This window comes from Octopus bimaculoides, chromosome 15, assembly GCF_046866305.1.
Source record: "Octopus bimaculoides isolate indiv1 chromosome 15, ASM4686630v1, whole genome shotgun sequence".
Classification (NCBI taxonomy): domain Eukaryota; kingdom Metazoa; phylum Mollusca; class Cephalopoda; order Octopoda; family Octopodidae; genus Octopus; species Octopus bimaculoides.
The window spans coordinates 25,156,694-25,228,782 of NC_142942.1; the positions used below are offsets into that span (position 1 = coordinate 25,156,694).

The window sequence follows — 72,089 nt, forward strand, 5'->3', positions numbered from 1 at the left end:
ATACTCCTTCCTCTCCTCCATAGGATCAGCAAGGAATTGGTCCTTGGCAGCTTTCAGATGTTCTCTCGCTGCACACACCCTTGAGTCTGCAGAGCTGATATTCCTCCTCTTCTCTCTCCTCAGCACCAGGACCTCACTTGCTTCTGCTTTGGTGAAGTACCTGTACCTCCTCATCACACTCTCCTCAGGTCTTCCAATCTCTCTCTCCTCTACCTCTCCACACTGAGCACTGAATCTGTTCCTCACTTCTATTGTGTACTTCTCCTGTAGCTTATCATCTTCCTTGAAAGCTCCCCAGTCATAGATTGCTCTCCAGAGCAGAGCCTTACTCTTTCTTAAGCTCACCCAGACCTTACTCATAACAAGCCTGTGGTCACTGCCCAGTGTACTGAAACAGTTGTATAGTTCTGTGTTCAGAACACAATTCCACCATTTCTTCCTCACCAGAATGAAATCAATCTGGGACTTGGACAGGTGCATATCAGAAATGTAGGTCCACATTTTCCCTGGATTCTTCTCAAACCATGGGCTGGTTGCCATCAAGTTCACCTCCAGCAGGGTGTCCCTCATTTTGGTTAGTGTTGTTATGGAAGTACCAGCAAGGATCTTCACTGCTTTTCTTACCCAGATGTGTATTGAGGTCACCCAGAACAAGCAGGATGTTATGAGCTGGTGTGGTGTTCACAGTTCTACACACTTCCTCATAGAACTCTTCCGCATTTGCATCACTGTCCCCATCGGTTGGACTATAGGCTGAGATGACTGTCAGCCTTGGGTTTCCATTTAAGGTCACCCTCAACACTTGCGGGGAGACTTGCATGGTTTCCTTCACTAACAGATTGGCTCTTGCACTGTACACAAGACCTACTCCTATTGCAGCACCAGCTGTGTTCCTCACTGCTGATGTGGTGATCAGCTGGCTCTTCTTTCCAATTATCACTCTCTTCGTGGGCTTATCATATAGGATCCTGTGTTGCATACTCCTCTCTCTTCCCCAGTGTTTGAATAGTCCTCACATTCAGAGTGCCAATTTTTGTGGTTCTTCTGCTGGACAAAAATGTGTTCTGTATATTTGTCTCAGAGACAGCTGGTACATCATCCACTGTCTCACCCTGTAGCTCTAAACCAGCAGAGTCATAATGACCAGGCTTCTCCTTGACAGTGTAGTTAGGGGCTCTAACCCTAGTGCTGTTAAGTACACTCTCCATGGTTGTTTTCAATAGGTGATAATACCTTTCCATTGCCACTCAAGTAAGGTGATTATTTAACCCATAAATGGGGCCCTAACAAGTACGACTACTCCAGGCCAGAGCAGACTTGGGAGTGATGAGAACTAGGGGGTACATTATTTACATTTGATGGATATTTGTCCTCATCTTGTTTGTTGTTAACACGTTTCAGCTGATATACCCTTCAGCCTTCATCAGGTGTCTTGGGGAAATTTCAAACCTGGGTTCTCATTCCTAAGGTATTTTTCGATGTTGTTATTATTATTATTATTATTATTATTATTATCATTATTCAAGTCACTTCCTGGAATCGAACTCGGAATCTTGGGATTAGTAGCCTGCACTCTTAACCACTATGCCATATGCAAATGGGTATATGGCGTAGTGGTTAAGAGCACGGGCTACTAACCCTAAGATTCCGAGTTTGATTCAAGCAGTGACCTGAATAATAATAACAACATCGAAAAATACCTTAGGAATGAGAACCCAGGTTCAAAATTTCCTTAAGACACCTAATGAAGACTGGAGGGTATATCAGCCGAAACATTGTGTTAATAACAAACAAGATGAGGACAAATATCTGTCAAATGTAAATAATGTACCCCCTAGTTCTCATCTCTTAAATATAGAACTGAACTAGGGGGTAACTCCACATTCCCCACAGCTCCTGAACTCCCAAACTGGAGTCTTGCTACTGGATGCAGTTTAATGTCATACCCAGGATAATATATCTTACATATAAGAAAATGCATTGTGTGATCTTGGAGGTTACACTGGTAAAGGGAGACTAAAACAAGAAACGAAGTGGGAGTGACAGTCAGAGACAGTAAATATAGGTGAACTGTTGTGAGTTCTGAAGTTGCCAGAATTTTACAAAAAGTGAAACTAAATTTTTATTGTAAGTGGTATTTAACAATTTAACAATTTTACACACACACACATAGGCAATAAAATGGTGTTTCATGTCAGTCACGCTAGAGGAAGGAAAGTAAAATGAAAAGGGGAGAGGAGTGACTGAGGGAAATCTGAAGTATAAAAATATAGAATGTGTGAGTGAGCAACATATCAACAGTTGGGGCACACACTCTCACAGATATATGCGTGCGCATGCACACCCACACACATCCACCCACACTTATGCGCGCACGCACACAAGCATGCATAGGCTCACAAACGATGTAACTTCTGATGATGTCAAATGACAGAGAATGAGGAGTAGAGAATTAAATTATTGTAATAGTTTACACTATTTTCTTTGTTTTTCTTTTTCTGTGTTCACTTATTTATTTCAATAAATCTACTAATTTTTTGATAAAAAGAAATAAAATAAATAGAAAAAAGGAATACCGTTTGAAGGGTATATTACTTGATTCAATGAAATGAGCAGATGACATTCAAAGAAATCAGACAACAGCCAATTCCAATATCAAATCATGTTGCTGGTCATTGTAGAACAATGTTGTTTCAAGCAAAACTAAGGCAATACTTAATTGTTTAATTTCATGGTTAATCTCTCTCTCTCTCTCTCTCTCTCTCACACACACACACACACACACCTTTTACATATAATAAAATGCAATGTGTGTTCTGTAGGTCATATTAGCAGAAGGAAACTGAATCAACAAATGGTGAGTGAGTGATCGTCAGAGATACTAAATATAGGTAAACTGTAATGAGAGGTTTTACTCGGAAGTTGCTGTGCAAATTCTTATCATAAGTAATATTTACCTGTGTGTGTGCCTTTGTGCCTATATTTGTCCCCCACCACTGTTTGGTTTCTTTACATCCCTATAACTTAGTGGTTCAGCAAAAGAGAATGACAGAATAAGTATCAGACTAAAAAATAAATTCTGGGATATAGGAATTTGTTCAACTAGAACCCCTATAATACATGGCATCAGTCTGATGACTGAAACAAATAAAGATAAGTAATAGTTATATAAATATATACATGTGTGTGAAAGTGTGTATATATTGGTGTTAGGAAGGGCATCCTAACACCAATATACATATATGCCAAAACAGACAGAGAAGCCTGGTGCAGTTTTCCTAGCTAGCTCCTCCTGTCAAACCGTCCAACCCATGCCAGTCTTCGCAAGCAGAGTTTAGTGCCCAGTGAGTGAAAGGTATGCATAAGTGGGCTGGTTACACCACTGGCATAGGCCATATATATATATATATATATATATATATATATATACAGAGAGAGAGAGACATACATACATAGTTAGATATATATGCGTATATATATATATATATATATATTTCATGTTTCAAAACGTTGCTTACTTTTTACATATTCATATGTATATATATATATATATATATATATATATATATATATATATATATATATATACATATATATATATATATATACATATATATATATATATATACATATATATATATATATATATACATATACATATATATATATATATATATATATATATACATATACATATATACATATATATATATATACATATATATATATATATATATATATATATATATATATATATATATACATATGAATATGTAAAAAGTAAGCAACGTTTTGAAACATGAAATTCATTACAATGTATTTCAACAATGTGAAAATTTTAAGTACCATCACAATCAACACATTTTTACCAACCAGTTACAAATTTTTTTTCCGGTAACATAAAAATCTAGAGTTCTGGAGCTGATGGACTCTTTGAATGCACTTTCAGCATTGATTTGATTTTTGAACTCCTTCTCTCACAGAAAGTTCAAGTCCTGGTGGTCCAAATCAGATATTCAATCTATGTGGTAGTCAGTAGGAGAAAAGTCTGGGAAATAAGCTGGGTGGGGAAGAACTTCATAGCCAAGTTCCCTTAGTGTCTGGAGTGTTGTTAGTGAAACATGTGGTCGAGCATTGTCATGAAGAATGATTGGTCCTCTTCTGTTGTTCAGTCTGGGATGGAGGAGTAGCAGTTTTCATTCATTTCGGCAATTTCATGGTAATATGTTTCTGCAGTAATGGTTTTTCCAGGTTTTAAGAAGTTATAATGGATGATTCCAGCAGTACACCATAACCTTCTTTTTGATGAGCTTGGGTTTAGGGAAGGTTTTCAGTGCTTCGTTTTGCTCCAACCACTATGAAGAACGTTTTTTATTATTGTACAGAATCCACTTTTCATCACAAGTTACAACATGGTCAAGGAATGGAAAAGTCTGAGAAGAAGCAACAAGCAAATTTCATATCTGCACATTCTTTTTTGATTTTCTGATCACATGCAAATGGTTGCAGGCAGTTTTCAAGTTAACTCAAAGTTCTTTTGCCAGTTCTCAAGTGGTTTTACATGGATCTTTCACAGTGATGGTCTTTAATTGACTGTCATCGATGACAGATGGTTGTCCACTATGCTGATGAGGTTCAAGGCTCAGGTCTCCACATTGAAATCATTTAAACCATTTTCGAACTGACCACTCAGTGGTCATTTCCTCACCAAACATTTCATTGATATCACGAGCATTTTCAGCTGTTTATGTCCTTTTTTGATGTTGAAAAGCAAAATTGCTCGAATATCGTGCTTTGACAGTTCCATTTCAGATGATTGTAACAATGGTGGAAAAAATATCAATGTTAATTTATTGATGCATTTGGGAAAGTCTATATCTGTATTATCAGACGATTGCGAAAAAAATCTTTAAAAAATATTCAAAACTCTGCAAAAATCCAATACAAATTCTTCATGGTTCAAAACACTGCTTACTTTTTATTCAACATGATGTGTGTGTATGTGTGTGTGTGTGTTAGCATAAACATATATATACATATGTATGTATATATGATGCAATATTGGAAGCATAATTATGTAAACATGAGTATCTAACCTTGACATACGAGATTAGTGAAGGATTTATGATACCTAAAGGCTCTTGGGATGTTTAATCAGTGCCAAATAGTCTTGTAGCTAGATTGGACAAAAGATTAAATTAAATTACATTCCTTTTTCTTTCTGTGTTAGAGTTAAGGGTGGTGAGGTCATCCACATACACCAGAACCACACCCCATTAATGCTTTGTTATGATGTGAGTGTAGCTTTGTTTGAAGATCTCTTTGTTCATCGATAGATTAAAGATTTTTATGCTCGTGGTTCAAAACGTTGCTTACTTTTTACTCAACCTGATATATATGTGTGTATATATATCTATATATATATATATATTAGTGACTAAATTTCTAATTACAGCTGGGATATAAATAGTTTTCTTGTTGAACTTTCTGTAGGGGTGCTACTTATCTGTCTTGAAATTCAGGGAGGCATCCAGAAAGTTAACATTTAAGTTGGTGGTAATAGTTATATTTAAGCTGAATACTTTGAAGATATCTATAAGATTAGCCCTAAACTTATCTATGGTGGAGCCATTCATAGGGCTTAAGATTCCAAACCACTGTTCTCGTACTATAGGTTGTGTACGTTCTTTTAGGATATTCAAGATAAAAAAAAAATCGTGAGTTCAGCACCTTGTAGCTACTTGTGAACCCCTTACTTTTATCCAGTATGAATCATTGTGAAACGGTGACTTCCTATTGTTCATAATGATTTTAATATCCAAGCCACTAATTCTGGTAAATTGTTTAAGTATAAGACTTATATTTGGAAGAGTTTTGAAATTGAAGAGTTTTGATATTTGGAAAAGTTTTAATATAGTGCTAGTTTTCCTTTGAATTAACCCTGCTTATAAATGGGATCATCTGTTGTTGCTTAGCTAAATTATTTACATGACCTGAAATCAACAACAGATGTTCAAGTATTTTCAAGTACAAGTAATTTTAAAATTTCTTTTAAATTGTCTCCACTCTGATTATATATACATACTAGCTAAGCAGCTGTCCTTTGGATGGTTTAAATATATAAATAAATAATAAATAAAAGAATGTGAAAACAACTAAAAAAATATTCTGTAACGCAAATATACGACTATATAGATTAAAAACGCGTGGAAAACAATCGAAATAAATAAAGAAACAAAATTTTTTCACTTTTATAATATTCTCTAACCAAAACCCTCAAACAATATACACCAATACACATATAAAAAATATAGAAAGTAATAATACACAATTACAGCTTATAAATGAACAATAAATCAAAAATATGTGAAAACCACTAAAAGATATTCTCTAATGCCAATATAGGACTTTCCTATAAGTAGGTTATCTCCCTTGGCTAGGTGGCGCTCCATGTAGACAATTAAATTTCTGCAGACTATCTACGCTATTGTTATTGTTTTACGTCTTATCATGGATATAAAGCAATTCGATGATTCAGCTATCGAAGTACTTACTGTGCCTGAGTTAAAGAAATATTTAAGATTATATGGACAGTATGTTACTGGAAGAAATGGCACACAGGTGTCAATGAATGGTTGAATGACCAAATCCAAGCTTCTTTGCTAGTTCCTCAACGGTTACGATGGGATTTTGTTCCAGCAGGGTTTGCAGGATATCCTTGTCAAGCTCTACAGATCTTCCAGGATGAGGCTTGTATTCTAGGCTGTAATTTCTGGAACCACCATTGACACTTGCTTATGTTTATTGTCCAATCCCCATATACTGCATTAATATTCCTCACACTTTCCATTGCGTTGTTGCCTTTATTGAACTCATAAAGCAAAATATACCGAATATGCTCCTTTGTTACTTCCATATCAGCTTTGAAAAAATAACTGTTAAAATCGAACTGCACTCCTTAAAATTTGCACTAAGAATACGTAGGTAAAATTACTACCTGCTTTTATAGCAAGTTGATGCAGGTAGTTTATCTTGTCCCCACTCTGACTTTTAGTTCATACAACTGAAAAAACCCCATATTATTTAAGGGATAATCCAATATATATATATATATATATATATATATTACGGAGATGTACTTGCATAGCAAGTGACCTGATCTGAGATCATGTGCTGGAACGAAAACAATTGCAGCGTGGAAGGTGTTTATAAACCATTTAAGAAACACACAAAAAACCGTTAGATTCACTTCAACATTTAAATTTAATTTGTGTCAAAATATTTTCATCACTTTGAGACAAAATTCTGTGCTGCATCTCAGCATAGAATTTTGTCAGTGAACAGATCGCGGTCTCAAAGTGACGAAAATATTTTGACACAAATGAAATTTAAATGTTGAAGTGAATCTAACGGTTTTTGTGTTTCTTAAATGGCTTATAAACACCTTCCACGCTGCAATTGTTTATATATATAATTGATAGAAAAGACAACAAAAGAAAGACAGAGACCTCAATGTTATGTAACCAGAGGAATTTATCTGTAAAAATATGTGACAATTATTCGGTAGCTATGATAAAATGATAAAACTCCGAGTTTCGGATGCCGGTGCGGAAACCCATGACGCCATCTCTTCAGTTATCTGGCCATTGAAAATTCCTATGAAAATGATAATTAAATAAAGAGAAATTACTGTGTGGTTGACCATTATTAAGACAAAAGAGCTATTAGAATGACCGCTAAGTAAGGGGAGGGAGTAAAAAGTCCATAGTATTCGAATAAGCGCACTAATCCATACATGTATATATATATATATATATATATATATATATATATATATATATACACATATGCATACATATACATACATGTCTTGTATCTTGGGACAGTCATTATGCAAGTAATAACAAACACGCACACACACCGGTGTGTGTATTTATTATTATTGGTATACTGACCCTTCCAAGGTACAACATGGTTTGTTTCAACACATGAAAAGACTTGCAAACCAAAACAAAGTAATACTGTATACATACACACACACACACACACACATAAATATATCATTCATATATGTCAGTGGGAATAATATTCTTAAGGTCAACTTTACTCACTTGCAGCCAATTTGATGCTTTACCACTAATTCAGTTTTAACCCAATCTTAAAACGATGAACCAGTAGTAAGCTCCATTTTTACCTAGAATAATTGAAACTTAGTTCAGTAGAAAAAATAGATATTATAAAAACTATGGGAGAGTAATGCCTGATGTTTACTTTGACTCGTAATTTCTCAGTTATTTGAAAAGCAAACTATACATTAATTATCACTTTTTAATCATATACTTTAATTATATCTTTTAAAAAGAACTTGATGAGTAGAAGCTTTTGATGGAAACCTCTTTAAAAGATATTTGATAGAAAAAATGTTATGCAGCTTTAAGTAGCAAAAAATTAGGTAACACTTAAAATTGAATTTGACTCAAAATATCTCAAGTATTTCAAAAGCAAACAATACTTTAATTATATCATTTTAAAAGAACATAATGAGTACAATCTTTTGGTGAAAACCTCGTTAAAAGATATTAGATACAAAAAAAGAAAAAAGTTATGCAGCTTTAAGTGATGAAAAAAGTGATAATTTGTTATTTCAAACTTTTACTCATGGCCAATTTAGTGTTTTCCATTTTTGAAATCAGCATCCCTGAATTAGTAGAAAACATGTCTCCAACATCAGACATCAAAAACCTTGTTCCCCAGTATAATAAATAAACAAAACTCAATCTCTATTTCAAAAATCTTAAAACAGTTTTTATTTGATACATGGTAATTTAGGATAAAACATCAGATTATTTATTATCAAATTTTATATGTATTTCGTGTATTTTAAACTCTTTTCTTTTATTTTAGGCTTACTTCTAGAGTGAAAGATGATTGATCAGTATTGAATGGCTTGGCTTATTTGAATATTTTATTTAATTGACAAACCATTCAAATTTTATTTTGGCTGCAATATTTTAAGCTCCTTTCTTTTATTTTAGGCTTACTTTTTGTCCTGTATTTTCCCAGGTTTACTAAATACTTAAGAATATTATTAACCCTTGCTTGCATTTTTCATTCTAATATATATATATATATATATATATATATAAAAATTTATAACAAAGGCAATATGTGTTGGCAAGCATTGAAATATAAAAGTATAAAAAAAAAGAATAGATAAAAAAAAATATTTGTGTATAAGTAAAAATGTTGTTACATTCTTTACTATACTGGCATGGGGTGGGTGGAACTTGCTGAGGCAGTGTTTAGTGGCTAGATACCTTTCTTGACAGTAACCCTTTTAGTCACAGAATATGGTATACTATTCTAAAATCAGGAATATGCATCATGTACATGAGTATGTATGTATCTGTGTTGCATAAACAGCTTTTATTCTAATGCTGTAGGATTTTTGAGCGAGATCGTTGCCAGTGCCCCTTGACTGGCTCTTGTGCGGGTGGCACATAAAATACACCATTTTGAGTGTGGCCATTGCCAGTACCGCCTGACTGACCTTCGTAGGATTTTCGAGCGAGAGCGTTGCCAGTTCCCCTGGACTGGCTCTTGTGCGGGTCGCACATAAAATACACCATTTTGAGCGTGGCCGTTGCCAGTACCGCCTAACTGGCCTTCATGCGGGTGACACGTAAAAGCACCCACTACACTCTCTGAGTGGTTGGTGTTAGGAAGGGCATCCAGCTGTAGAAACTCTGCCAAATCAGATTGGAGCCTGGTGTTGCCATCCGGTTTCACCAGTCCTCAGTCAAATCGTCCAACCCATGCTAGCATGGAAAGCGGACGTTAAACGATGATGATGATGATAAAGGGTGTCCAAAAGAAACTGGAATCTTGCAATATTATATTATTCACTTAGCTTCACATGTTTACCCTTTTATCATCTTCAAAGTATTCTCCATTTGAAGCAATGCATCAGTCCAGACACATTTTCCATCGTTTGAAGCAGTCCTAGAACTTTGTGAAGTGATGCCTTTTAACACCTCCATTGTTTTTTTGTTTTATTTTCATCTCTCCTACATCTGCAAAACGTTTTCCTTTAAGAACTTTTTTTCATTTGGGGGATCAAAAAAAAAGTCACAGAGAGCAAGATCAGGTGAATAGGGAGGGTGAGTAAGTGGGGTCATGCCATTCTTGACCAAAAACTGACTCACAGTCAAGGTGGTGTGGACAGGTGCATCGTTGTGATGAAACCACCACTCTCCACTTTGCCACTGGTTGGGGTGTTTTCATCTCACTGCATATCACAAATGCTTCTGAACTACCAAGTAAAATATCTGGTTAACAGTGTGACTAGGAGGAACAAATTCTGTGTGGACACTTCCTTTCACATCTATGAAACAAATCAACATTGTCTTGACATTAGATTTCATCTCGCATGATTTTTGGGGGCATGGTGACATTGATTGCTGTTTCATTTCCAGGTCGTAGATGTAGCAGCAGCTTTCGTCACCAGTAATGACCTTTGAAAAAAAGGTCTGGATCAACTTCCAACTGTTCTTTCAGTTCAGGATATGCATTCAGACATGACTGCTTTTGATCTTCTGTGTGCAAGTGAGGTACAAATTTTGCTGCAACTCTTTTCATTTGCAATTCCTTGCTCAAAACTCATTGGCAGGAGCTCCAGGACACACCAATTATATCAACAAGTTCATCAATTGTTTGGCAACATCCCTTTAAGATCAGTTCACAAATTTACATGATGTTTTCATTCATTCAGGAGGTTCAATGAGGCTGGTCTTTAAGTGACAAGGGATCATTCCTAAAGCATCAAAACCACTCATTAACTCGTGTTTTGCTCATAGCAGCATCCTTGTAACCTGTTTGAAGCATGACAACTCTTTCAGTCACTGTTTTCCCCAGAAGAAAGCAGAATTTTATGAAGCATGCTGTTGTAAGGACTGAGCGATCAGGAGAGGTGATGAGGAATGGCTCCTTTAGTACATTGCACAGTCGATACAAATAAAAATATGAAAAGAGGATAAATGAGTATAAGTGCCAGAAGGAAAAGAGACACAACCGGTAGAAGGTTTAGGAGAAGATTTTATTGATATGTCAACTTGTGTGTGTGAGTGTGACATATAAACATAATAATAGACAAGCCGTCATGTAAACAAAGTGTGTGCGTATGCAAACATAGATGTATGTGTGTGTGAGAAATACAGAGCATAGAAAAGAGTCTATAAGGAAGTTAGAAGAAAGTCCAGACACAAGGATGATAAATACCAGTTCGTATTCAAGGTACACAGTAGTTGAGGTGCTGTAACAAGAAGTTGAGGCCACGTAGCAGAGCCGGAGAGAGGCACATGTCGTAAGGGGTTGTGGCTTCAATACTGCTGCCAGTTACTTGGTTTGGTACAGGAGTTCTCGCAGGTTGTATTTACTGTTAACCATGGTGAAGTAATTCACAAACAGTTGGGAGAGAGAACCTGTGCGAGCATTGCTGGTGGTGTGTACGTAGAGAAGTTGGTGTAGACACTAAGAAGCTAGAGGCGACGAAGATGGAGGTCAGTAAGCTGCTGGTCTCTATGTGGCTGCTATTGTGTCGTCGCTGGAACTGGCTGTGTGCTCTGTGGTCAGTGGCTAGACCTCAGAAGGTTTAGAGCCAAAAAGACAAACTGTGATGGTGAAAAGGTGGCTTTTATACCATGCTGTCAGCTCAAACTGAGGTTTGGAAAAGACTGTCTCACGAGACCTTATCTGAAGGCTGTGATTGGTTGAGTTGCATCTTGGCGCACAATAGAGCAAGAGACAAACTGCGCCAATACCAACCAATCAGAGTGGTGGACACAACAGGGTCCAAAGGTGCGGCCGAAGGCTAGCTGTTATCCACTACGTCTGTATCCATGTATATATAACAGAGAGAGCGAAATGTATCCCTTAAGGTGTGTGCTACACTGTTCTTTCATTTCAGCCATTGCAAAAATCAGAAAACAGGAGAGAAGCACTGCAAAAAAAAAAAGATGTGGAAGTAAGACCACATTTGATGATGCTGATCAGCAGACTAATGCCTGAGGGTCACATCAAATGGCTTCTAGCAGCGGAAGCCTGAACTACAACGAGCTTGTCCCACAGAGTATGTTTCCAGTTACTTTTGGGTACTCCCTTATATATATATATATATATATATATATATATGGGGCGAGGTGGTGAAGCATGATCCCAGTTTTTGGATCTCACAGAGGCAATCACAAGTGATTGAGGCTTTTGGCAATTTGCTGTTCTTGAGAAAACTTGTCAGGCCAAGTGAAATCATAAGTCATGGCCAGTGTCAGTGACAAGCAAATGGTATTCATGCCAGTGACATGTAAAAGACACCCATCACACTGTTGAAGTGGTTGGTGTTAGAAAAGGCATCTAGCCATAGAAACCAAACCAAATCAGACTGGAACCTAATACATCTCTCCAGTTCACCAGTTCTAGTCAAACCGTCTAACCCATGCCAGCAAGGAAAATAGGCACTAAATGATGATGATGATTCATACCAATAATCCTTTCTAATATAGGCATTTTAGAGAGGGGTCTAGTTGATTACATTGATTCCCAAGTCAGCTGGTACCTATTTTATTGACTCCAAAAAGATGAAAGGTGAAGTCAACCTCGGTGGAATTTGACCTCAGAACGTGAAGACAGATTAAATGCCATCAAGCATTTTGTTTGGTAGCTAACAATTCAAACTGCTCAATAACTGCTGCCCATGGTTTTGTTAGTAAATGCCTAAGTGTCAATCTGGGGTCTTCAGCACAAGAAATCAATCCAGTTAACAAGCACATTACAAATTCAATCTGCTAGTGGAACAATAAAAATATGCAAACCACTTTTTAAAGTTTTTTTAACATGTGACACTGTTTTTGTTATCTACATTCCAAAGATGGAGCTTTATTACTTTGTTAAAAATCCAATTCCTTCCTTACAGGATGACTTCGGATAATTTTAAAAAATAGAAGCGGACATACATATATACATGATGGCTGTCAACTTATAGAAGAGTATGGCTTTCACTGACAAAACAATGCCTGTGCAATGTTTTAGGTCTAATAAGAATTACACAACACCTCATAGACTCTCTCCATCACATTAAAATGATCCAGAGACAAGATGAAGCAAGACATCTAGTGTCAATATGGGTCACAGGTTCAGGAATGTGTGAGTGCCAAGATCTCAAGCACAAGCAAAAGATACTCAAAATGTCCAATGCCATTCCCTGCACAACTAGTTTTATTTCAGAGACCTTCTCCTAGAGACATGCTTTATGAAAAGCTGAGAAATGTCTCACTCTTACTGATCTTCCAGCACACCAGACACCAACCCAGAAATTCCTACATTCCATTACACTTCAAAACTGATGCTTGGTAAGAAATTTCTTTATTTTACACTTTATTTCATGACAATGTCGAGTATTGATAAACAGTACAAAATAGGAGAATATAGTGTGAAATTATTTACTTATAACATCTTAACACGCATTAATTAAAAAATGAGTATGTAAAATTAATTACACATAACCTTTCTGAACAAGTCACTTTATTAGAAGTCTTATGATACAATGAACTGCTGATACTGATATATAAATCCAGTTAGCCAAAAGTTCGAAAAATGCAATTAAATTGGCATACAGTCTACTTTCTTCGGAGAATGTCTCAAAAATACACATTATGAAATTATTTACGTTAAACTGATTGTTAAATTAGTCTTTAGGAGTCATTACTTACCAACATTATATGGTCAAAAGCATTTTGATACTATGCCATATGCAGTTGCGTCCCTTTACATTAGCCTCCTGTTTAATCTTAGGGTTCGGTGACTGTCCTCTTCTTCAAAATCTGTTAGTTTATGCATAACTAACAAATCTTTTATGGCCTTAATTGTAAAATAAAAACGAAATATTCAAACAGAATTTGCATGATTTTCTATTTACAAAATTATATTATTCATCAGCTTACATACAATACGTTCAGGCTAGAGAATCATACAAGGGACGTAATTCTGTTAAGTAACTAAATTCTCTGAAATTACACATGCACACATACATACATATATATACATATATATATATATATATATATATATATATATATATATATATATATATATATATATATATATATATATATGACTCGTTAAAATATCTTTTGACTGAAATTTACAATTTCAATTCTTAAAGTAGGATCTAAAGAGATTTTAACGACTATTGAACATATCGAAAATAACTGGACATATTACAAGGAGAGATTGTTAGTTTTTTAACACCGCTTTCTCATTCAGTGTTCCTCAATGAGGGGTGAAACCCCGTTGCTAAAATGCGTTTGAGAATGTCAACCGACAGAGTTTATCGCTTAAACTGGTCCCGAATCTCACTTCGTCTTTCTGTCTTCTCCTTTTTGTTTATTCTTACTCGTGGAGATAGTTCCAGTTCGTCAGTAGAGGGTAAGCTTTGTTTACTCTATGAAAAATAATCAGTTTTTAAGCAAGGCTCGAGTAACAAACAAACAAAACAGTCCAACACAAACACTTTTAATATTTACTGTGATATTGTCGTCTTGTAAATCAAGATCACTTACACTCAGTGTGTTAAATGCACACAACTACACTCACAAATAGTTATCTGCCTGAGTAAACCCGGTTAATACCTCGTTTGCTGTTATTCTTTCCTAAACGACAAGGAAATAAAAGCATACCTGCAGAAGTATGGTACTCCGAATAGCGTGAAAATTATGAGGAAACAGTTGACTTATGTGAATTACCCGAAACTCCTACCCACACCCTCTGAAAAAATTTGTAGAAAATTTCATGAAGAAAATATCGATTTTTCGGCGAAAGTAAAGAATACGCACACCCGGGGGTTTAGGGTTAGTTTTAGGGTCAGGGTTTTTGTTACGTCGAAAACGGGTAGTGTGCGTATTCTTTACCTCAGCAGATTTTTCTGAAAGTTATGAGGAAACAAAGTAGGTTTGGAGGTTGGTTACATTTGTGTAGGTATACTGAAATAAAATTATACATCATGATTAATTTATTTAACCATTACAAGCCAAACAAGGAAAACCCGATCAACTTGGAGTAACAGCCAAATCTATCTTTAATCACTTATTACCATTAAGAAAAAATGTGCAACCTTAAATCGTTGGTCTACTCGACCAAATTTGGAGCTAAACAACTCAATCTTCAGAATCCCAACTTGATTTACCCACATGCTAGTGTTGGCAAACTAAATAGTATTGTAACTTTGATTACACCTCTTTTCATGTCCGCAAAGAACTTTTCTACTCTAAAATCTTTTGTTTTGTTCTATGCAAATGTCGCATTCAACAGGATATGAAAAATCTGTACGGAGATTGCCGAAGATTTAGACCGTCGTTTCAACAGAACATTGCCTTATCGCCGACTTTCATACTTACCTCGTTTCTTATCTTTGTAGTTTGTTACACTTGTATGGAAGGCCATTAAACTATATCTGTTCCTATGTGGTAGACGCTGTTTAATACTACCTATCCTCCTGTCTACTTTCTTGCAAGTATTCAGATCACGTCTCCACACTGAAAATTCGATAATTGATTCGAAATATTCGTTTATTATCAAAAATATAAAAGGATAATCTATGAAAAATAATTGTAAAATAATTAAAAGCACATTTTGATTCGTAGTTTCCTAGTCTGTGGCTTGTGGTTCCCACTCATATGGCTTGGGATGACCAGATGTTTGGTCTTACCCAGGATCGCATCATAGCTACACGATAGTAAATATAAAGACATAATTCTAATGAGTTGGATGGAGTGTTTCTTGAACAGAAAACTTAAGTAACACCTTTACAGTATTCAGTTATGATATTTGGATGAATGGTGGCAAAATTTAATTAATCCCAGATCAAATAGTTTGATGTATATTGTTATATTCCTCTATTTTCTGAGTTTAAAATTTCGTTGTCTTTCGTTCTTCGGATGTCAGCAAAAATAATATCAGGGTAATTGTTCAGTTTAGTTTTATAAAAAAAAAGTAAATAAAAATTAAGGGGAGATAAGTAGTAAAAGAAGCAGCTTTGGCGATCGCCGCCAGGAAGTGAATAAATAAATGTCTTCATTTTCTCAGTGGAATTACGCAAGAGAAACTCATGCAGATATGAAACAAACAATTCGTACGATGACCCAAACTGTCCTCTCAACTTCTGTTTCACCCGCATCCACATTTTTTGTATGGACGTCTTGATCATGAAGATTAACAAAATGTTGGTGTATAATCACCTCATGCGTGTAGACACCACCATTGAGGATACCGATGTTATTATATGTTCGCCATCCATCACTGATTATGTGAGACCCAGGCAAAATACACCTTTGTATCTACTCAGTTAAAGTTTCTTCACTGCGGTCAGGTACTTCGACCAAAAAAAACACTTTCTTGAGACTATCTTTATGCCACCGAATACCCAGTGACTCCTTGTTTCTTTTACTAGTTATTTCCCCCTTAATTTTTATTTACTTTTTTCTATATAAATGAGTGCCTGTATGGTAAGTAGCTTGCTTACCAACCACATGGCTCCGGGTTCATCCCCACTGCGTGGCACCCTGGGTAAGTGTCTTCTACTATAGCCTCGGGCCGACCAAAGCCTTGTGAGTGGATTTGGTAGACGGAAACTGAAAGAAGCCTGTCGTATATATGTATATATATATATATGTATATATATATATGTATGTGTATTTGTGTTTGTCCCCCCAACATCGCTTGACAACCGATGGTGGTGTGTTTAGGTCCCCGTAACTTAGCGGTTTGGCAAAAGAGACCGATGGAATAAGTACTAGGCATCCAAAGAATAAGTCCTGGGTTCGATTTGCTCAACTAAAGGCGGTGCTCCAGCATGGCCGCAGTCAAATGACTGAAACAAGTAAAAGAGTAATAATACCTATAAGTATCAATCTGTTAATGCTAGTGACACTCGTTGGTGGTTGCTAAAAATGCCTCGATACAGAATTCTATGAAATTGGTCTTCTTCCCTCACTGTCTACTATTACTACACTTCTTTCTATCTTCTATCTTTTACTTGTTTCAGTCATTTGACTGTGGGGTTTTAGTCGAACAAATCGACCCAGGACTTACTATCATTCTATCAAACTTCTTTGCCAAACCGCTAAGTTATGAGAATGCAAACACACCAACACCAGTTGTCAAATGGTGGTAGGGGACAAGCACAGACACAAGGACATACTCATTATATATATATATATATATATATATATATATATATATATATAGTTCAAAAACACAATAACAAAAAAACAAAAAAACAACAAAGTGAGGACGTGATATGGATAGTATTATTGGACGCTCAGGAAAGGAAAGAGAGATATATTCTTTTATTCTTTTAATTGTTTCAGTCATTTGACTGCAGCCATGCTGGAGCACCACCTTTTGCTGAACCACTAGGTTACGGGTACGTAAACACACCAGAATCAGTTGTCAAGCGATGTTGGGGAGGGGGACAAATACAGACACACACACACACATGTATATACATATATACAATGGGCTTCTTTCAGTTTCCGTCTTTGGTCAGCCCAAGGCTATAGTAGAAGACACGTGCCCAAAGTGCCACACAGTGGGACTGAACCTGGAACCATGTGGTTGGTAAGCATGCTACTTTATTTCAAAATTTTGCCATAAAGGCATAACATAGAGGGGACACTACAAAACATGTGGGGACATATAACAATTAAAAATATATAAAAATAAAATATGATACTATGAATGACACATGAAAATGAATATGAAAAAATAAAATCAAAATATTAAAGATAACATGAATGATATCTTGAAAACAAGAATATGAAAAGTGTGTTACCCCACACTGAGTAACACCACTTGCCACCTCTGAGTCCTAAGTCCTCTTTAGTCTCTAGTCCAGTCCTTCTTTTTCTACTTCCCCCATCGCTGAGTGACAACACTCTCTCCTCCATGTAGATGTAACCTTTTTCACCAAGGGAGGGGTCTTGTAAATTTTATGGTGTCTGCTCTTCTTTTTTTTTTCCTGTAGGGAAAGGGGGTGGGTGGGTTTGGTGTCTGTATGGGAAGGGTAGGTCTGAGTGGTCTTGGGTGGGATGGAGTTGGTATGGGGTACCACATCATACTCACTGTTCTTCCTTTTCTTCCTCTTCTTCCTTTTACTCTCTGTCACTATCCACTCTTTCTCCTTTTTCCTTCTGTCTGTCTGTTCTTCTTCCCTTTTCTCCTCCATCTCCACAACCGCTTCTGCTGTAATTTTCTCTGCAGAGGACAGTGTACCCTTTTGGCCACATTTAAAACATCGTGGGACTCTGCCTTCCACCCACACTCTTAACACAATCTCTCCCAATGTCACTGTCTCCGCCAAACTCACCAATTGCCTCTCCTCTGCCAAAGTATACATAATGAGGTCCAGTGTTTTTCCTCTCCATCCTCCATCCCCCGTTTCTGTGGCTTGGAGGACAGCCACCCCCTCCTCACTTCCAACGTAGACAGCTGCCGCAACCCAAGCTACTTCTATATCGAGTGGGATTCCTTCCACCCTCACCTTGGAAGTCTTCTAAGATATGTGGACAGAAGCACCACTTCCTCCATCAGCCTCCTTGCCTCTTCCACTGTCCTAAACTGGACAACCACTGTCCCGTATTTGCTTCCTTTTGTTATATACATAATTTGACCCGATTGTTCCATCAGTGCCTTTTCTATTTTTGCCACTTCCACCTGTTCAACCTTCTTGTTCTCCAAAGAGTGCACCTTGTAGGTGGTGGTTTTTTTCTCCATGTTCTCCATGATTCTTTTAGGGGGCGGCAACTTCATGTTGCCGCCCACCTTCTGTGTCATCTTGCCATACTCCTTCAATCTAATCAGGTCCACTTCCCTTCTCTTCATCTCTGCAGCCTCAGCAAAACTCTTTGTTTTTTCCAATATTTTATCCATTTTTTCCACCACCTTCACGAGCTCCTCCTCCGCTGAAGACAACTCAGGCCTGCTAAGGTCTGAATACATTATCTCTACCGGTATAACACCCACTGACAAACCGCTGCCAAGCAGCACAAAAAATTCCATCCGACTCATCAAAAATCAACACAGCGAATAGACTGACACATGCACAGTAAGCAAGCTACTTACTACACAGAGGACTACGTTTAACTCCAATGACTGTTTTAGCATGTTTTCTACAGCTGGATGCTCTTCCTAGCACCAACCACTTTGCAAAGTGTAATGAGTACAGCACTAATAAGATTGCCAAGTAATTCGCATGACAAAGAAAAAGGCCTTGAGTGAGGGAGGTGGAATTATGCCAGGTATTGAAAAGCTTATGTATGATAAAAGGACAGGAACAGATGTCTCACTACAGAGGAGATACATGATTACCCCACATTATAATATAGTGGTGACGAGATATCAGTGTATTCTCAAAATACAAGAAGGCAGGTATAGCAGAGAATACAGACAAAGAATTGGCAAGAGTGGATGGATACGTTCATTAGAGGAGAATGACAGATAGTCAGTGATGGGTGTAAAGGTGAATGTTGTGAATGAAACTAGGGTGGAAGTGTGGTTGATGAATGGCAAGGGGAAGGTGAAAGGATAGAAGTAGCTCAGGAAGGAGGAGGTGATAAATGACAGTACAGGAAGAGAGGATAACAGTAGTATGACAAACTTGTTAGTAAATATGTGGGTGGGGAGGTTGAGAAAGAGAGATGTACAGTGGCAGAGATGGATGTCAGAGGTATGTAGGGGTGCCTGATGTGTATAGGGGAGACCATCTATGGCTGATATGCTAGGGTAACAATAAATAAAGGAGATAGTTAAAGGTAAGGTAATGGCAGTCAGGAATGTATCTCAGGAAGGCACAGAAAGGGTGATTGATGGGAAATAAAGTTGGAAGGAATGTTATTGAGGGAGATAGATTTTAAGAGAAATTTGTTCTAGGGAGATGGAAGATAACAGGTTAACAAAGTGGGATAAGATATGTGTACATACTGCTCTATGATTATAGCAGCTGAATAGTGCTGTAGTTAGACGAGTGGAGAGATGGGGATAAATTAAATGCAGGAATAGGGCTTAGTGAGTGTATAGACACAAACATTATGCTTTTAGGTTCTCACTTTTGTTGAGATGGATGTATCTTCTTGACCACAGTGAGTCACCAATCAGTCTTCAGTCCTTCATCCCATGTCTTCCTGGGTCCTCTTTCACAAGTTCCATACACATTTAGCGATTAGCACTTTATGCAACTGTTCTCAAATACATCACATGACCATACCAGTACACTTTTCTCTCTTGAACACTACATCTGATTCATCTTATGTCCAATTTTTTCCCCAACACTTTTGCACTTTGTTGTACATGCACATTGATGTTGCACATCCAGTAGAGCATATTATCTTTGTGCTTTTCTAGTCTTTGCTAGTTCTTTGCATTTGGAGCTCCTTGTCTCACTACCATGTAGCATTGCTGTTTGCATACAAGCATTATGCTATCTGTCTTTCATTTTGATAGATCTTTTGTTACTGACAAAGTTAATGGCTCTGTGAATTTTCATTAGCCTATTCTTATTTTAACAACTATATTTTCAGAACATCCTCCTCCACTGCTAATTAGGTCACCTGAGGAAAAGAAACTATATACTACTTCTAGGGAATCTCCTGAGCATTCAAGAAAATCTATTTCTTGGGTGTTCTCAGTGTTTGATGCTCTTGTACCTCTGCCACATGCAGTCTACTTTTTTTTACTCAACATTTCTGTGATCCCTCCCACTGCACCTCTCGCATGTCCATAGGTTTCACAAAGTACACTATATGGAATTTCTATCTACACTTTTTTTACATATTGAACAGGGCCATTTTTCAGATGGGAGTGGATTCTGTCTGTTGACCTGCTAACTAAAACTTTGGTCTTTGCTAAGTTTATTTGAAGGCCCTTTGAGTTCATCTTGAATTTCTTTTTAATTCTGCTATAAATTTTTCTATAATAATGAGGTCATCAGCATATAATAATTTCTAAAGGTAACCAGTCTTAAATTCCTGTTAAGTTTTGGAGGACTATGATAAATAGGAGGTAACTCCTACCTGTACCCTAAATTCATTGCTGTACTTGTTGCTAACTCTCACCTTACTGACATTATCTTTGTACATTGTTTGTATGGCTCTCACAAGTCATTTGTCTATCCCTAGGATCTCAAGGATCTGACCACCAGATCCTTGAGCAAGGGATCCTGTTGAACGCATACTCCATGTACAATGGCTTACTTTTGGCTTAATACTTGCAATTATCTTACAAGAAAGAGGGCATCAATAGTACTACTCCCTGGCACAAAACCAAACTGCATCTCATCTAACCTAATTTTCTTCCTAAATAAATGGACTATAATGCTTCTTGTAAGTTTTATGAGCTGGTCCAAAAGTTTGATATCTGTGATTACTTCTATAGTATCTCCTTACTCTTGTAGCTAACTATAGTGCTGTATGCTATGCTAGACACTTGGAATAAGCCCTTCCTTACAACCTTATTAACTATATAAGCAACTGGGCTTTATTGTACTCTATCTGATATTTTAAGCATCTCAATGCTGATTCGTGATGGACCCTGCCTTCATATCCTTAATTGATTTATCTATTAATCTGCTGTTGACTAGGATAGTTGGTCCTTGTGTTGGCTCGATGTTGAGAAGACCCTCTTTCTCATATACTTCTTCCACATTTAATAGCCTTTCATAGTAGCATTTCCATGCCCCTTTCTTTTCAGAATCCCTAAATGCAATTGTACCATTATCCACAGCACACATTTCTCACTGTCTTGCAGTCTGGAATATCTATGGCTCTAAGAACATTGGCAAATCTCTGCCTTTCTGCTCTTCTCCTTTCTTAATAAACCCGAATTGCATTTGATCTAAGCTTATTGTTTTCCTAATTAATTAGTTGCGTTATAACTCATTTTTTTTTTTTACACTTATAACTTGATCCATCTGATTGATGCCTTTGTACCAGCTTTTTTCTAGAGTCTGGTTCTCAGCTGGGATCCACATGACCCTTGCAGTCCATATAAGGTTTTGTTAAAATTTAAATGCAGTGAATTAGTTATACACAAAATATTTTAACAATTTTGTTTATATTGTTCCTAATAATATTTAATTATAAAAATATATGAATTTTTTTAAACATCAAATGGTTATGAGGTTCCATTCAAGTGAAACAGAAATGAAGCGGGTACTCAGGAAAAAAAAAGATGGCTGAGAACCACTGTTCTAGGGCATCTCCTTTGTTCTTGTAGCAGTTGGTCACAATACTGCTACATCAACCATTGGGTATGACACCTGTCTCTATAACCTGATTGATTAATACATGTCTTACTTTGCCAGATATTTTCCGTATCTCAGAAGTATTCTTGATGATTCAGCTGCTTTCCTTCCCTCCATAACCTTCATCACTCTTCTCATTGTACTGTTGTCAACTTTAACAGCTAGTCTCTCTCTCTCTCGCTCTCTCTGACTTACTTGGGGTTGTCCCTCTCTCTTACACTTTCTTTTCCTTCAGTAACCTTTCATAGTTATATTTCTATGAATGATTTAACAAATGAAAATCAGACTATGAGGGAGAGGCTATTTCTGTGGAGATAAGCCATTGTGAAATAAGAAAAGTGAAAACAATGAGTATGAATTCATACATAAAAGAGAGATGTGGGATATTGTTTTGAAACATGTTAGTCAAATGGCTCTATTTGTCTACCCGTGGACATAGTGACTTTTAAATAGATTTTTAAAGATAGTTATTAACAATTTGACTAATTTACATGTTCACTTCTAGTTGTCATTTTAGTTGTACATTTTAAAAATTGTTTCCAAATTTATTTTGAATACAGTTCAGAGTTCCAGTCGAGATGGCCTGAGCACTCCAGGAACACAGTCTACTTCAAGCACAAACTCTAGCAAAGGTCAAACAGATAATGGAGTAACAGAATCATACATTCATCAGTGCCCTAGCTTGACCTTGTGTCAGGATCTGGGACCAGACTGCATCACTTGTAATTTCAGTAGTTCATGTATTTATGGCCAAATTCACACAGTGACCTGCAAAGCTAAGCAGTTCATTAATTGTACGGTAATGTAATTTGGTATCTTTTTCTTTTTTTATATTATTATTATTACTATTGAGTGAGAGAGCACGCATGCCATCAAAGTGACACTGGGGTAAAATATACGATGCCCATTATACCCATCATGACTACCTGTCTGATAAGGGTACACCAGGCACATGCATTACAACCATATGTGCGCGACATGGTGATCTCATATCAAGATAAACAGCGCATGACCTCGCAGGTGGGGCCCAGTTAGAATTTTCTTCAGGTCGAGTAGCCCATCCCGCTCAAAAGGTCCTTGAATAAGGTTTGTTTAAAGATGTTGAGCAAAACACCCATGTTTCCAAAGGTGAATTATTCAAACTCTAAAGAATTCCTCTCAACACATGGCTATGATACTCCCCCACTACTTCTGTTCATGATCAGAGATGCACATATCATCAGCCACCAAGGGACATGCTCAACTGGTTAAGGTCAAACAACTGACAAGCAAATCTGTGGTATTGAGCAGAATATTTGCTGTAGCCCATCTTTTATACCAAGACAAAACAATGTACATGATAACACTTTCAGTTAGTTAAGATCAGAAGCCATGAGAGCCACTGCCTGGTACTGCATCTGGGCAACGAATGGATGTGTCGGCCGGGAGTCGAACCCGGATCGACTGCTTGGAAGGCAACAATGCTAACTGTTACATCACTGACACTTATTATTATTATTATTATTATTATTATTATTATTGTTGTTATTATTATTATTATTATTATTATTATTATTATTATTATTATTATTATTATTGTTATTATTATTATTATTATTATTATTATTATTAAGATGGTGAGCTGGCAGAATTGTTATCAGGCTGGGTAAAATGCTTAGCGGCATTTCATGTCTTGGCATTCTGAGTTCAAATTCCACTGAGGTCAACTTTGCCTTTCATCCTCTCGAGGTCAATAAAATACGTACCAGAGTACTGGGGTTGATGTAATTGACTATTCCCCTCTTCTAAAATTGCTGGCCTTGTGCCAAAATTTGAAACCATTATTATTATCATCGTCATCATTATTATTATTATTATTATTATGCCCCATGTTGGGTGCAATATATTTAAGGCAGTGAACTGGTAGAATCATTAGCATGTTCAGCAAAATGCTTAGCGGCATTTCGTTCATCCTTATGTTCTGAGTTCAAATTCCCCCAAGATCAACTTTGCCTTTCATCCTCTTGAGCTCGATAAAATAAGTACCAGCTGAGTACTGGGGTTGATGTAATTGACTTTTCCCCTCCTCCAAAATTGCTGGCCTTGTGCCAAAATTTGAAGCCATTATTATTATTATATTGTCCCTCATGCTGGGTGCAATATATTTTGACTATATATAATCAACTAGCCCCCTCCCCTCATTTTCAGACCCTGTGCCTATTGTAGAAAGGATTATTATTATTATTATTATTATTATTATTATTATTATTATTATTATTATTATTATTATTGAAGATGTTGCACAGTATCCAATATCGTAATGTTGTTGATTGAAGATATTGTTTCTACCGGAGGTTTATACTGTTTGTCTATTCACTACAAAGACCTCCAACAGACAGTACTTTACGCAATAAGCGTGCAATTCCAAGTAAAGCTGATTTTTGCAATACACATAGATTGTAGGGTATTTCTAAAGTTTCCAGATGTTTCTTCAGGTTGGTTGGTACTGAACCCAATGCTCTGAAGACAACAAGGACAACCTTTATTATTATTATTATTATTAGTAGTAGTAGTAGTACTACTACTACTACTACTACTACTACTACTACTACTACTACTACTACTACTACTAAGGCAGCAAGCTGGCAGAATTGTTAGCACACTGGACAAAATGCTTAGTGATGTTTTGCATGTTTCTATGTTCTGAGTTCAAATTCTGCCGAGGTCGGCTTTGCCTTTCATCCTTTTGGGGTTGATAAATTAAGTACCAGTAAAACACTGGGGTCAGTGTAACTGACTCATTCTTTCCCACCAAAATGGCTTCCCTTGTGGCAAAATTTGAAACCATTATTATTATTATTATTATTATTATTATTATTATTATTATTAAGGCAGCAAACTGGCAGAATCATTAATTCGCCAGGCAAAATGCTTAGTAGTATTTCATCCCTCTTCATATTCTAAGTTCAAATTCTGCCAAGGCAGTCTTTGCTTTTCATCCTTTCGGGGTCGATAAAATAAGTACCAGTTGAGCCCTGGGACCAATGTGGGACCAACTGACAAGCAAATCTATGGTACTGAGCAGAACATTTGCTGTAGCCCATCTTTTATACCAAGACAAAGCAATGTACATGATGACACTTCCAATCAGTTGAGATCAGAAGACAGTGAGCTGGCAGAATCATGAGCATACTGGGTGAAGTGCTTAGCAGTATTTTGTCTGTCTTCATGTTCTGAGTTCAATTTCTGCTGAGGTCGACTTTGCCTTTCATCCTAAATTATGTACCAGTTGAGTATTGGGGTCTATGTAGGCGACTTAACTCCTCACCCCAAATTTCTAGGTTTGTGCCTATAGTAGACAGGATTATTAAGGTGGCTAGCTGGCACAATCGTTAGCATGCCAGGCAAAATGCTTGATGCCATTTCATCCGTCTTTACATTCTGAGTTCAGATTCCATTGAGGTCAACTTTGCTTTTCATCCTTTTGGGGTCGATAAATTTTGTAACTGAAACACTGGGGTCGACGTAATCAACTATCCTCTTCCTGCAAATTTCAGGCCTTTTACTTGTAGTAGAAATGGTTATCATCATCATCATCATCATCATTGCTATTAAATCATAAAATTAAGGCCAGTCAATCTTTTATTTTAACCATGAACTTTATTTGACTGAAAATGGGAAAAGATACAGATTGAAAAGGAATAATTACAGTGTGGATAAGAGATTACATTGTTAGTGTGTATCCCACTGCAAACATCGTGTTCTTGGTCAAGATACTTAACCATACTGGCTTAAACCTTTATGATTATTTATGAAGTCTTTGTTAAAGAAAACAGTAACTTATTTACCTTGTTTTAAGCTATATAGTTGAAGAGAAAGAAGTTAATATCTGGCCATGTATAGATGTGCTAATTACGTTTTACTGACGGTTTTCTAATTTTGTAGATTTGAAGTTGTTTGTGTTAAAGGAGCTTCTACATAATTAATTAACAATCTCAATGTAATGATCAAATCTTATGTAATTAATTATCTACTGCCTTTCAAATGAAGGCCACATATGTTAAACTATGTCTCAGTATCTGAACGTAGCATATCCACAAAGTTGGAATAACTTCTGAGTGAGAAACTGATTTAATACTTTGGTTGGCTACTGTGTACTAAAATTATTGAATAATAACAAACTCATAAACTACAATCATCTATCTGTTATGTCGTATTAAAGAGATAAACGAGTTTGCTGGTCATAGTAGCTCTCTCCTCTCTTATTTCACTTATAACAGTCACTAAAACACTGCAACAAACAAAGTACTTTGCTGCAATTGCTATCAACTTCCTTAACCTTGACCATGTTAAAACATAAATATGTTTAACAGCCTGATGGGGATTTTGAAGGCATATTTAGATGTGTGACGGCATGACGTGGTTGAGGCATAGAGCTTTCAGACAGGAAACTAGTTCACAACAAGTAACATTTCAAAATAATCTGGTTGTAGATAACAAATTAATAAGTAGAATTAAGAATACTCCCCTAATATCAACTTGCCTGCCACCATCTCTTCATCCACAGACATATATATATATATATATATATACACACACACATATGAGATCGTTGCCAGTGCCCCTGGACTGGCTCTTGTGCAGGTGGCACATAAAATACACCATTTTGAGCGTGGCCATTGCCAGTACCGCCTGACTGGCCTTCGTAGGATTTTCGAGCGAGATTGTTGCCAGTGCCCCTGGACTGGCTCTTGTGCGGGTGGCACATAAAATACACCGTTTTGAGTGTGGCCGTTGCCAGTACCGCCTGACTGGCCTTCATGCGGGTGACACGTAAAAGCACCCACTACACTCTTTGAGTGGTTGGCGTTAGGAAGGGCATCCAGCTGTAGAAACTCTGCCAAATTAGATTGGAGCCTGGTGTTGCCATCCGGTTTCACCAGTCCTCAGTCAAATCATCCAACCCATGCTAGCATGGAAAGCGGACGTTAAACAATGATGATGATGATGATGATGATTAATGTTTGTTCTTATGTTCAGTTATAATAAAAACAATTTTACATTAATCTGATGGGTTACTCTATAATTTTGTCAAATATAAATTTATTATCCTTATGCAAGAATGTTGTTGACAGCCAGCTAAGCCATCATTGGATTGCAGTCCAATTATGGCTTAGCTGGCTGAAACTTTGAAGTCACTGTCAGCAACATTTTTGTATAAGAATAATGTATATATAATGTATCCTATTTTATAAACTTATACATTGTTTTCTTAATATTGAACTTTATATTTCTATTTTCGAAGGGTCCAGAAAAATTTGAAAGGCAGTTAGAATGTCGGTTTTGTTACCAGCTGGATCCATCAAACTATACTTGCAATTCCTCGACTTCTTGCCGAGTTGTTGCAGCACCAAGACAAAAGTATGTTTCAACATGTAAAGTTAAAGAGCCAGTCATGTGCTTAGGTGAGTTTTAAGTTTAATTATCAAAACTTAACAAATGTACAGGACATTATGTGTTAATTGGGACTTAAAATGAATGACTGAACAAATCCTGTCTTTTATTTGGAATGCTATATTGATGCAAGCCTTTTCTTTCTACTTGTTCCTTTTTTTGTCATTTTGACTTGTATTTTGCTATACTTGCACGGTGGTATTCTGTGACAATGTCCTTCACTCCAGTTTTATCCCTGATCTCCTCCTTCTGGATGTGATCTCTTAGCAAGATTCCCAACATCAAACTTTCCATAGCTCTCTGCACTGAAAGCAGATGTTGTTCGCTTTGCATCAAGGCCCAAGTCTCACAGGCAAGACTGTGTTGCTGAAGAGATTGGCAGGAGCTGCCTTGTTTAGGTCCGCCTTCAGCACATCCTTCACCGAGTTGAATGCTCTCCATCCTGCTCTTACCCTTCGCCTTCGCTACATCTCATTCTCCTGACCGAGATACACATAGCTGCTCACCTCTTCTATTTCATCACCTCTGACTGTTAGGCCATCTAAGATTTGCTTATGACATAGTGCTGATAGTGGAGAGCACCATTCAGCCGTAGACCATGCTGGGCGAACTGAATTTCAAGGGTTCAGCAGTCAGCCTGCAGATCAACTGTACCAAAACCAAGTACATACGGTCGGAGGGCATACGGATTGGTGTGATGTAGGTGAGTAAATCTGTAGATCTCACTTTATGAAAATTTTACTGCTGGTCATTAAGGAATGTCAGAAATTTAAGATGCTGGAGAAGGTTACTATTAATGGCTATCTCCATTGCTTTTGAAATACAGGAAGTATGTTTTGATTGGATGATAGTTGCAGAACTATTGAAGTTGTGTTTCTTGAAGATGTGGTACATTAGCATGTTTATAAAGGCTGATATATATTTATATATAGCTGATACATTTATACACTGGCAGACAAACTGACAGACAGACACACATGCATGCACGTGCACACACACACACATACACAGTGATAGTTTGGCTAGTATAAGGGCTGAAAGTTTGGTGAGTATAAGTATTGACACTATACATAGACATCAGAAACATTCTGCAATGGGGACCATATCAATCTAGTCTCTTTTCAAAAAAATATAGCAACATAATCAATGCACATATAAAGAACAAACAAACAAAACATTGCACCTCATTTTTGTTAAACATTAGAAGCATGCAAGTTGATGTTTGCAATTGATTCAGATGCTAAGGCACACCCTCACTGAGGAGCTTTCCCAGTCGATGCACATCCTTGATATTGCAATGACTTCATCTCAAAGACTGGTTTTTGCCTTCAACAACTGTTAATCAATATGTCATGCTAAATTGAATACCACTGTATAGAACTGTTCTTCTACTATAGCCTTGGGCCAACCAAAGCCTTGTGAGTGAATTTGATAGGCAGAAACTGAAAGAAGGCTGTCGTATATATATATATATATATAAGTAGACCGCCTTGGAGGAGAAGGGTGTGGAAGCTTAAAGACCCTACAAATGGACAGAGACTTAGAGACAAGTTACTTGAAGCTTTTGATGAAATAGAAGGGGATATAGCATCATACAACGTGGAAGACAATTGGAAATTTCTGCGGAACAACCTGCTGAGAGCCACCGACCAGATCTGTGGCTGGGGTAAAGTCTCTTCTCGACCGAAAATAATGTGGTGGTGGAACAAGGAGGTAGACAGGGCTATTAGACAAAAGAAACAGGCTTGGAAGGACTGGAAGAACGGTGGTAGCAGGGAATTGTACCAATATGCCAGAAGGGAAGCTAGGCGACAGGTTTATTTAGCCAGAGGGGAAGCAGATAAGAAAAGATTTGCCAATGTTCTGCGCCGTGAGGACCAAAGACTTGAGGTATTTCGTGTTGCAAGACAGTGTAGGAGAGAGAATAGTGACATCGTAGGAGAGAAATGTGTCCACATGGATGATGGTACGCTTGCACTAAATGAGGCTGCAAAGAAAGAGGTCTGGAGATGCCACTACGATAGATTGCTAAATAAAGAGAATGAATGGGAGTAAGAGAGTCTGCCGTATGTCGACCCAACAGAGGGACCAGCTATCCGAGTTGACAGTACCATGGTAGATAAAGCAATTAAGAATATGAAGACAGGGAAAGCCCCCGGCCCATCAGGAGTCACTGCAGAGATGCTCAAAATATCTGGCAGTGTCGGCTATAGCCTAGTCACCCGTATTACGAAACAGGTGATACACGAAGGAGTCATACCCAATGACTGGTGTAGCAGCACCATAGTCAACTGCTACAAAGGTAAAGGTGACGCTTTAGATACAAATAATTACAGAGGCATCAAGCTGTTAGATCAGGTTATGAAAGTTACGGAGAGGGTCATAGCCCAACTAATTAGGGAGCGAGTCAGTTTAGATGCGATGCAGTTTGGGTTCGTGCCAGGGAAAAGCACCACTGATGCTATATTTCTGGTAAGACAGCTTCAGGAGAAATACCTAGCCAAGGATAAACCTCTGTACCTGGCTTTCGTTGACATGGAGAAAGCCTTTGTCAGGGTCCCCCGATCCCTTATCTGGTGGTCAATGAGGAAACTAGGGATAGAAGAATGGTTAGTGAGAGCTGTGCATGCCATGTACAGAGATGCTGTCAGTAAGGTGAGGGTTGGAAATGAGTACAGTAATGAATTCCGGGTAGAGGTAGCGGTCCACCAAGGTTCTGTCTTCAGCCACCTCCTATTTATCATAGTCCTCCAGGCTATAACAGAGGAATTCAAGACAGGATGCCCCTGGGAGCTCCTCTATGCTGATGACCTTGCACTAATTGCTGATTCACTATCAGAACTAGAGGAGAAGTTTCAGGTGTGGAAGCAAGGACTAGAATCGAAGGGCCTTAGAGTCAACCTAGCTAAAACCAAAGTCCTAATAAGTAGGAAGGCAGACAAAACACAAATCCCTTCGGGTAGATGGCCCTGCTTGATCTGTAGAAAAGAAGTGGGTAGTAACTCTATAAGACACACCCAGTGCAAGCTATGGACACATAAGAGGTGCAGCAATATCAAAGGAAGGTTAACTAGGAAGTTAGTTTTTGTATGTAGCAGATGTTCAGGAGCTATAAATACTGCGAATGTGCAGAAAACAACTTCTGCCACATTCCAGGGAGAAAAACTAGAAGTGGTTGATAGCTTCCGCTCAAATTAGCAGTGGGGGTGGGTGCGCTGAAAGCGTAGCTGCTAGAATTAGAATAGCATGGGCAAAGTTCAGAGAGCTCTTACCTCTGCTGGCGACAAAGGGTTTCTCTCTCAGAGTAAAAGGCAGATTGTATGACGCATGTGTACGAACAGCCATGCTTCATGGCAGTGAACCATGGGCCGTGACTGCTGAGGACATGCGTAGGCTCGCAAGGAATGAAGCCAGTATCCTCCGATGGATGTGTAATGTCAGTGTGCATACTAGACAGAGTATCAGTACCTTGAGAGAAAAGTTGAACTTACGAAGCATCAGTTGTGGTGTGCCAGAGAGACAATTGCGCTGGTATGGTCATGTAGCGAGAATGGATGAGGATAGCTGTGTGAAAAAGTGCCACACCTTAGCAGTTGAGGGAACCTGCGGAAGAGGTAGTCCCAGGAAGACCTGGGATGAGGTGGTGAGGCACGACCTCCGAACATTGGGCCTCACCGAGGCGATGACTTCTGACCGAGACCTTTGGAAATATGCTGTGTGTGAGAAGACCCAGCAGGCCAAGTGAGACCTAGTGCCACCTGGCTGGCCTTCGTGGGATTTTCGATCGAGACCGTTGCCGATGCCCCTGGACTGGCTCTTGTGCGGGCGAAACATGAAATTTTTCGAGCGAGGTCGTTGCCAGTGCCCCTGGACTGGCTCTTGTGCGGGTGACACATGAAATTTTTCGAGCAAGATCGTTGCCAGTGCCCCTCGACTGGCTCTTGTGCAGGGCCGTCGTAGGATTCTCGAGGGAGATCGTTGCCGGTGCCCCCGGACTGGCTCATGTGCGGGTGACACATGAAATTTTTCAAGCGAGATCGTTGACAGTGCCCCTGGACTGGCTCATGTGCAGGCGACACATAAAATGCACCATTTTGGGCGTAGCCGTTGCCAGTGCCGCCTGGCTGGTCTTCGTGCGATTTTTGATTGAGATCGTTGCCAGTGCCCCTGGACTGGCTCTTGTGCGGGTGACACATGAAATTGCCAGTGCCCCTGGACTGGCTCATGTGCGGGCGACACATGAAATTACCAGTGCCCCTGGACTGGCTCATGTGCGGGCGACACATGAAATTGCCAGTGCCCCTGAACTGGCTCTTGTGCAGGGCCGTCGTAGGATTCTCGAGCGAGATTGTTGCCAGTGCCCCTGGACTGGCTCATGTGCGGGCGACACATGAAATGTAACATTTTGGGCGTGGCCGTTGCCAGTGCCCCCTGGCTGGCCTTCGTGGGATTTTCGAGCGAGATTGTTGCCAGTGCCCCTGGACTGGCGCTTATGCGGGGCCGTCGTAGGATTCTTGAGCGAGATCGTTGCCGGTTCCCCCGGACTGGCTCATGTGCGGGTGACACATGAAATTTTTTGAGCGAGACCGTTGCCAGTGCCCCTGGACTGGCTCTTGTGCGGGTGACGCATGAAATTGCCAGTGCCCCTGGACTGGCTCATGTGCGGGCGACACATGAAATTTTTCGAGCAAGATCGTTGACAGTGCCCCCGGACTGGCTTATGTGCAGGTGACACATGAAATATTTTGAGCAAGACTGTTGCCAGTGCCCCTGGACTGGCTCTTGTGCGGGTGACACATGAAATTGCCAGTGCCCCTGGACTGGCTCATGTGCGGGCGACACATGAAATTTTTCGAGCGAAATCGTTGACAGTGCCCCTGGACTGGCTCTTGTGCGGGTGACGCATGAAAATTTTTCGAGCGAGATCGTTGCCAGTGCCCTGAACTGGCTCTTGTGTGGGGCCATCGTAGGATTCTCGAGCGAGTTCGTTGCCGGCGCCCTTGGACTGGCTTATGTGCGGGTGACACATGAAATTTTTCGAGCAAGATCGTTGACAGTGCCCCTGGACTGGCTCTTGTGCGGGTGACACATGAAATTGCCAGTGCCCCTGGACTGGCTCATGTGCGGGCGACACATGAAATTTTTCGAGCAAGATCGTTGACAGTGCCCCTGGACTGGCTCTTGTGCGGGTGACACATGAAAATTTTTCGAGCGAGATCATTGCCAGTACCCTGAACTGGCTCTTGTGCGGGGCCGTCGTAGGATTCTCGAGCGAGTTCGTTGGCAGCGCCCTCGGACTGGCTCATGTGCGGGCGACACATGAAATGCACCATTTTGGGCGTGGCCGTTGCCAGTGCTGTCTGGCTGGCATTCGTGGGATTTTCGATCGAGATCGTTGCCAGTGCCCCTGGACTGGCTCTTGTGCGGCTGACACATGAAATTTTTCGAGCGAGACCGTTGCCAGTGTCCATGTGCGGGCGACACATGAAAAAAATTTTTCGAGCGAGATCGTTGCCAGTGCCCCTGGGCTGGCTCTTGTGCGGGGCCGTCGTAGGATTCTCGAGCGAGATCGTTGCCGGTGCCCCCGGACTGGCTCATGTGCGGGTGACACATGAAATTTTTCGTGTGAGATCGTTGCCAGTGCCCCTATACTGGCTCATGTGCGAGCGAAACATGAAATGCACCATTTTGGGCGTGGCCGTTGCCAGTGCCGCCTGGCTGGCTTTCGTGGGATTTTCGATCAAGATCGTTGCCAGTGCCCCTGGACTGGCTCTTGTGCGGGTGACACATGAAATGCACCATTTTGAGCGTGACCGTTGCCAGGGCCGCCTGGCTGGCCTTTGTGGGATTTTCGAGCGAGATCGTTGCCAGTGCCCCTGGACTGGCTTTTGTGCGGGTGGCACATAAATTGCACCATTTTGAGCATGGCCGTTTCCAGTACCGCCTGACTGGCCTTTGTGCGGGCGACACGTAAAAGCACCCACTACACTCTCTGAGTGGTTGGTGTTAGGAAGGGCATCCAGCGGTAGAAACTCTGCCAAATCAGATTGGAGCCTGGTGTAGCCATCTGGTTTCACCAGTACTCAGTCAAATCGTCGAACCCATGCTAGCATGGAAAGCGGACGTTAAACGAAGATGATGATGATGATATATATATATGTATGTATGTATGTATGCGTTTGTTGTTTGTGGCAGTGTTTGTACCCTCACCATTGCTTGACAACCGATGTTGGTGTATTTATGTCCCCATCACATAGCAGTGCGGCAAAAAGAGACTGATAGAATAAGTACTTGGCTTACAGAGAATAATTCCTGGGGTTCATTTATTCGACTAAAGGTGGTGCTCCAGCATGGCTGCAGTTAAATGACTGAAACAAGTAAAAGAGTATAGACCAGTCATTTAAACACTTCATACAAGATTTTCCACAGGTATGCTGGCTAGGTACAAGATTTTCCACAGGTATGCTGGCTAGGTACATGATGAACTATGCTGAGTGGAAGATATAGAAGCCAGATAGGCATTGACTAGCCAATACTTGGTATAGTTGATCCATTATTAATAGATAAATGTTTGACAAATATAATCAGAAACCAGCATTGAAATCTGCCTGTAATTGTTTATTACTACCAGAAAGTCAGTGATATCGTGTATTACAATTGCTTGATAAGTGAGAGATTAGTGTATCAGAGAAAATGTTAAGAGCGATGGTACTGAAAGTTAATTAGCTGGTGGATTTCAACCATAAAGGGATTTTTACAAGAATGAGATGTCAGTAGCAATATTCTTTGAAGAGAAAAAAGAAACTGATACAGAATGACCCATGAGTTTGGGGATGTTAAGAGGATCCAATAGTTTATTGCTGATTTGAAAGTATGGGAAGAAAACCATTTTTAGCTAGACGTTATTTTGCCAGCCAAGAATGACACAAACCCATGTCATGATATTAAAACGTGTGCAAAAACTATATAGATAAGACGGAGAATGGAAAAAGCAGCAGGAATTTTTTGCTCTCAGAAAAAAAATTACTTGATCCAAAGATGAATGATGTCTATATATTTCTTGGCAGTGAGCAAAATGAAAATAAAGTGCAAATAGTTAGAAGGATGACCACTGAAACGAAAATCCATAGGGAAACAAACTTGGATTAATTAGAATTATTTTCAGGTACACGACACGACACTGCTTTTCCTCTTCCCAGGCTACAGGCCCACACCCCCAACACCCATACTGTTAGGATTGGCACTCTCAACGTCGGCACGCTGAAAGGTAGATCTGGTGAAATTGTTGAGATGCTTGAACGGAGATGCGTAGATATGTGCTGCATCCAGGAAGTAAGATGGAGAGGAGGTTCTGCAAGGTTCCTCACAGGCAAAGAACACAGGTACAAGATTTTCTGGGCAGGGAACACTGACGGGGTCGGGGGCGTAGGAATACTTCTAGCGGAGAAATGGGTGGATAAGGTAATCGAGGTCGTTAGAGTAAGTGACAGAGTACTTAAGATCAGACTAGTGCTTCATCATAGATTAGCTACTGTCATCTCAGCCTATGCACCTCAACCTGGGCTACCAGATGGTCTGAAAGACCAATTCTATGACACCCTCTTGCAAACTACCTCGTCGACGAGTGACAGGGACCTTCTCTTTGTGGCTGGAGACTTCAACGGTCATGTCGGACGTCGTGCTGGGGGCTTCCATGGCATACATGGAGGCTATGGCTTCGGTTCCCGCAACGAGGAGGGAACCAGACTGCTGGAGTTCTGTGATGCAACCAATCTTATGGTCTGCAATACCAACTTCAGGAAACCTGCCAGTCACCTAGTCACCTACCGCTCCGGCAGACACTCTAGCCAAATCGACTACATCCTCGCCAGAAATAGGGAAAGAGGGCGGCTTATAAATGCCAAAACCTACCCTGGCGAAGAATGTACCCCACAACATAGATTAGTAGTTAGCGACTTTGGGATCAAGGCAAAATGGGTGCCCAGAATTAGACAGGCTTGGAGAAGAAGGGTGTGGAAGCTTAAAGACCCTGCAAACGGACAGAGACTTAGAGACAAGTTACTTGAAGCATTTAACGAAATAGAAGGGGATATAGCATCATACAACGTGGAAGACAATTGGAGATTTCTGCGGGACAACCTGTTGAAAGCCACCGACCAGATTTGTGGGTGGTGTAAGGTCCCCTCCCAACCCAGAGTAACGTGGTGGTGGAACAAGGAGGTAGACAGGGCTATTAGACAAAAGAAACAAGCTTGGAAGGACTGGAAGAACGGTGGTAGCAGGGAATTGTACCAATGTGCCAGAAGGGAGGCTAGGCGACAGGTTTATTTAGCCAGAGGGGAAGCAGATAAGGAAAGATTTGCCAATGTTCTGCGCCGTGAGGACCAAAGACTCGAGGTATTTCGGGTTGCAAGACAGTGTAGGAGAGAGAATAGTGATGTTGTAGGAGAGAAATGTGTTCGCATGGATGATGGTACGCTTGCATTAAATGAGGATGCAAAGAAAGAGGTCTGGAGATGCCACTACGATAGATTGCTTAATAAAGAGAATGAATGGGAGAAAGAGAGCCTGCCTTATGTCGACCCAATAGAGGGACCAGCTATCCGAGTTGATAGTACCAGGGTAGATAAAGCAATTAAGAGTATGAAGACCGGGAAAGCCCCCGGCCCATCAGGAATCACTGCAGAGATGCTCAAAATATCTGGCAGTGTTGGCTATAGCCTAGTCACCCGTATTACGAACCAGGTGATACACGAAGGAGTCATACCCTATGACTGGTGTAGCAGCATCATAGTCAACTGCTACAAAGGTAAAGGGGACGCTTTAGATACAAATAATTACAGAGGCATCAAGCTGTTAGATCAGGTTATGAAAGTTACAGAGAGGGTCATAGCCCAACTAATTAGGGAGCGAATCAATTTAGATGAGATGCAGTTTGGGTTCGTGCCAGGTAAAAGCACTACTGATGCCTTATTTCTAGTGAGACAGTTGCAAGAGAAATACCTAGCCAAGGATAAACCTCTGTACCTGGCTTTCGTTGACATGGAGAAAGCCTTTGACAGGGTCCCCCGATCCCTTATCTGGTGGTCAATGAGGAAACTTGGGATAGAAGAATGGCTAGTGAGAGCTGTGCGAGCCATGTACAGAGATGCGGCCAGTAAGGTGAGGGTTGGAAATGAGTACAGCAATGAATTCCGGGTAGAGGTAGGGGTCCACCAAGGTTCCGTCCTCAGCCCCCTATTATTTACCATAGTCCTCCAGGCAATCACAGAGGAGTTCAAGACAGGTTGCCCCTGGGAGCTCCTCTATGCTGATGACCTTGCCCTAATTGCGGAGTCACTATCAGAACTAGAGGAGAAGTTTCAGGTGTGGAAGCAAGGTCTAGAATTGAAGGGCCTTAGAGTCAACCTAGCTAAAACCAAAATCCTAATAAGTAGGAAGGTAGATAAAACACAAACCCCTTCAGGTAGATGGCCCTGCTCAGTATGTAGAAAAGGAGTAGGTAGTAACTCTATAAGATGTACCCGGTGCAAGCTATGGACACATAAGAGGTGCAGCAACATCAAAGGCAGGTTAACTAGCAAGTTAGTTTTTGTTTGTGGCAGATGTTCAGGTGCAATAAAGACTGCAAACAAACAGGAAACAACTTCTATCTCATTCCAGGGTGAAAAACTAGAGGTAGTCGATAGCTTCCGCTATCTGGGCGACCAAGTTAGTAGTGGGGGTGGGTGCGCTGAAAGTGTAGCTGCTAGAATAAGAATAGCCTGGGCAAAGTTTAGAGAGCTCTTACCCCTGCTGGCGACAAAGGGACTCTCACTCAGAGTAAAAGGCAGACTGTATGACGCATGCGTACGAACAACCATGCTACATGGCAGTGAAACATGGGCTGTAACTGCTGAGGACATACGTAAGCTCGCAAGGAATGAAGCCAGTATGCTCCGTTGGATGTGTAATGTCAATGTGAATACCCGTCAGAGTGTAAGTATCTTGAGAGAAAAGCTGAACATTAGAAGCATCAGTTGTGGCGTGCAAGAGAGACGATTGCGCTGGTATGGACATGTGGTGAGAATGGAGGAGGATAGCTGCGTGAAAAAGTGCCACACCCTAACAGTTGAGGGAACCCGTGGAAGAGGTAGGCCCAGGAAGACCTGGGCTGAGGTGGTGAGGCAAGACCTTCGTACATTGGGCCTCACCGAGGCGATGACTACGGACCGAGACCTTTGGAAATGGGCTGTGCGTGAGAAGACCCGGCAAGCCAAGTAAGATCGTTGCCAGTGCCCCTGGACTGGTTCTTGTGCGGGTGGCACATGAGATGCACCATTTTGAGCGTGGCCGTTGCCAGTACCGCCTGACTGGCTCCTGTAGGATTTTCGAGCGAGATCGTTGCCAGTGCCCCTGGACTGGCTTGTGCGGGTGGCACATAAAAGACACCATTTCGAGCGTGGCCGTTTTCGTGCGGGTGACACGTAAAAGCACCCACTACACTCTCTGAGTGGTTGGCGTTAGGAAGGGCATCCAGCTGTAGAAACTCTGCCAAATCAGACTGGAGCCTGGTGTTGCCATCCGGTTTCACCAGTCCTCAGTCAAATCGTCCAACCCATGCTAGCATGGAAAGCGGACGTTAAACGATGATGATGATTTACTGAAAATCTATTAAAAAAAGTTTAATTACCTTGGTTAGACATGTGATGAGGAGAGTTCAGTTCATCTAGGAAAATTGTGAGATATTGAATGAAATTGTTAATAGAAGGTAAATAAAAGGAAATCTAGCAGAATCTAAACAACAGAGGGAGGAAGTGACATCAAATTTTATATAGGCTATGAAAGTAGACTTCCATCATATACTGAATAGATGTAGAATAGTTGCTATAAATGACCATGTAAAATGTATAACTTGTAAAGACTCAAGAAGGATTAGTTTTGTAGAGTATAAAATTAGATGGAAGAGAAAGATCATACTGTAACATATAAAACTAAAACTGTGTTGGGCATATGTGAATCCTTTAGTGCCAGAAGGTCAGATTTAATTTTTAGAGACACCCACTATAAATTGGTTTAGATTATTGATATGAATTGCTCCTGTAAGAAAAACAATATACAAAGACAAGTACTATCAGATAGTCTTTCAAATGTGTGATAGTAAGAGAAGGTAGGATATAAAGATTTGTAACAGTTGTAATATGTCATTTGGGTGAAGCACAACTGAGTAAATTGTTTTGTAGACCTAGAAAATTGTGTTGTTTGAAAGTGAAATTCTGTTGAGAGAGAGAGATATATATCTGATATTGCTCAGAAGCATTGAAAATTTGCCTATTTTAGCAAATTATTGCTAGCCTGAAATCTTGTGGCCTAATAATGGTCGACTATTTAAAATAATAACCTTATTAATGGTGATTTATTGTCATTAACTTTTTTTAAACCTCTTTATTCTCAGGAAATCGCAGTTTTTACAAATACCGTTTGTGTAATTGGACCAGCGGTTATCGTTGGAGTGTAGCTCTCTTGTTAAGGTAAATCTCACTTTATTTCTTTGATTTCTGCCAGATTAATAAAACAAGCTCTTGTTCATTGATAATCTTCAGTCCAGCTCACTTTATGTTGTATCTTCAATACATTTCTGTTTGGCTATAACCTACCATTGTTTAACTATAAGCCAGCAGTAACTCAGCCTGCTAGTAATAGTGTCCAAATTTCCCTCAGATCAGACCATACCATCTGAAAACCTCAAACATCCACTGGATAATGTAGTCGTCATCATCATCATTGCTTTTAGTTCCATTTTTCTCTGCTGGCATGAGTATTGCAAACTATTGAGGCAGATTGGCTAGATACTTTTCTTATTCCAAATGCTTACTTCAAGGTATGTTATTCGTTCCAGTTTTAGTATATGTACTGCCGAAGCAAGTACAGCAAAGTATGTTATTCATTGTACCAGTTCTCACATGTCTGCTCAACTATACAGTATTTGTTCAGTGGAGAAAATAAACATCGCCATCTTTTGCTTGGGTTAGTGCTAATAACAGCATACCCACTTTCAAAAAGCTAAAATCTCCTAATGTTTCATGCATGTGTAAAATTGTACTGAAATAGCAGATGTAGGAAATACCAGACCACCATCGGAAAACCTGATATGCTAGAAACAACAGGTAAATGAAGTTATTTCTGAAGAAATTTCCCCTTTTTCCAAAAAGCTAAAAGTGAAAGATGTATATGTATATTTTTTATAGTTTAATTTTTCTTAAAGAAACACTCAATACCCCTTCCCCCACCTCACCCACCCATCATCTACCAGCTTCCAAAAAGCTAAAATCTCCCAATCTTTCACTTTTGTCTGATGTTTTTTGCATGCGTAGAATTTTACTGAAATAAAGTAGACTTAAAAAATACTAGACCACCACCAGAAAACCTGACATGCTAGAAACAACAGGTAAACAGCATTTCCCCACTTTCCAAAAAGCTAAAAGTGAAATATTGGGTGTGTGTAGCTTTCTGAAAGTGGTTAGGTGATGGGGTAAAATTCTTAAAGATTCATACTTTCTGTTTTTTCTTCATGGATTACCAAAAATAAAAATTTGAAAAAGCAAAAAATGAATTTGATGTGGAAAGGGAGAAAATTAAAATATCGTGAACATGTTTTATGGGTGAAATCCTAATCTCCTGTATCGCAAACATAGGAATCGGAAGAAATTTAGGAAAAAAAATAAGTAGGGAACAGAAATATCACTTTGGATATGCTAGAAAGAAGAGATAAAGGACAGGGTTTCTGGGAAAACTTCCTTTTAAGTTTATATCAAAGATCAGGTTTTTAAATACGCTCATCACAAACACAAATTACACAAAGGATCATTTCAATTGGATTTGAGCTGTAAATTTACATGTGCACACTGCAAGAAATAACATAATTCGCACAGAAGTTTTACATAGAGTGTGTGTATGTTTGTCAAAGGAAGTTATTTTATGGCATACTTTCATTTGAAGAAGCAAAGTTGTCAACTCGACATGTATGGGATCATACGATTGTTCGTTAATTTCCGTAAAATTGTTTTAATTTCTGTCTGCTTTGAAGAAGCAGAAATTGAAAGAGGATAAAGTGAAAAGGTGATATTTGCTTTGAAGTGAGAGGAGAAAGTGTAATATGTACGTCTATATGAAATGGGCGTGTGTGTGTGTGTGTGAGAGAGAGAAAGAGAGTGAGTGAGTGAGTGAAGGTGTGTGTTGTGATGTATGAATTTTTTTGCATGTATGTGCAAGTGGCACTCATTCGCTCTCTCTCTCTCTCTTTCTCTCACTCTCTTTCTCTCACTCTCTTTCTCTCACACATTGAATGGAGATGTGTAGATTTGTGCTGCAACCAAGAAGTAAGGTAGAGAGGAGGTTCCGCTAGGTTCTTCACAGGCAAAGAACACAGGTACAAGATTTTCTGGGTAGGGAACACTGACGGGGTCGGGGGCGTGGGTATACTTCTTGCAGAGAAATGGGTTGATAAGGTAATCGAGGTAGTCAGAGTATGTGACAGAGTACTTAAGATTGGACTAGTGCTTCACCATAGGTTAGCTACCGTCATCTCGGCCTATGCCCCTCAACTGGGGCTACCGGATGGGCAGAAAGACCAATTCTACGACACCCTCTTGCAAACTCCCTCATTGACGAATGACAGGGACCTTCTCTTTGTGGCTGGTGAGTTCAATGGACATATTGGACAACATGCAGGGGGCTTCCATGGCGTACATGGAGGCTATGGTTTTGGTTCCCGCAGTGAGGAGGGAACCAGACTGCTGGAGTTCTGCAATGCAAATGATCTTATGGTTTGCATTACCAACTTCAGGAAACCTGCCTGTCACCTAGTCACCTACCGTTCCGGCAGACACTCTAGCCAAATTGACTACATCCTCGCCAGAAAAAGGAAAAGAGAACTGCTTATAAATGCCAAAACCTTCCCAGGTGAAGAATGTACCCCTCAACACAGATTAGTAGTTAATGACTTAGGGATCAGGGCTAAATGGATACCCAGAAGAAGATCAGCTTGGAGGAGAAAGGTCTGGAAGCTTAAAGATCCTGCAAATGGACAAAGATTTAGAGACGTATTACTTGAAGCCTTTGACGAAATAGAAGGGGATATAGAATCACATTATGTGGAAGACAACTTGAGGTTTCTACGGGACAACCTGCTGAGAGCCACTGACCAGATCTGTGGATGGTCTAAAGTCCCCTCTCGACCCAAGGTAACGTGGTAGTGGAACAATGTGGTTGACAGGGCTATTAGACAAAAGAAACAGGCTTGGAAGGACTGGAAGAACGAAAGTAGCAGGGAATTGTATCAGACTGCCAGAAGGGAAGCTAGGAGACAGGTTTATTTAGTCAGAGGGGAAGCAGATAAGAAAAAATTTGCCAATGTTCTGCGCCGTGAGGATCAAAGACTTGAAGTATTTCATGTTGCAAGACAGTGTGTGAGAGAGAATCGTGATGTCATGGGAGAGAAATGTGTTCGCATGGATGATGGTACACTTGCATTAAACGAGGCTGCAAAGAGAGAGGTTTGGAGACGCCACTATGAAAGGTTGCTTAATAAAGAGAATGAATGGGAGAAAGAGAGTCTGCTGAATGTCGACCCATGATCGTGGCCAGGGCCGCTGTGTGGCCCCCGTGTTGGTGGCATGTAAAAAGTACCATTCGAGCGTGATCGTTACCAGCGTCGCCTTACTAGCACTTGTGCCAGTGGTATGTGGAAAACACCATTTGAGCGTGGCTGTTGCCAGTACCGCCTGACTGGCCCTCGTGCCAGTGGCACGTAAAAGTACCCACTACACTCTTGGAGTGGTTAGTGTTAGGAAGGGCATCCAGCTGTAGAAACTCTGCCTGATCAGATTGGAGCCTGGTGCAGCCATCTGGCTCACTAGTCTCCAGTCAAACTGTCCAACCCATGCCAGCATGGAAAGCAGACATTAAATGATGATGATGATACATAGCAGAGGTAAAGAACACACACACCACCCGTTTTCGGTGTGACCCTCACCCTAAACACCGGTAGTGCGTATTCTTTACCTTTGCCCATAAATACATCTGCATACATCTTTTTTGTTTGTGTGAGAGGGAGACAGAGAGAGAGAGAGGATGTGTGTGTGACTGTATTTCCTCATAACATAGAAAAATGGATGTCTTTTAATGCAATTTTTTTGGTTGTGGCTTATTTTAATGTTTATGTGTATATTTTCATAAATGTTTGTTTGAGTAGAATTCTATGCGTGTGTGAAATGTTGGACGAAAGTGAAATGTTGGACGAAAGTGAAACATTGGAAGTATATCGAAATATTGTCTGAATATGACCTCAAAATTGTGCTACCCAACCTAGTTACTGAGGTTATTTTAGTTGTAAAAAAGAGTTATTGAGTCAAAAACATTGTTTATTTGGTAGATAGATAATAAGCAGCTTTCTTTATTATAATACAGATGTGACTAATTCGGTGAAACATTACTTTCATTATTCACACATCATCACTCTCGTAATGCAACACTAATTTTGGTTCAAACTGAAAGTGAAACTATTTTCATTTTCTAATGAAACCTGGATTGTAGAGAAGTGTATTTGAAATAACTATAGCTGGTTGTTGAGATAACATAGAAAACATGTAAATGAAAATAAAGTTTATCTGATATGTGTAATTTATTTGAATAGAAGTCATTTGACAACACCATTTTGTTTGTAATTGGCTATCCTGTTGCAGGTTTAATCTGTGGAATATTGAAATGATACCCATCTCATCCATTCCACAAAATAAGAGTATACTGGAGAGCATGATAAGAGGGATGAGTCTTTAAAACACGTTTACGGTTGTTATCTCGAACATCAATGAGAATATCATGATTTTCATGGGGATCACCAACTATAAGGATGGCTATTTCATTAGATGTGGGCTCATTAAAACAGTGTAAAATGTTCACATACAAAATTCAAGCGAAACGAAATGTAGTCAGTATAGATGCAAAAGATACTTTCTGTAGCATAGTTATGCTATGAAAAAAATGGTAAGTCACCAATTTAGTAAAAGTTACTATGTGTCACCAATGTAGCAAAGTACAGAAAGTCAACATTTATTTGGAACATGTATTAAAGGTTATAAAATTCACGATTGAATATCACGGTGAAGAAAGTGAAAGCCCAGGAAAATTCAGAAGGCATAAATCAATTTTTCACACAAAAATAATTTATTTTACAATTTTGAAATGAACGCTGAACCAAGTGTATAGAATGGAAGATGCTGTTGTGAATGTCAATTTAAAGTATTTGCTGAAGGACATATGTAGCAAGATATAAATCAATTTGACATTACTATATATTTTTTAACTATGTAACATTATAGGCTGTTGAATAAATACTAATGCAGTAAAAAGGTTGTGCAATGTTGATACTCAGTGATGAAGCAGCTTAGGGGGACTGTTAAAAATTATCTTGAAACTGGTTAGAAGGAGTGGAATAACAATTCTGCAATTATATTGAAAGAGTCGCTGAGGCTTTTTATTTCGTCAAGTTTCCGAATTTGTTATAATAACCAGAATAACATTTATTTTCAGATATTTTTGCGAGTGGTGTTAAATCAGCCAAATCTTCATGTTGGTAGTACTTGAAAGTGAACATTGTTATTCGTTTAAAGTTCAGGCCACAACTAAACTTTCAATATGGGCAGGAGAAAGTTACATACATAAACATAGTTAGAAACACACACATACATTAACGCAAACCTGAAGCCTATCTGTGTCTCTGTGTGTGTCAGTTGTCACAAAAATGTGTATACTGACAGACACATACACTGTCATACACATATACTTGTCAGTCATATATGTAGGTAAAAAACGTGCGAACACACTCGTATAGAAAATGTGATGTCATCAGCATTGTGGTGGTGATATAAAATATCGTTTACGATAGGTGACTAAAAGAAAAAATGACATAAGTTTTTGTAATGCAAATATGTAAATGAAAATATAGTTTAGTTGGTAGCCAAATTCCTACTGACTCTTTTGATACCTCATACATCAAAATTGGCAACTCAGTTTTGGAATGCATAAGGAACATATGCACACACACACACACACACACACACACACACACACACACACTCTCTTTTATAGATACAGATAACTAATCCAGGAACCTTTTTGATACCACCTCGTATATTATTTATACTGAATTTATATCTCTCATTTTACATCAATTTCACAGTCTTCATATTTAGATTATACTGGATTTCCATTTTTATTCCTAATCTTTTGTTACTATTACTGAGATGTTAACATTTTGCTAACATTTGCTGTATATAATTTATTTTAACCCTTTAGTATTCCAATTATTCTGTCAAATGTAATCCTTATTTATTCACATTGTTTTGAATTAATCAAGCAGTATCTCATAGCTTTGAGATGATGATCATCATCATTTAATGTCCGCTTTCCATATTGGACAGTTTAACTGAAAACTGGTAAGTCAGGAGGCTGCGCCAGGTTCCAATCTGATTTAGCAAGTTTCTATGGCTGGATGCCCTTCCTAACACCAACCACTCCAAGAATGTAGTGGGTGTATTTTACGTGCCACCAGCATGGGTGCCATTGACCTGACACCGGTATCAGTCATAACTATGGTCTCACTTGACTTAACAGGTCTACACAAGCATGGTATATCGCCAAGGGTCTTGGACACCTGTCACTGCTTCCATGAGCCGGCTCAATGCTTGAACGGTGCTTTTTACGTGCCATCAGCATGGATGCCAGTCAGACGGCACTGGTATCGGCCACGACTATGATTTCACTCAGTCTGACAGTCTTTACAAGCATAGAATATCACCCACCGATTGAAGGGTGCTTTTAACAGGCCTGTTATGCAACATTGGCATTGGCCATTACTACGATTTCACTTGGCTTGACATCACTGCCTCCATGAGGCCTGATGTACAAATGGTACTTTTTACATGCCAATCAGATGGCACAGGCATCGACCACGACTTTGATTTCACTCAGTTTGATAAGTCTTCACAAGCACAGTATATCGCCCAATAATTGAAGTGTGCCTTTAATGGGCCAGTTACATGACACAAGCATCAACCACAGCTATGATCTCACTTGGCTTCATGAGTCTTCTCAAGTACGGCATATCTTCAAAAGTCTCATGATGGTTTATTCTTAGAATGACATTGTAGGGTAGGTATTCCATGCTAAATCTGGCCAGTTTGAACATAAAAGTAGAAAATTTGGGCTGGACATTGCTGGTTTAAATGCTAAAGGGTTAATGTAGATAAAATGGGGAATAACTTTTAAGTATGGAGAATTGAATGAGCATTTTTAATCCAACTAAACAACGTGCTGCTGATCTGTTAATCTAAGAAAATTTAGTCAACCACAGTAAAAGATCAGGTGCGATGGCTATGGTACCATAGAAGCAAATGACTAGATTCTAATAGAAACTGTTCTTGGAGAATGAATTCATCAAGTGTCACTGTTAGTAAGATCATTCAGCCATGACACTCTCTCCTCTTCTCTAATTATTTGTGGATTCTGATCCACCCATCACCTCTTTCTAAAAAGCAAACCACATATCCTATTATTTTCTGAAACACAGATCTCAACCTTTTTCCATTGCCACTTCTGTTGCCCTTATTCATCATCATCATCATCATCATCATCATCATCGTTTAACGTCCGCTTTCCATGCTAGCATTTATACTCTATATTCAATTTTCACTCTAAAATCTGGAGTCTTCACATAGATACACTGTTTCTGTCAGTCACTTCTCTCTCTTGAAATACAGCAACAAAGACCCCCAATTATTCTGGCTCAAAGTCTTCCTCCAATTACATCTATTTTTATTTTTCACCAAACTATTCTCATTCCCAATAACTTGTCCATTATGTATCTTCATACTTTCAGGATATCTACCTCACGTCAGACTTCCCCAATGTTCTTGTTCTCAGTGTCTTCAATGCAACGACTCTACTTGGCTCTTAACGGAAACCAAATCTTTTGCAATCCTCAACTCTGTACATCAAGTAGTCACATCTACACTCATTCCCCTCAACTACAATACACAAACGCTACAAACATTTTTGATCTTTTTCTCACCTCCAAACCTAAAGTAACACTCTCTCTACATCTGTCTGGTCATGTAACTACTACCTTGTCATTAGCACACATTTATGCAGTATGCAAGACCTCATCCCAACTGTACCCAATGTCAGCTGACAGAAACTACCAGTTCACTCTCTAGCTAATACTAAACACGATGTGTACAGAATTATCCCCCTTGGACTTATATAATACTTGCTTACTAACAGACTTCCAGCAAAAATATGTCATTCCTGATCTTCAATGAACAAAGTTAAGATGAATTATTTTATTGGAATTTATCCTGAAGAAGTGGATATACCTAATTACACCCTCAAAATTTTTTTCCAAAATATACAACGATCTTGTTTAAATACGTGAGGTTCCAGTGAGGTTCTCTTGTAAAATATAAGGAAATGTTTTTCAAAATGTTTTGTTTTTAGTATATTTCCATAATTTTTTTCTGAAACAAGACATGTCCTCCTATTTTCCTTTCCTAATAATTACAAGTTGCTATGACTTATCTAATTTATTCCCCCATTCTACCCTAATAATAAAATAGTTTTAGGGCTTTTGATCTTGAAGGAATTATTTTATTCATATCTGTTCATGAACCTCTAACAGTACAAGCCTATTTGTATCACAGCGTTTGCTGTTGTGATTGTATTCTAACTTTCAATGCATGCCTTTAGCATTCTTGCTCATTTCTGTTAATGTACAAAGTCTTGTTTGTTAAATTTCACTCCATTCTTCTGTTACTTCTCAAAAAGTCAGTGTTTACATCAAAGAAAAAGAGTGACAAAATTCCAGAGATCAGGTGATTAGAATTGTTAGATAAGGACCTTCATTCTGCATTTGAAAACTTTTTAACAAGTATTCTCTTTAAAGCTCCCAGAACTCTTTCCCTGAACAAACCATATTCATTGTACTGTTTTACCAATAATAAGCATAACCTCAATAGAAGAGGAATTTCTTGTCTCTTAAATAAAGATTAAACCATCTAATTAATCTCGGCTATGCATATTCTTTATGTTCGTTTTTGTATTTGAATACAACAAAATTTGTAAATTTCCAAGTATGTATTTTACCAATTATCTGACATCTGTGAAACAGCTTAGAACTGAAAGAGAATATTGGAGAATTTAATAAATTAGCAAAGATGATGCTTTTTTTTAGCCCAAGGCCAGCTTTGATTGAATAGCCATTTGATTAAAGACATTCCTATCTTCTATTATTCAATATATTATATATATTTATAATAATAATATATTATTATTATCTAATGTGTCCTATTTCTTTAGAAGACAGATACAATATGAGGTGAATTTCACTGCTGTTTCTAGCAAGTTCAGCAACTATGTAAAAGTAGAGGCTTGTCTGTTAGCTCATAGAAAATAATTTGACTGGTTACAGTAAAATTTGATGTATATGTATGAGAATAAATGATTTGAAAATACACCTGCTGATTTAAATAAACATTTTAATATAAATTTTATTTATCTTTTTACTTTTGCAGCATTACTCTTGGTGGATTTGGTGTCGATCGATTTTACCTTGGTCTTTGGGAAGAAGGAATTGGCAAGTTATTCAGTTTTGGGGGTCTTGGTGTATGGACAATTATTGATGTTATTCTCATAGCTATTGGCTATATTGGTCCTGCTGATGGATCTCTCTATATATACTGATGTTTGTTTTTAATGTATTGTTGGAAGTCAGAATGTAATAGGTGAATGTGTTGTGGATTACAGTGAAGCAGTAAATCTTATGAAAGAACTGCTTACATTATAATGTTATAACTTTCTTGGGAAAAGTATGAATGCTGTCATTGTTCATGTGACATTTTACATGGTTAGATACATCCTAAGTCTGTTATTGTGTAAGTTTTAATGTGTGTATTGTCGTTGTACATTTTGGCACCTGCATCATTTTGAGAAAGTTTTGTACGTGTGTGTTAAATTTTGTTTAAATCAATTTTGGTGACTAACTTAATCATGAAACTTAATCATGAGTGTCCAGCCAATAAAATTATATAAATACAAATTGAATTTTTATGTTTTTTCTCTTGCCTGTGCTGTGGCGCTGCCTTCAGGGTTGTTTGTTATGTCATCCCCAGCTCTGATTTCACTCTCATACTTATTTTATCAATCTCCATTAAATAAAGAGACAAAACTTATTTTACACTTGTCTGTCTGTCTGTCTGTTGTGGCATCTTATTTCGAGTGTAAATGCTTGAATGTTTTTTGCTTATATATATATATATATATATATATATATAATTCTATGACACCCTCTTGCAAACTACCTCGTCTACGAGTGACAGGGACCTTCTCTTTGTGGCTGGAGACTTCAATGGTCATGTCGGACGTCGTGCTGGAGGCTTCCATGGCATACATGGAGGCTATGGCTTCGATTCCCGCAACGAGGAGGGAACCAGACTGCTGGAGTTCTGTGATGCAACCGATCTTATGGTCTGCAATACCAACTTCAGGAAACCTGCCAGTCACCTAGTCACCTACCGCTCCGGCAGACACTCTAGCCAAATCGACTACATCCTCGCCAGAAATAGGGAAAGAGGGCGGCTTATAAATGCCAAAACCTACCCTGGTGAAGAATGTACCCCACAACATAGATTAGTAGTTAGCGACTTTGGGATCAAGGCAAAATGGGTGCCCAGAATTAGACCGGCTTGGCGGAGAAGGGTGTGGAAGCTTAAAGACCCTGCAAATGGACAGAGACTTAGAGACAAGTTACTTGAAGCATTTAACGAAATAGAAGGGGATATAGCATCATACAACGTGGAAGACAATTGGAGATTTCTGCGGGACAACCTGTTGAAAGCCACCGACCAGATTTGTGGGTGGTGTAAGGTCCCCTCCCGACCCAGAGTAACGTGGTGGTGGAACAAGGAGGTAGACAGGGCTATTAGACAAAAGAAACAGGCTTGGAAGGACTGGAAGAACAGTGGTAGCAGGGAATTGTACCAATGTGCCAGAAGGGAGGCTAGGCGACAGGTTTATTTAGCCAGAAGGGAAGCAGATAAGAAAAGATTTGCCAATGTTCTGCGCCGTGAGGACCAAAGACTCAAGGTATTTCGTGTTGCAAGACAGTGTAGGAGAGAGAATAGTGATGTTGTAGGAGAGAAATGTGTTCGCATGGATGATGGTACGCTTGCACTAAATGAGGATGCAAAGAAAGAGGTCTGGAGATGCCACTACGATAGATTGCTTAATAAAGAGAATGAATGGGAGGAAAAGAGCCTGCCGTATGTCGACCCAATAGAGGGACCAGCTATCCGAGTTGATAGTACCAGGGTAGATAAAGCAATTAAGAGTATGAAGACCGGGAAAGCCCCTGGCCCATCAGGAATCACTGCAGAGATGCTCAAAATATCTGGCAGTGTTGGCTATAGCCTAGTCACCCGTATTACGAACCAGGTGATACACGAAGGAGTCATACCCAATGACTGGTGTAACAGCATCATAGTCAACTGCTACAAAGGTAAAGGTGACGCTTTAGATGCAAATGATTACAGAGGCATCAAGCTGTTAGATCAGGTTATGAAAGTTACAGAGAGGGTCATAGCCCAACTAATTAGGGAGTGAATCAATTTAGATGAAATGCAGTTTGGGTTCGTGCCAGGTAAAAGCACTACTGATGCCTTATTTCTAGTGAGACAGCTGCAGGAGAAATACCTAGCTAAGGATAAACCTCTGTACCTGGCTTTCGTTGACATGGAGAAAGCCTTCGACAGGGTCCCCCGATCCCTTATCTGGTGGTCAATGAGGAAACTTGGGATAGAAGAATGGTTAGTGAGAGCTGTGCGAGCCATGTACAGAGATGCTGCCAGTAAGGTGAGGGTTGGAAATGAGTACAGCAATGAATTCCGGGTAGAGGTAGGGGTCCACCAAGGTTCCGTCCTCAGCCCCCTCTTATTTATCATAGTCCTCCAGGCAATCACAGAGGAGTTCAAGACAGGTTGCCCCTGGGAGCTCCTCTATGCTGATGACCTTGCCCTAATTGCGGAGTCACTATCAGAACTAGAGGAAAAGTTTCAGGTGTGGAAGCAAGGTCTAGAATTGAAGGGCCTTAGAGTCAACCTAGCTAAAACCAAAATCCTAATAAGTAGGAAGGTAGATAAAACACAAACCCCTTCAGGTAGATGGCCCTGCTCAGTATGTAGAAAAGGAGTAGGTAGTAACTGTATAAGATGTACCCGGTGCAAGCTATGGACACATAAGAGGTGCAGCAACATCAAAGGCAGGTTAACTAGCAAGTTAGTTTTTGTTTGTGGCAGATGTTCAGGTGCAATAAAGACTGTAAACAAACAGGAAACAACTTCTATCTCATTCCAGGGTGAAAAACTAGAGGTAGTTGATAGCTTCCGCTATCTGGGCGACCAAGTTAGTAGTGGGGGTGGGTGCGCTGAAAGTGTAGCTGCTAGAATAAGAATAGCCTGGGCAAAGTTTAGAGAGCTCTTACCCCTGCTGGCGACAAAGGGACTCTCACTCAGAGTAAAAGGCAGACTGTATGACGCATGCGTACGAACAGCCATGCTACATGGCAGTGAAACATGGGCTGTAACTGCTGAGGACATACGTAAGCTCGCAAGGAATGAAGCCAGTATGCTCCGTTGGATGTGTAATGTCAATGTGAATACCCGTCAGAGTGTAAGTATCTTGAGAGAAAAGCTGAACATTAGAAGCATCAGTTGTGGTGTGCAAGAGAGACGATTGCGCTGGTATGGACATGTGGTGAGAATGGAGGAGGATAGCTGCGTGAAAAGTGCCACACCCTAACAGTTGAGGGAACCCGTGGAAGATGTAGGCCCAGGAAGACCTGGGCTGAGGTGGTGAGGCAAGACCTTCGTACATTGGGCCTCACCGAGGCGATGACTACTGACCGAGACCTTTGGAAATGTGCTGTGCGTGAGAAGACCCGGCAAGCCAAGTAAGATCGTTGCCAGTGCCCCTGGACTGGTTCTTGTGCGGGTGGCACATGAGATGCACCATTTTGAGCGTGGCCGTTGCCAGTACCGCCTGACTGGCTCCTGTAGGATTTTCGAGCGAGATCGTTGCCAGTGCCCCTGGACTGGCTTGTGCGGGTGGCACATAAAAGACACCATTTCGAGCGTGACCGTTTTCGTGCGGGTGACATGTAAAAGCACCCACTACACTCTGAGTGGTTGGCGTTAGGAAGGGCATCCAGCTGTAGAAACCCTGCCAAATTAGATTGGAGCCTGGTGTTGCCATCCGGTTTCACCAGTCCTCAGTCAAATCGTCCAACCCATGCTAGCATGGAAAGCGGATGTTAAACGATGATGATATATATATATATATATATATATATATATATATTCGCTCACACACACCTATACATCTGTATGCAAGCACAAAAAACACGTGCATATGCACATACACACATATGTTGGGCTTCTATAGAGCTTCCTTCTACTGAATACCAATCACAAGCATCAGTCAGCCCAAGGCTGCAGTGAAAGACACATACCCAAAATGCCATATCATAGAATCAAAGCTGGAATTCATAAATTGATCGAGTGTTCTTTTAACCCTGAGAAAGATTGTTCAGTTGTCAAAAGTTTGGTTATGTTTTCGTTAATACTACCAACCATTAAGGCAGCAAGCAGGCAGAATCATTAGCACACCAGGCAAAATGCTTAGCAGTATTTCATTGTCTTTACATTCTGAGTTCAAATTCTACTGAGGTTGACTTTACCTTTTATCCTTTTGGTGTTGATAAAATAAGTAGCAGTTGAGCACTGGGGTCAATGTAACAGATTTACCCCAACCCTCGAACTTGCTGGCTTTGTGCCAGAATTTGAAACCAAGTACTCGTTACATATACAATATTTTTGCATGCATTAATGAACTGTTTCCTGCAATATATATTTACTAGTCAAGTAGATTCAGACTTCATATTTGCGTAAGCAACAGGTTACACATTTATCTACATCTCTGATTCCATAATACTTTATCTTTTACTTGTTTCAGTTGTAAGACTGCAGGCACCACCTTGAAGGATTTTTAGTTGAGTGCATCGACCCCAGTACCTTTCTTTTTTTAAGCCTAATACTTATTCTATCGGTCCTTTTTGCCAAACTGCTATGTTATAGGGACATAAACATACTAATACTGGCTGTCAAGCAGTGGTAGGGGATGAACATGTACAGAAAGACACACACACATACATTTATATATACACATATGACTGGCTTCTTTCAGTTTTCATCTACCAAGTCCACTCATAAGGCTTTGGTCAGTCTGAGGCTGAGACTGAACCCAGAACCATGTGGTTGTGAAGTAAGCTTCTTACCACATAGCTACAACTGCACCTAATCATGTATGTCTCTGAATTCATATTTTTCTGTCCCAAGCTTCATTCTTATATAAAGTCTCAAACTCCAGGCTGTTGTATTAAATAGTAAAAATTTGAACTCCATGATGGTAAATGTTAGAATCAGCCATTCCATAAAAGTATTTATAGGGGTTCATGATGTAAGAATTGACCATTGTTAGGCCAGAATTGGCAGAGTGATGGACAAAATGTCTCATGGTAGTTCAATGTGTACACTGAGTTTAAATCCCATAAATATTGACTTTGCTTTTCTTCATAGTGAACCAAGAAATACTAACTGAATTACACCTATAAAGAGAACCGAGCAATATCTATCTGTCTGTATCTATCTATCTGTCTATCAATCTATCTATCTATTTGTCTGTCTGGAGTTGCTGTGGGTAAAAGAATATACAGGAGGGTTAGTTAATTGTGATTTTGTTCAACTATTCCCCTCTCAAACTCACACACTTATTGCAGCAGTCCTTCAGTTTTTTTAAGCCTTGTAAAAGTACTCAGAAGGTTGGGCCCCCAACTAGGCTTTTCACAATACCCTTAAAGCCAGGAACTTTTCAGCATCCCCTAGTGTACATACATACATACATATATTGGGTCATCCCATAAATAATGCATTTTTTTTACACTTTTATTTTTCAAAATTAAGATAAAGTTCTTTTTTATTTTAAAATATACTCTCCTTCATTTTCTACAATGCTCTTCCATCTGTCTGGGAGACTTGCAAAGCCCCTCTTCCAAAATTCACTTGACCGTGATGAAAAATACTCCTCCAGTACTGTTCTGACCTCGTCTACAGAATTCATTTTTTTCCCCGTCCTAACGATTTTGAAAACTGCAGAATAAATGTTAATTAGATGGGGCAATGTCCAGCGAATATGATGGATAGGACATCATTTCCCATTCAAACTGCTCCAGCCTTTGGAATGTCATCCTAACTGTATGTGGCCAAGCATTATCCTGATGGAAGAACACCTTTCATCTTGAAAGCAAAGATGGTCGTTGTTCTTCTAGCACTGGCTTAAGCTGCTCAAGCTGCTTGCAGTTGATCTCCTTTGTTATCATTTGGTTTGTGTTTGAAAGTTCAAAGTAGACTAAACCTTTCATATCCCACCAAGCACCTTATGAAGGTGAAGACCTTTAGCCTGGGGTGCTGGTGTTTCTCCTTTCCCTACCCACTGTCTTCAGCACTTGACATTTTTATAGAGAACCCATGTTTTGTCACCAGTCACTATTTGGTCCAAACAAGGTTCATTTGTGAGACGTGACAGCAAAGAAGAGCACACATTAACTCTCTGTGCACGGTTAGACTTGGAAAATTTGTGAGGAACCCATTGACCTAATTTGCTGGCTTTCCTGATGGCATACAGGTGTCGATGAATGGTTGAATGACCAAGTCCAAGCTTCTATCCTAGTTCCTCAAGAGTTACAATGGGATTTTGTTCCACCATGGTTTGCAAAACATACTCATCAAGCTCTATAGATCTTCCAGGACTAGGCTTGTCTTCTAGGCTGTAGTTTCCAGCTCGGAATTTCTGGAACCACCATTGACACTGGTTTATATTTATTGTCCGATCCTCATATACTGCATTAATATTCCCCACACTTTCTGTTGCGTTGGTACCTTTATTGAACTCATAAAGCAATATATGTTGAAAATGCTCCTTTGTCACTTTCATTATAGCTTTGAAAAAATTACTGTTAAAATCGAACTGCACTCTTCAAAACTTGCACTAAGTATAAGTAGAAGGTAAAATTTTTACCTTCTTTTATAGCAAGTTGATGCAGGTAGTTTATCCTATCCTCCTTTGACTTTTAGTTCATGCAATTGAAAATACCGCATTATTTATGGGATGACCCAATATATATATATATATATATATATATATATATATATATGTGTGTGTGTGTGTGTGTGTGTGTATTTATGTATGTATAGATACACACACATTTATATATAACCATATATAATCTGTTATCTTGAATTCTGAAATCCAAAAATTCTTCCAAATCTTGTTTTTATTTTTTTGAAAAAACACCACAAACAGAAAATTCCAGAAAGCACTTAGTAGGATCCTTAGAAATGTATATCTGTTGCAAGCCATGCATTGAGGCGTCAGCTATTGAGAATATGTGTAAGTAGACAAATGTCAATATGACATAAAATAACCTACTTGGTGTTTGTATAAGCCATATTGTGAAATTTAAACAGAAAACCTATATGGGCTGTTATCTCATCATTAAGTTGTCTCATTTTATAGATAGACACAATAATTTCTAAATCTAAAATCTAAGACACTTTCTATAACAAAGATTATCAAATCTCAGTGTTTGAATATTTCATTTAAATATTTTTACGCACCATGTGTTCTGATTTTGGCGCAAAACAAAACCAGTTGCACAGTCAGAGACTAACGTGAACAATCATGAATTTAAACTGGTGGTCCACACTGACGAAGCTCAAGGTTGGAGAGGGTGAAGATCATCTTGAACAAAGTGATACTTAATCCTGGAGTGATATTTTACACAGATTAGAAGAATTTCATCCAAGATATGCACACAAACAGACATATTCTGGCTTCACCTGCTCATGTGAGAAGTCAAAAATCTCATTTCCAGGTGCAAAAACCTTGCCATGGTGATGATTTTCGACTGTGTGGCCTGTGATGGCAAGGAGATGCCATTGATCATCTTTAATTCCATTACCTTTAAGCATTCTTGAGATAAAAAAGGTTCAAAGTTGAATCGAAAATTTGGGCACTTTTGCTGATACACCTGGTATATATATATGTGTAGTTTGCTTTTACGTTAAGGTAACATCAATGAAAATAGTACTCCATCTAGCGAGAGATAAGTGTTGTTTAATGTACATAGTATATAGTTATGAGCTGCTGTTAGTTTTATACATCGGAGATGTTTTCCAGGCAGGGTTTAATAACATGCCTGGTGTCTCCAAGCAGTCTCCTGGAATTCCGTAATTGCATAATATTTTTATTTGTGTTGTTAAATGTTTTAATTCGGTCTGTTTTCCTCGCATACTGTTTTTCTCTGTTATATTGGTGCGCTACGGTGGATTATTTAAGACTTGGCTCTTATTTCTAGCAGGTAGATGCTCATTAAGCATCATTACGATATTTCATAGCTCCATAAAGCTATCATAACTGTGTTCCACCAATGCTACTACTGGTGATATCATCAAATTTTGAATTTATCCACAGATGATATGAACAGTAGTGACATCTAACTTCAAATCTCAGTGTTTGAATATTTCATATATATATATATATATATATATATATATATATATATATCATCATCATCATAATCATCATCCTCATCCTCATTTAACGTCCGTTTTCCATGCTGGCATAATTCTTATACAGAAATGATGACAGTGGCTTCAAAGTTATTGACAACAACATTCTTGTATATGAATAATAAATTTGTACTCTACAAAAGTATAGAGTAACCAATCAGATTAATGTCAAACTGATTTTATTATAACTGAGCATAAAAACAAACCTATGTTTGTGTGTGCGTGTGTGTGTGTGTGTGTGTGTGTGTGTGCATATATATTGTTTAATGTACACAGTATATAGTTTTTAGCTGGTAATACATTGGAGGCGTTTTCAAGGCAGGATTTTATAACATGCTTAGTGTCTCCAAGTGATCTTCAGGCTCCTAGCATAGACCTATACAAGTTACAAAGTTACAGGACGGTAGAACAAGAGAAATCATGAGAAAAAACGGGAGGAAGGTAGAATGCTAAAAATGGAGTGGTGGAAGAAAAGGTAAAAAAAATAAAAAATTCGAGTTATGTCCCCTTCAAAGCTAGTTGATGTGGAATCAACAAAGGGGTCTAAAGTCTGTGCTCAATCTAGAGAGGGTAGAGTTCTCCAGTTCACCAAAAGAAACTTCTCCATATGTCTGCATATTGTTCCTTTTTTCCCCTTCTTTGTCCATTTCATTTACCTTCCCCCTTTTTTTCCTCATGATTTCTCTTGTTCTATTCTCCTTTTTTTTGTAACTTGTATGGGCCATGTGCTCAGAGCCAGGAGACTGCTTGGAGACACCAGGCATGTTATTAAACCCTGCCTGGAAAACATCTCCGATGTATAAAACTAACAGCAGCTCATAACTATATACTATGTACATTAAACAACACTTATCTCTCGCTAGATGGAGTACTATTTTCATTGATGTTACCTTAACGTAAAAGCAAACTACACATATATATATACCAGGTGTATCAGCAAAAGTGCCCAAATTTTCGATTCAACTTTGAACCTTTTTTATCTCAAGAATGCTTAAAGGTAATGGAATTAAAGATGATCAATGGCATCTCCTTGCCATCACAGGCCACACAGTCGAAAATCATCACCATGGCAAGGTTTTTGCACCTGGAAATGAGATTTATGACTTCTCACATGAGCAGGTGAAGCCAGAATATGTCTGTTTGTGTGCATATCTTGGATGAAATTCTTCTAATCTGTGTAAAATATCACTCCAGGATTAAGTATCACTTTGTTCAAGATGATCTTCACCCTCTCCAACCTTCTAACTTTTTGTCTTGGAGTAACAAGGTGCCTCACAGGTCTCAGTACGATTTCATTTTCAAACCTTCTGTCACTATTGGTACTTTCATAGCTGAAACTTTTCCCATATGTGTCAAACATCTTATGGATTGAGTTGGGTCTCTTCAGTTGAGAATCAGTTGAGAATCTTCAGTTGTAAAATAATTTTGATTAAAGAATTTAATTTCCTGCGAACATCTCAAAGTTCTGTATCTCTGCTCTCTTGAATGACATCGGGAATGAGAGAGATATGTCATTATTTATGGATGGAAGAAGGTAGCGAGCTGGGGTAAGGCAGCGAGCTGGCAGAATCATCAACAAGCCAGGCAAATGCTTTGTTGTATTTTGTCTGTTTTTACATTCTGAGTTTAAATTCCACCAAGGTTGACTTTGCCTTTCATCCTTTTGGAGTTGATAAAATAAATATCAGTTGAGCACTGGGGTCAATGTAATTGACTTATCCCCTCCCTTGAAATTTCTGGCCTTGTGCCAAAATTTGAAATTATTATTTATATATGGAAGATCCTAGAAAGTCATGTTCCAAACTTCAGCATTAAAGAAATCTTTACTGCATGAACTGATAGATAATACAAGAGTCCATATACATCACCTTCAAAATCATAAGCAAAGACACTCTATTAAAATAATATGATATTTAGAGACATTCAAGTGTTCAACTGCCAACCTAAAGAAATCAGAAACAGAAAAAGGAACCACTATTAATATTCAAGAAAACATTTGATAAACTACTAACCAAAATATCAGACTAGACAACTATACAAGGTTAAACTGAAGAGTGAGAGTGTGGGTCTGTGAGCATATGTACTTTAGGTTGTGTTACCTGAATGTAAATATGTGTCTATATGGATAGGTACATTGTTGCATGTGCATTAAATTGTTTGTTCTTTCTTTTACAGTTTTCATTTATGTGTGGGGAAAAAATTGAAATTAGACCCATTTTATGCTAGCTGTATAAAAATGGACTGAATGCAAGGTAGCAGGTTGTGTGTTTGGTGGAATTTCAAGTAGGGTGTTGTATTTTGAGCTTGTCCCAGATGGTCATGCTGTGGACGCTAACCTTTATTCTCACCAAGTACAATGAGTATATGATGCTTTGAAAGCCCACTACTTGGCATTGGTCAATTGAAGACACATACTCTTATGGTATGATAATGCCCCAGTACACATGGCCAATGTGACTAAGTGTAAATTTGAGGAACTTTAGTGGCTTTAGAAGTGTTGCCCCACCTTGCCTACAGTCCAGATGTTGCACCATCAGATTATCACCTTTACCAGACCAGAGCTCATTTTCCTCACAAACAAATGTTCAACAATATGGATGAGGTTAAAAACAGGTGTATGTAGTTTTTTGCCTCTAAACCAGCCAAATAATACAAGCATGCAATTGAGCTTTTGGCACAACAATGGCAACAGACAATAGGACATGACGGGATACATTTTACATCTTAATAAATAAACGTTTTTTGTATGTAATTTGTTTGCACTATTAACTAAAGCTTGAAATATAAAAAAATCTTTTGCTTCAACCTGGTGTATGTATGTATACATATGCTTTTCATGTATGAATATGTTTGTGTGTCTGCTATGTTCATTTATGTCTATTTATATAAATATATTTGAATGTGTAGCTAGGTATTTATTCCCTTATTTATATCTTTCCCTCACTCTCTCTCTATATATAAACATCTGAATTGGCAAGTATGTGTGTGTGTGCACACATGCATGTGGGTGTATGTACAAGTCTCTATGTATATACATTTATGTATATTATGAATATGTGCATATCTCATTGTGTATGTGTGTGTGTATGAATATTTAAATGGGCATATTTATGCATATATGTATGTTTACTCTTTACTCTTTTACTCATTTGACTGCAGCCATGCTGGAGCACTGCCTTTAGTTGAGCAAATCGACCCCAGGACTTATTCTTTGTAAGCCTAGTACTTATTCTATCACTCTCTTATGCTGAACTGCTAAGTTACGGGGACGTAAACACACCAACATCGGTTGTCAAGTGATGTTGGAGAGACAAACACAGAGACACAAACATATACACACACATACATATACATATATATACATATATACGACGGGATTCTTTCAGTTTCTGTCTACCAAATCCACTCACAAGGCTTTGAGCAGCCCAAGGCTATAGTAGAAGACACTTGCCCAAGGTGCCACGCAGTGGGACTGAACTCGGAACCATGTGGTTGGTAAGCAAGCTACTTACCACACAGCCACTCCTGCGCCTATATTTATTTATTTATGTGTTTCAGCCAAGTGGCTGCGGTCATGCTGGTGCACCACCGTGGATATCCTTTTATTCTTTTACTCATTTCAGTCATTTGACTGCGGCCATGCTAGAACACCGCCTTTTAGTTGAAGAAATCAACCCCTGGATATATTCTTTGTAAGTCTAGTACTTATTCCATCAGTCGATTTTGCCAAACTGCTAAGTTATGGGGACATAAACACACCAACATTGGTTGTCAAGTGATGGTGGGGGAACAAACGTGGACACAAACACACAAATATATACATACACACACACACACACCTGTATATATACATATATACATATACGACGGGCTTCTTTCAGTTTCCGTCTACCAAATCCACTCACGAGGGTTTGATTGACCTGAGGCTATAGTAGAACACGCTTGCCCAAGGCGCCATGCAGTGGAACTGAACCTGGAACCATGTAGCCGGGAAACAAGCTTCTTACCATACAATCACTCCTGTGCCATATATATGATAGCTTTTTTCAGTTTCTGTTATCCAAATCCACTCACAAGGCTTTGGTTGGCCCAAGTAGAAGTGGGACTATCATTGGAAATGTTACATTCCAAGAAGAGTCCATGCTTTCAATGAAGATGATCCAGATCTAAGAGTGGAGTTTTGCTAGAGGTACTTGACAAGACGTGGAGAACAAGTACACTTTACTGACAAAGATTGTTTTGAATGATGAGGCTACATTGAAATTAAATGAATCGATTAACTGCCACAATTGCACCCTCTGGAAACCTGATAATCTGCATATCATGGAGGAAGATCATGCTAATTTACCAGAAGTTATAGTGTAGTGTGTCTTATCAAAAGGATTAATTGAACCATTCTTTTTTGAGGCCCAAAATAAGAGGTGCTTTGCTGTACTTAAGAAGATCTGCCCACCACAACAGAATTGAGATCCTAAAACCAAGGGGCCATGTAAAAAGCATTGGTGTGGGTTCCACATAAAAAGCACCGGTGTTGGTGCCTCATAAAAAACACCCAGTAGATTTTGTAAGGGGATTAGCATTAGGGATCATGTCAATACAGACCATGGAATCTGGTGCAGCCCCTAGCCTTTCCAGTTCCTGTCAAGCTGTCCTACCCATGCCAGCATGGAAAATAGATGATGATGATGAGGATAATGATGATGATGACTGGTACTATTTCTTCAAACTTGCTGCAACAATCTTTCATGCCATGTATTCAAAAGTTATGTAAAGGTGTAGAATTTTCTTTCCAGCTGGACAGGGCTCACGGATCTTTTTGGTTTGACGGGCAACATTTTTCATTTATGTTTTATGTAGTGTTTTTGGTACCGAAACACTTTCAAACTTCGAATACTTGTATATTTTGTGTTATAGAACAGATAAAAAATTTTGTATTCGAAGTTATTTCATGTAAAAAATTGTCGTATTTCAGTAATTTCAACCAATCACTGACGTCTATTGAGGTGAAAACAATTACACCTGGGAATGTAAACAACGGTGTCATGGGATCTTTTCCCTTGAATAAAATTAGTGCCGTTGTTTTGTCAACAACAACTATCAGCGGTATATATTTCGTTTGTCACTGTTATTTATGACATCGTTCGTGCGTTTGTACTGGTTTTAGCTTTAGGGTGTTAGGGTTAGGGTTCGGGTTTTAGAATTAGGGTAGGTTTTAGGATTACGGTTAGGGTTATGATTATTTTTGCCATAACCTCACTCATAACCCTAACTCTAACCCTAAAACCCTATAACTCATAACCATAACCCTAACCCTAAACCCCAACCCTAACCCTAAAACCCTAACCCTAAAACCCTAACCCTAACTCTAAAACCCGAACCCTAACCCTAAAACCCTAAACCCTTACTAGGGAATAATGATATAATTAAACAGGGAATAACACACTTGACACCGAACAGCACTAACTGTATTCAGCTGAATAGACGTCAGTGATTGGTTGAAATTACAGAAATACGACAACTTTAACATGAAATAACTTGCGATGTACGATTTTTTGTTAAGAAGGCTAAGAGAAAAAGATGTTTTATATGACACATTCTACCAGTGTCCCAAGTTTGAAAGTGTTTCGTTAAGAAAACAAGTGTTGCCCGTCAAACCAAAAAGATCCGGGCCCACTTTAATGAGATTTTGTTAAATAGGTGGGATGGATGAAGAGGCTAAGTAGAATACCTTCCATGTTTACTGGACCTTTCACCACTAGACTTTTTTATGGGATACTTAAAAATTTATGGTACAAATCTGGCAACAATTGATAAACCAATTTCAGCCATTTTATAAAAACAAGCACAAAACTGAATGAAATGTTTCTTGATCTTTTATGATTCCCTTGTTTTGTGTTATCTGCAATGCCTGGACCAGAACAGTCGTCAATTTGAAAACAGGCATTCGTAACAAAATTAAATTATGTCTGTACATTCCAATAAATTTTGAAAATGTGCTTTAATAAACACAGATTTTATAATCCATTCAATGTGTGTATACATTTTTGGGGACACCCTGTATATATGTATACATGTGTGTATGTATGTATGTATCATCACCATCATCATCATCATCATCATTTAACATCCATTTTCCATGCTGGCATGGGTTGGACGGTTTGACAGGAGCTGGGCAGCTGAGGAGCTGTTCAGACTCCAGTTGTCTGTTGTGGCATGGTTTCTACAGCTGGATGCCCTTCCTAATGCCAACCACTTTGCAGATTGTGCTGGATGCTTTTTACATGCCACTGACATGAGTGCATTTATTCAGTACCAGCACAAATTCATTTTATGTGACACTGGCACCTGTAAAGGACCAACCTATATGTATAGATGACAGCGATTTTACTCAGCTTGATGCATCTTCTCAAGTACAGCAAATTGCTACACCTCCTGGTCCCTTGTCATTTCCTCAGTGAGTCCTAGCATTCAAAGATCCTTTCTCACCACTTTGTCCCATGTTTTCCTGGGTCTACCCCTTCCACAGGTTCCCTCTACAGTTAGGGCTTGACACTTCTTTATGCAGCTGTCCTCATCCATATGTATCACATGACCAAACCAGCAGTCTTCTCTCTTGCACACAGAATCTGATGCCTTGTATACCTAATTTTCCTCTTAAATCATTTACGCTCTGTTGTATGTGCACATTGACATTACCCATCCAGCAGAGCATGCTGGCTTCATTTCTTTCAAGCCTTCACAAGTCCTCTGTAGTCAAAGCCCATCTTTCACTGCCATGCATGTACACAGGCATTATACAATTTGCCTTTCACTCAAAGGGAGAGGTCCTTAGTTACCAACAAAGCTAGCAACTCATTGAACTTTACCCAACTCGCTCTAATTCTAGCAATTACACTTTCAGAACTTCCTCCTCCACTGCTAACTTGGTCGCCTAAGTAACAGTAGTTATCTACTACTTCTAATGAAGCCCCCAAGCATTTGAGGGAGTCTTTTGTCTGTGCATTTTTAGTGCTTCTTGTAGCTGCACATTTGCCACACAAAATGACTATTTTCTCCATTAACTTTCCTGTGTACCACTACACCTCTTATATGCCCAAAGCTTGCACTGGAAACAACATAATTGGCTTACAACTGTTTCTACTATAAGAAGCAGTGCACTCAAAGTTTAGTACCTGTGCAGCATTCTTTAGCGTCCCCAGAGCCATTAAAATGAAGTGTATGTTTATTTCAGAACGTATTTAAATATATGAGGTTGATTTCATTGACAACATGCATATAAATATATTATCTAATTCAGTTTGAGGTTGAGAAGCCACACCCAGCAATATGCATATTGTAGGTCAGATACTTTGCTGCAGGCTAGCTAGGATGTTGGTCAGCAAGAAAGAAAAGGATTTCCGGGCGGAGAACGGTAACAGAAGAATGACAGCAGCGTGCGTGAAACGAATCCGAGGGAACTATACAAAAAATAACTGACGACTTAAGCCCTATTGTACCTAAAATAATAAACCTTTAGTAAATGCATATTCGTCTCCACTCGTTTGTTTACGTATAGCTTCCCAAAGCTATAACTGGTGACCCCGACGATCAAACAACATCTCCCGCTACCGAAACAAACATGGCTAGCAACAAAACACCACTGAGGCTACCACAGTTCTGGTCTAAGAGGGCTGAGCTGTGGTTCATGCAGGCGGAAGCTCAATTTGATATAAACAAGATAACGGTCGACCAAATAAAGTACTCGCGCGTTGTGGCAGCACTAGACGAAGACAGGGCAACGAGGGTGCTGGACATTTTAACCCATCCCCCACCAATAAACAAATACGTCATATTGAAAGATAGGCTAGTGGATACATTCCGACGCAGCGAAAGAGAAGCGGTAGCCAGGATACTGGAGGAGGAATTAGGTGATTCCAAGCCATCAGAACCGATGGACAGGATGTTGGCATTAGTCCTCCCGGTGAGTCACCTTCCTTTTTGTTTAAAGAAATATTCTTCCGCAAGCTGCCACTCCAGGTCCAGGCCCTCATAACTCAGACCAAAATCAAGGACCTGCGGCAATTAGCAAAGGCAACTGATAGGCATTTTTTTAATCCGGTGGTGTCCTTGTAGTGAAACTACCTATCGCCATTATATACAAAACCATCTATCGCCATTATATTCAAACAGACCATCTTCTCTCACTATAAATATGACAGACGCGAGCGTAGTAGAAAATATCTCTTTCCCTGTTATCACCTGACTAATTATTATTTGAAGCGGCAACTACTTCGTACCGTTCCCGCCAGAACGCAAATCGACCAATCACAGCCCTTAATAAGGTCACGTGATAGTGTTTTTCTAATGCTTTCCTGGAGCCCCTATTTTGTTATAAATAGCCTAAATTATACCCGCCTAATCGTCTCGGTTCAGATCTCTTAGAGACCTGTTCCGTGTACCACACAGAGCAGCAGCAGAAGTTCCAGCGACGACATCAACAGCATCTCCAACGACGACTACCAGCATCGCCGCCGCCAGTCAACACGTCACTGCGACTACCAGCATTGCCGCCGCCAGTCAACACGACACTGTGACTACCAGCATCGCCACCGCCAGTCAACACGACACTACGACTACCAGAATCGTCCTCGCCAACAGCGTCAACATGACTTCTACGTACACAAGCTAACCAAACTACCGCAGAACTTCTAACTCTGTTTGTGCGATTCACCTTCGCCACGATAGACAACAGACAAGAACCCAGCCTGCGAAGAACATCTGTATACAGGAACCCGGCTTGGCATGGAAGCCCTAACATCACAACGAGTGATCGCCCTACCCCACACGCCTCAACTTCTTACATACAGACTCTTACTATTGTGTACTCTAAGAACTGGCAAATTCTTATATGTGTTACTGACTCTTTTTCTATCTGCTGTATCTCACGCAGATACATACATGTATCACTTACACACACTATTTTCTTTACACGACGGCCTGTCTTTTATTATGTTTTATTATGTCGCATTCACACTCACACACAGACATACATTTTAATGCTACAATAAATATTACTGTTATTCATCTTTATCGGTTGTGTCAATATCGTCTTCATTACTGGCATTTACGAATTCACTATGTTATCGAAGTATAACATTTATATATCATCTTTAATATATTTTGTGTTCGACCGTGTGACGCGTTTAATAAAAGGAGCCCTGTTTTTCCATTCGTCACCATTTCTCCTTTTGGGTTCGCACGGTCGTTCTTACATCCTGGTCAATCCCGTAGGGTCGGCTCCGAGACGGGGTAGGGCTAAGCATGATGACCTGTGCTTTTACCATGCAAAGTTTAGTAAAAAGGCGACAAAATGTAAACAACCATTTGGCTTCAGGACCCCTTTACCAGTGAACCAGGGAAACTCCAGGGCTGGCTGCCATTGAACACCCTAGTGGCCGGCAGACATGACCAAATGCTCCTCTATGTCCGCGATCGCAGCTCCAGGCACAGGTTCCTCATCGGCAAAGGGAAAAAGGCAGCGTGATCCCAGCTTCGGCAAGGGACCATCGTCACGGAAAGCGTAGCCAACCGTTAACAGCCGCCAACGGGTCCACAATCGAGGCATACGGTCATTGCACCTTTTCCCTCAACATCGGCCCACGAAAATACACATGGGCATTCACCATCGCCGATGTCCATCAGCCCATAATCGGTGCAGACTTTCTTCGAGCACACTTGCTACTGGTGGATTCGCGGGGAAGACGACTCCTCGACAACGACATATACGCTTCTGTGTCACTTGCAACATCTGCACATGCCACCCCCGCATAGCAACCATCTCGCAGACCAAGAACGAATCCTTGGATCTTGTTAGTCGCCCCAATCTCACTACTCCGACATTCTCCAAACCTACAGCCCGCCAAGGGGTCACACACCGCATCTCCACCACTGGCCTCCCTGTGCACAGCCGCGCACGTCGTCTATCATCAGACAAACTTGCAATCGCAAAGGCCGATTTCGGCAATATAGAGCCCATAGGCATTGTTCACCGATCAAGCAGTCCCTGGTCATCACCCCTGCATGTGGCCCCCAAATCCTACGGACGTTATCGACCCTGCGGAGATTACCGCCGTCTCAACGCGGATACGACACCCAACCGCTACCCCATTCCAAATATACAAGATTTTTTGAGCCCAGTTAGCCGGGTGCTCGGATTTCTCCAAGGTTGACCTCATCCGGGGTTACCACCAAATACCAGTACAAGACGACGATGTACCGAAAACCGCTGTGATCACTCCTTTCGGTCTGTACGAATTCCTACATACATTCTTTGGACTGAAAAACGCGGCACAATCCTTCCAACGCTTGATGGACACTGTGTGCAGAGGTTTCGATTTTGTCTTTGCATATTTAGATGACATCCTCATTGCAAGCCCAAACGCAGAGCTACATAAGAAGCACCTAGTGACTCTTTTTGATAGGCTGGAACAGTATGGTTTAGTAATCAACCCCGCCAAGTGCATTTTTGATGCGACAGAAATCGACTTTTTGGGACATCGAATCACAAGTGCCGGCGCTACACCCCTGCCAGGTAAAGTAAAAGCTATTCCATCCTTTCCACGCCCCACCACAAACAAGGCTCTACATCAATTTGTGGGCATGGTAAACTTTTATCATCGCTTCATCCCTTCTGCAGCAAAAGTGATGAGACCCAAGTACAAGGCATTGTCAAAAGAAGGTGCAAAAAGACAAGTGGAGTGGGATAGTACAAGGACTTCAGTCTTCGAATCCACAAAACAAGCCCTGGTTCAAGCAACGATGCTGCCCATCCTCACATGTCAGCTCGGACTGCACTCACAGTTGACGCATCCGACACAGCTATTGGAAGTGTTTTAAAACAATACATCAACAGTCAGTGGCGACCACTCGCCTTCTTCAGCCGACAACTACGACACCCTGAACAGAAATACAGTACTTTCGACAGGAAACTACTGGCTGTCCATCTAGGTATCCGCCACTTTCGGTATTTCCTTGAAGGTTGCACGTTTACAGTATTCACGGATCACAAACTACTCACCTTTGCTATGAGCAAGCTCTAGGAGCCTTGGTCGGCACGCCAACAACAACTATCGCCAATTTCTGAGTAGACCACAGACATTTAACACATAACCGGCAAGGGCAACCCAGTGGCCGACGCACTCTCTCGTGCTCCTACCCGCTCTCACACCTACCTAGCACCAATAACGGAAGGCTTGGATTACGAAGCTATGGCTGCAACCCAACAGACAGAAGACGAGATCAGGGCCTACCGCACAGCCATCACATCACTTTCTTTGCAGGATGTACATTTTGGCTCTAACGACACAACCCTACTGTGTGATGTATCCAATCGTCCCATCAGCCTGGTGCAAGAAAGTTTTCGACATCATTCATGGACTATTATCCCACTCGGGTACTAAAGCCACACGGCGGCTGCTGTCAAGCAAATTTATCTGGCACGGTATGGCCAAGCAATTCGGGGAGTGGACCAGGTCCGGCATCCCCTGTCAACAAGCCAAGGTCCATCAACACACCAAAGCACTCCTTGGAAACTATGAACCACCTCAGGCCCGATTCAGGCATGTTAACATCGACATTGTCGGCCCCCTACTAGCTTCACAGGGTTGCTCATACCAACTGACCTTGGTGGACCGCTACACCCGTTGGCCTGAGCTATCCCTCTCCGCAGTACAGAAACACAAGAAGTCAGTTGAGCTTTCATCGCAAGCTGGGTCGCCCGTTTCGGTGTCCCAGATAGTATCTCATCCGTTCGGGGTCCACAGTTCGCCTCAAAGCTGTGGAATGACATGTGTGACATTTTCGGAATCACAATGAACCGCACAACAGCCTACCACCCACAGGCCAACGGATTAGTGGAGAGATTTCACCGCCGCCTGAAGGAATCACTGACAACCAGACACAACGGGCCAAATTGGACTTGGGGGTGGGGAGCTATGTAGGGTAGGATTCGTGGCAGACGGACTGTAGACAGATACTTCGCCGTGGGCTAGCTAGGAAGTTGGTCAGCAGGAAAGAAAAGGACTTCCGGGCAGAGAACGGTAACAGAAGAATGACAGCAGCGTGCGTGAAACGAATCTGAGGGAACTATACAAAAATAACTGACGCCTTAAGCCCTATTGTACCTAAAGTAATAAACCTTTAATAAATGCATACTCGTCTCCACTCGTTTGTTTACGTATAGCTTAACAAAGCTATATCTGCATAAACATGTACTCACATAGGGTCATAATAACCAGACATATTATCGCATACACATGTGTATTAACATATATGTTATTACACATCGACATGCATATGAGTATAAAATATATAAATTAGATAAGTGGACAATTTAGACAACAAAACTACAAGAAGATCCTAGACAAAATATAAACGCATGGAGACAGATAGACTAATTGACAGATGTAAAACATAGTTTGAAGAAATTATTTTCTACTTTTGATACGATACTTTTGTGTGTGTGTGTGTGTGTGTGTGTGTGTGTGTGTGTGTGCGTGCGTGATGTCGGAATAATTGTTTGGGAAGTTCACTTTGCATCATGAGAACTGAGATCTTGGCTTTGTCCTTTCGCTCAAAACAACGTGACCAGTACAGTGAATAACAGAAAGGGCGACGACTGAACAAAAGCCCAGGATGGGTGGGTGAAGGGAACAACTGTATGTTGGTAGCAACAGAGACAAGAGTGTAAGAGATAGTATAGTGGGGGGACTGAGTGATGGTAAGAGAAAAAGATAGCTATCGCTCAGAGTAGGAGAGAATTCAGAAAAAGTGAAAATAAATCCTATCATTCTTTAAATACACATAAGTCTCATACTGAACGGAAGTAGTACAGGGATAAGAATAATGGTAGGGGATTGAATGGAAGAACGGGTGAGTGTGAGAGGGACGGTAGGTTGAGTTGAGCTCAGTGACATTCCATGTAATACAGGCTACAGTATTGTTCAGTGAATTGGAAAGATTTACTGCTTTCTTTAGTTACACAGGCAGCATAGTGCAGTTAATAGGAGAAGCGGTGTCTGGAGAATGTGTGAACGACAGAGTTGAGTGGGTATCAAGGCGGGAGAAATACATTGGCCTAAAATGACGGTATTTTATACCCCCACTACCAACGCTTGTTTTACCATACTTGCTCGGGTTGGCGAGTCTTCTCTAGCATTGTACGTTTCCAATCATCGCGGTAATTTATATCCAGAAATCGTCCTGAAATCAATCTTCCCTACTTCGTCCCATATCTTCTTGGGTTTCTCTCTATTCCAGGATTCATCCACTCCCTGCACCTCTTTTATCACCCCAGTTTTCGTACATTTCTTTCACCCGTACCACACTACATCATATTTCTCTTACTTTCACGGATTTTCTCACAACTTATTTGTTCTTCACCTTCCATGTACACTAAAATTAGAAATCTAGCAATATATGTTTGCTTGATTTCTTTCAAGTCTTTACAAATCTTCTGCATTTAGTGCCCATGTTTCATCATGCAACACGGTACTACATCAGACAATTTGGTTTACCTGCAATATTTAGCTCCCCGATTTTTCCTGCCCAATTTTACTCTGGCTAATTTGCTTTTAGAGAGAGCCGTCAAGACATTATTTCACGTTTGTTTTTAATACTCACCGCTTCTGTGGATCGCAGCGTGAAAATCTTTTTTCTTCGTTAGTCCGCCCATGTTTCCACTGCACCTCTTGTTTACACTGAGTACACAGTGCTAAGAAATTATCAACCCTTTATTTGTTTATCAATTACTACAATTTCCTTGACTGTTACAGGACTTGTCTTCTTTGTTACTTTCTATTTCAGTCTTAACTAAATTTTGCTTTGAGGTTTCTAGATTATAGGTTTTACTTTCAAGTCTGCAATTATTTCTCTAAACCTTCTACCCATTCGGTGATGAGAACAATGCTATCTGCTCACTGATGCTCACACTGGCAGCTAATCTGAAACCTCGTTTAAAGTCTAGAGACCTGTTGTAAACAGAAGGGGACTGAAAACTGAACCCTGGTGAATCCTTATCTTCACCTTAGATTCATCACTGTATTCATTGTTGACTCTCACCTTGCTAATTCCACTTGTGATATAAACACACACACACACACACACACACACACACACACACACACACACACACACACACACACACACACACACACACACACGCGCGCACACACACACACACACACACACACACACACACACAAGTAAAGTTTAGGTTAGTTAAATGTTTGTGACATTTTAACTGCTAAGAGCCATAATCTCTGCAGTTACCACGGAGAAAATTTTCTCTTATGGTAAGAAGGTGTAAAAACACCATATCTGCCCAGTGTCACCATCTATCAAGATTCCCATACATTGGTGTTTTTAGCTCCTTAGCTGTTATCAATGGGAAATACCTAAGAAAGGCAACTCTGGAAGACCGTATTAAAGCTACAGCTTTAATTAATATACAGTCAACAACATTGACTAATTTGCACTGGTAGATCGTGGAAATTACCATAATATTAATGCCAAGCAATGTTTAGGCATAAGCAAAATTCAGGTCAGTTAAAATATGTTTGTGACATATTTCAACTGCTAAAAGGCAAATTCACTGCAGTTACCGAGGAGAAAATTTTCGCTTATGGTAAAAAGGTATCTGCCCAGTGTCGCATGTGTGTGTGTGTGTGTGTGTGTGTGTGTGTGTGTGTGTGTGTGTGTGTGTGTATGTGTGTGTGTGCGTGTGTGCGTGTATTTTTTACTTTGTTTTAATCTTAGACTGCGACCGTGCTGGAGCAACGCCTTTAAGAATTTTTAGTCGAATGAATCGATCCCAGTTAAGTCTGGCACTTATTCTATCGGTCTTTTTGGCTGAACCTGTAAATCACGGGGATGTAAACACATCAACACCGGTTAACAAGTGGTGGTGGGAGACAAGTACAGACACAAAGATAACCCCCCCACACACACAAACACACATACACAGTTTCTGTATACCAAATCCACTGACAAGGCTTTGGTCGGCACGAGGCTATAATAGAAGGCACTTGCCCAAGGTGCCAAAGAATGGGACTGAACTCGAAACCATCTGGTTGGAAACAAACCTCTTACCACACAGCCACGCCATATCTATCTGTCTGTCTGACTGTCTGTCTGTCAATCAATCAAAATTGACCGAAGAATGCCCTGAGAAATATCAAGAGGTCAGCACTTTCCCATTAATTTCTGAGTGCAAAATGGCTGAGACAATAGACTAAGGATTTATTAGACAATGTATAAAAATGTGGATTTAGTTTTGAATCTCATGCTCATGTAGGGGTAACACAGTATGTCCACTGAACGGCAAGTCCTCTTTTAATATCCTTGAGAGACGCAACGTTACAACCCTGGCCAAGCGCGTTTGGTCTTTGAAAGAAAGTGCCACTCAGTACAACATAAAGTGAAAGATTCTGGATAAATGTAAGCCGTACTTCAATAGCAGCAGGAAGTGCAGGTTATGCCTGGCTGAGAAAAGAGCGATTTTA

At 39.7% G+C, this 72,089-nt stretch overlaps 2 protein-coding genes across 2 annotated transcripts; one reads left to right on the plus strand and one right to left on the minus strand.

Moving 5' to 3' along the window:
* Positions 1-517: 517 nt before the first annotated feature.
* Positions 518-979, minus strand: LOC106872100 (uncharacterized). Its single transcript, XM_014918959.1, has one exon. It carries the CDS (start codon positions 977-979, stop codon positions 518-520), a length of 462 nt encoding a protein of 153 aa, XP_014774445.1.
* Positions 980-14,274: 13,295 nt separating this feature from the next.
* On the plus strand, positions 14,275-48,908 carry LOC106872102 (TM2 domain-containing protein 3). Its single transcript, XM_014918960.3, has 5 exons — positions 14,275-14,478; positions 22,906-23,144; positions 27,630-27,789; positions 39,213-39,288; positions 48,385-48,908. The coding sequence occupies exons 1-5, from the start codon at positions 14,352-14,354 to the stop codon at positions 48,551-48,553; spliced, it is 771 nt and encodes a 256-aa protein (XP_014774446.1). The 5' UTR covers positions 14,275-14,351; the 3' UTR covers positions 48,554-48,908.
* Positions 48,909-72,089: the final 23,181 nt, after the last annotated feature.

Excerpts from the sequence above, each read along its gene's own strand:
- LOC106872100 (XM_014918959.1), bottom strand. The coding sequence starts at position 979 with ATGCAACACAGGATCCTATATGATAAGCCCACGAAGAGAGTGATAATT.
- LOC106872102 (XM_014918960.3), top strand. The coding sequence starts at position 14,352 with ATGCGTTTGAGAATGTCAACCGACAGAGTTTATCGCTTAAACTGGTCC. Across the intron at positions 23,145-27,629 it reads AGCAGTTCATTAATTGTACG|GGTCCAGAAAAATTTGAAAG; the intron begins GTAATGTAATTT and ends CTATTTTCGAAG. Across the intron at positions 27,790-39,212 it reads AGAGCCAGTCATGTGCTTAG|GAAATCGCAGTTTTTACAAA; the intron begins GTGAGTTTTAAG and ends CTTTATTCTCAG.